The sequence below is a fragment of the Carassius carassius genome, chromosome 36, assembly GCF_963082965.1.
Source record: "Carassius carassius chromosome 36, fCarCar2.1, whole genome shotgun sequence".
NCBI classification, from domain to species: Eukaryota; Metazoa; Chordata; class Actinopteri; order Cypriniformes; family Cyprinidae; genus Carassius; species Carassius carassius.
The window spans coordinates 5,316,520-5,377,467 of record NC_081790.1 but is presented as its reverse complement, the minus strand read 5'-3'; the positions used below and the strand labels follow the sequence as shown (position 1 = coordinate 5,377,467).

Here is a 60,948-nt window from a genome sequence, read left to right as displayed (position 1 = left end):
CTTGTACTTATTGGATCAGCTATTAAAATAGTTCAGTTTTGTATGTAATAGCAAAGTGATTATATTTTGTTAATATAATATATTTTATTAAGTTAAGTTAGAAAAGCGTTTGAAGCATTTTATGTTTTTAGTTTTTTTTAAGTAACGACCAAGCTGCCAGCGGCAGACAGTGAGCCTATGTTTGATCAATTTAGCCTTCTCAAATCATCACGACTTACCTAAAATAAAATCTATCGATATAAAACAGTTGAAGCATATGACAATGTTTAAACATTAGACCCAGATAAATGTAAGCTATATCCAATAGTTTGTGAGGAGATGCTTCAGGACAGGGAGACGGCAACATGATCACTTGCATTTTTTTCCGTGGATATGCCTCATTTTTGCTCATAAAGGTAAGAGTAATACATTATTCGTAACTGCACACACAATATCAACAAAACAGTTGCTCGTTCTGCCGTGTTGTCTTTAATAGGAGTACAAAAATTAACCGAAACTCAGTGAAAACATATATATATATATACAAGCTTTAAATAACTAGTTAATGAAATAAAACAAATCAAAAACAAAAACTCTTTCATTATAATCATAACCCATAAAGATGTACTTATCTCTAAAGGCGCGTCTAATGAGGAGATGACGAGTCGGGATTGCAACTTCATCCTTGTGACACAGATTCAGAAAACACTAGTTTATTAGTAAATAATTAAAATACCTTCTTCTTAAGCCTATTATTTGAACGCAGAACTGTTCAGCTGCGCTGGTGCGGGACACAAAACACCGTCGAGCCACTCTTTACAGTCGTGGCATCACGGTCTCGTGTTGTTTCCACCAGCGCAGCAAGATTTTTTTTCATCGCTAATTGATGAATGTCTAAAATATTAAAGTAATAAGAAGTCTAAACAGACTGGAGGCCCGGCCCACATCTGAACAATCGAAGCCCGGCTCGAGGGGGTAAAAAAGGTCGGGGCCCGTCGGACTCAGGCTAAAATACAGGATTCTATTGTCTGTTGTTGAACCGTAGGGAGACCTTCAGAGTCGCAGAGATTTGTTTTCCCCTTGAATGGCTCGTTGCACCGGTGCGACCTCAGAGTTTTTTTAGTCGCTCCATTGAGAAATTGTTTGAGGCTTTGAATAAACTGGAGCAAGTTTTGTACAAGAAGTCGACCCCAGACCGATATAATAATAATAATAATAATAGGCCTATTGATGTCACCGTTTTACTTGTAACTTCATAAAACAAGATTTCAGTGTAAAATTATGCACCATCATTTAGAGCAGATTCTCCTGATTAAAAAGAGCCCAAAACTATCTGTCAAATCTGTCATTTATATCTAAAGATTTATAACACACATAAAACTGCACAGAGAGCATGTAGTTTAGCCAAAAATCTATGGTAGCTGTCATGTAGGCGTTTCACTCATAACTTCATGGAAAAAGCATAGGCTATATCATAAAAAAGATATGTCACTATTTGCAGATTAAAAACTGTCGAAACTCACCATAAAACATCATTTAGATCTAAATATATATTTCATAAAGCTATAACACATAGAAAAAAAATTAGGTAATGTATCTTAGCAAAAAAAAAAAAAAAAATCAGAGGTTTCAGTCCCGTGCCGCTTTACCTCTTAACTTCACCAAACACGCATAGATCCTTTGATCAGATCGACAGATTTCGTTCATAGAGCTGTGACACATGAAAGCAGACTGGCGCACTGAGGCTGCAAAGAAAAACAGCTCGATACTTCACGTTTCATTTCATTCATAGCTTCATAATGCATAGATCATTATTTTCAAAAAATTATCCCAATTAAAATGAGCCCAGGGATACTGTAATCCATGGATGAGATCCAAATATATTACTCATATTGCTATAACACATAAAACCCAACAGGCACAGCACAACAAATAACTTTAGTTTCACTTTTTTTTTGCGCTTTTATTAATAACTTCATGAAACATTCATATATCATGCAAAATCATACGTCATTTTTTTTTCAGAAAATTCTCCAGATTAAAAGGAGCTCAAATTCATCGTAATTTGTTCACTTGATCTAAATATATTACTTACGATATTATCACACACATGAAACCATTCAATCGAGAAAAAAAAACAGGTTACGTTTCCATTCATAACTTCATGAAACATGCATAGCTCATGGAAAATGTAAATTTTCTATATATTTGGAAAATATATCTTCAAAAAAAATGAAGATATTCGTCATCGAATTATAACAAAACAAAAAAAAACTCCAAATGCGCACATGCTGCAATATTCTTATGGTTTTACCTTTATGACTTCATGATCATGAAACATGCTCTGATTGTGAAAAATGACATATCATTATTTACAGCATATTCCAGTCCAAAATAAAAACAATCACTTACGATCTTTCATATGTATGTCATGAATCAGTTGGAGAACTCTATTAAACATTTGACAGAACATAGTGTTACAACCCCTTGGCTCAAGGAGTAGCAACATGAATGGAGAGTCCATACAACATAATCAAATTTGCACAAATATGTATTTTAATCAGAAAACAGACATAACTACATTAAGGTAAAACATAAAAAATATAAAGATACAAAAACACAACATCAAGCCTGGGACTGGAGAGCGTGAGAAAGTCCGCCTGACCACCAAACAGCAAGACCAGCAGAGACCAAGCCCCAATCTCCTTCCCTCCCGAGCGTAAGAAAGCCAGCATCTTATAAGCAGCATGGTTAATCACAATCAATTTTCCACACCTGCATCACAGCACTTTACCTAAAGACACAAAAAGTGTTACCCCATGACACCTGCTGGACAAAATAAAGTACTACAGCCCCTTGGATCGTCACAGTAGAATCAGACTATAACTTTTGACTCTCCTTGCTATATTCGTGGAGTTATGAGTTGGCATTTTTGTGTATGGCACTCAGAAAGCAACAGTATTTAAATAGTATACTTCGGCGAGTCAAGAGCTAAACAAAAAGTCCTGTTTCATTACAAAATACTGTACCTTTTATAAACTTTATACTATCACCACAAAATTTTAATTAATATTTATTAAAAAATAAATATTTCATAAAACTGCTATTTAAATATATTATTTCTATAGGCTATACAAAAAAAGACTAAATAATAAGGCTGAATAAGCTGATCTATAGCATGTTAAATGGTGGTTGCCTGTCTATGAATGGTACACCCCTCTAAGCTCACAGAAGTGGTTTGACTCAAGTCCTCAGCAGCCAATGACATTGACCCGTTCAAACTGATTTTTAACGCGTACTTCACGTGTATTTCACGTGTATTTAAGGTGTATTTAACACGTGAAATACAGGTTAAATACGCGCTGATTTTTAACGCGTAAACAACACGTATTTAACGTGTTGTTGACGCGTTAAAATTCACGTGAATTTGACCCTCATGGCCTTCCATACGTGTGTGTCTGGTTTGTGTTTACGCATGTGTGCTTTTATGGATGGGAGATTACAGGACACGCTGCTCTCCTTCCCACAGACAACTACATGGAAAGCATTTAGGTCTATAGACGCGATTTAAGTATCTTTGTATGTATTTACTTGTTTATTTGTATTATTATTATACTTTTATCCTTGCATATTTACTTTGCAAACTTTAAGAATATGTTCTAAAGTTGTCATTTTCTGATACACATACACTTGCAAAGAGTTTAAAACATATTCAACAGTAAAATGTAAATATATTTACTTAAATTAACTGTGTATTATAATATATGGGCTTTATATTATAAAAAGTATATTATAGCTTACAATATAATTTCTACACCCATTTTCTTGAACTCTCGCAGGCTCTCTCTCTTTTTTCCCCCCACTGTCTGAGACCTCGAGGGGGCGCTAGTGAATTTCAAATTACTGAGATGCCTGATGACTGTGCTCAATAAAGAATCATAAAAATCCACACATTCTTCAGTCTTGTCATTCTTGTTTAATGCCAGTAAACAGAGATTTTGTCACTTCCTCCAGTACAACACGTCAAATACGTCTGTCTGCAACAGCAAACTTTGACAAGGTGTCTGTGAGTGTTTCTGTGTTAAAGGCAGACACATGTTGGAAAGGTATTTGCTCATAATTTCCCCACAATAATGACAACTATTTGGTTGAAATGAGCGAGTGTGCGTGCAAGAGACCGAGAGAGGTGGGAGCGCTGCAAACTCAAGAAAGGTGTGGGTCCGCTTTCCATAAACCATAGCAGGTCACATGAAAAGTCTGGGGGTTTTGCTGATGTATCATTACTGCACATGGGGTTATACTGAAACAAATGTCGTCATGATGCTGTCATAGACCTGTCTGAATTACCCATCTTAAAGGTTAGGTCTGGGACGTATTGGCTTCAGAGCTTAATTAATGCATTTCTTACAGACACGTCATCTTTTTTTTTTTTGTCTATATACCACCACTACTACTAATAGGTTATTAAAATTTTGAAAAATAAAAGTCAACATTTATTATTATTATTATTATTATGAAGCAGTTGCGATATTGTCAATTAAATGAAATAAAATGAATAATATAATAATTATCAGACCCCTTACTATTGTTATTTATTTACTAATTTATAATTATTATTAGATGTTTTTGGTATTATTATTATGTCAATTATATAAAACAAATAATATAAAAAAATAACATGACTTACTGTAAATACTACTAGTAAGACTACAACAATAGTAATAATCATAATTTCATTATTTATCATAAACCATGAAACAAAATATCTGAATTACAAAGCTTTTTTCCTCGCTGAGAAAGTGAAGGGCAGGAGCAGTGGGTTACTGTAGGCACAGATCACAGCCATGTGATGCGCGGGGTGTGACTCAAACTTGCGTGGCCCGTGACATTGTCTGGAAACTGACCAAAGGGGCTTCGCAGCATTTTTCATTCCTGTAAATGTCTGAGGCACCGCGCTGAACAGGTAAGTGGAACTACTGCGTGACTTTTAACCCAATTTGCTGTGAAAACGCTCGCGATATGGCATTACAGTTGCACAACGTGCTGCTATTGTAGACGATATCGTGTCAAATTATTCACGGGGTGCATAATGTCGCAGTACAGCAATAAGAAAAAGAGAATTGAAAAACTAAATGAACTCAAGGCTGTTGAGTTGCTTTGGATTAAACTAGCTTACATGGAACGACGAATGGTAGGCATTGTAAGTATCTCATAGTTCACGTCTAACAAATGCTCTTGCGCGGAAAGTAGATCTGTTTTGAAAGTTCATGCATCTGTTTTCTGAATACAAGGGCCTAGTTCCGCTCGTTGATATGTTTCCAGAAGATTTAACGGCAATAAATTAACCCAAAACAATCGCATCGCACTGTAAATTTTGTATAGGGAATAAAACTCACATTAAGTATAAATAAATGCTCCTCTAGTTCAACGGGAACACCCACCTTCACACTGTAACTTCGATTATATGTGCAGATATAACTTACTGCTCTGAATCAACACTTGCATGTCATTATGGTTTATTTATTCAGATTATAAGTCGATTTTAATGTTTATTTGTTTGAATGATCGCACTGAAGAGCGCATGTTGTTTATAAGGAAAAGCTGCAGTTCTGACTCCGCCCACAGTTTGTTTGTATCCTTTCACGTGTTGTTGGACACAAAATAGCTTTCCCCTCTTATTTTTTTTTATCGAGATGACTCATACAGTTACAGGAAACATGTTATGCAAAAACACTGCATGCTAGCAATAAATAAAATTAAACATTTATATTAAACATGCAATTAAAAATAGGCTACATAAAATCACATAGCTATAAAATCACGTGGAATTCAGTATTTCGCAATAAGCAAGCAAACCTTAAGAATATTAATTAACAATATTACTATATTAATTAACAATATTACTAAAACATGAGTACCTAAGTAGTTGACACAATGTGTCACCTACCTAGTTCACGCCTTCTCTTCCTGTCAAAATATTAAGGCTTTTCAGAATAATTAGGCCTAGTTATGGCATGTAGTGAGAAAATGCATGTGATTAGTGACTTTAACTGTACGTTATGTTGTTTTCATCCAAGCACAGTAGATCAGTGCTAATCAAATTAGTTCCAACGTTTTCATTTTTTGTGACATGCAGAACTGATATGGGCTTCTTTCATCAAATCGAATATTATCATGCAGGTCTGTTTGATCAGACGTGTGTGTGTAGGTTTCTGTACACGCTCGGGGCTTTTTGGAAGTGAGATTGGGGATATGTGACGGGGGTTTCTGCTATTGAGTTTTTAGATCTTTAGCATTTTTACCGGGCGGAAACAGATGCGCGTGCGTGACTCACCAGAGAGGCTCGAACCGCGCGCACTTTACTTCTTCAAGACCACTGCTAATCTTAGATCCTTTCTCCTTAATCTTAAAGGGATGGTTCACTCTCGAATTGTTCCAAACCCGTCTACGTTTCTTTCTTCTGTTGAACACAAAAGAAGATATTTTGAGGAATGCAGATAACCAAATAGTTGACGGTAGCCATTGACTTCTAAAGTTCTATAGTTTCTATACTATACTTCTATAGTTTTTATACTATCTGTTTATACCTATACCAGCATCTATTTTTATAATAATAGAACGCGGTAAAAAAGAAAACCACTTGTTGAATCAGAGTTCATCCTATAAGTGGCCTGTCCATACTTTTTCTACCATAAATTATATAATTCATAGTTTTTGCATGCAAAAAAAGCATGTTTTTTTTTTTTGCCAAGGTTAGGTAAAGTAACTAACATTTAACCAATTAACACGTTTATTACTGTAGCATTTTTTACACAATAAACTGTATTTTTTTTCTGTAGAAAGTCAATTTTATATGCATCTACTACACCCATTCCCATCCAGAAAAGCCACATGCTAGAAACAGTATACTCTTTTATAAGAGTTGTGTCAGATGCAATTCTAAACATAGCCATCTTTATAAAATTCCTGTGTAAATAAGAATTAGCAAGATGATGCTTGACGGGTTTCTAAGTATAGGGTTTCTAAGAAAAATGTGATTCAGTGTCACCTCGAACCCATCTGAAAACACACACCGAAAGCAAACATAAGCAGTGTGGTTTTGGAAACAAACACAGTGGTGTGTGTTTGAACAGAGTACTGCACGTCCAGATGTGTGTCTCTTTGTTATAATGTTCCTGTGTGTGTGTGTGTGTGTGTGTGTGTGTGTGTGTGTGTGTGTGTGTGTGTGTGTCTGAGAGAGAGAGAGAGAGAGAGAGAGAGAGAGAGAGAAGAGTGGCACTGTTTCAGGCGGTAAGATAGAATTCTTCCTGTGCATTTTTCTTCACATGAATGAAAGGAAATTGGTACAGGACCACCCTCTCCTTCCCCTCCACTTAATCTCTCTCTCTTTTTTCTCTCCTTATGTAGACCTGTTTTTAACACATCTATCTAGATCCAAAAAAGCTTGATCTAACTTTATCTACATAACTTTATATCAATAGATATGTCTATGTATGTGTGTGTGTGTGTGTGTGTGTGTGTGTGTTTATGTATGTATGTGTGTATATATATATATATATATATATATATATATATATATATATATATATATATATATATATATATATATATATATTAGTGCTGTCAACCGATTAATTAGTGTATGTGTACTGTGTATATTTATTATGTATGTATAAATACACACACACATGCTGTATATATTTTGGAAATATTTACATGCATATACATTTATTATATTTATATTCTATTTTATATCTAAATATATTTAATATATTAACATAACATGGTTTTCTTAAATATATAAAGGCATGTGTTTGTATTTATATACACATAAGTATACACAGCACACATGCATATATTGTGTATACAAAAACTTATTTTGGATGCGATTAATCATGATTAATCATTTGACAGCACTAATATATTTGCACACAGAAACCCACTTAAAAACGCGTTCAACACATGCTCATTCTGCTAATTAGTCTTTATTATGCCTCTTAGGCACGAAATGTTACAGGAACAGTCATTTGTGTTTGTGTGTATTTGTGAATGTGGGTCAGTAGGTTTCTCGGAGCTGTTTGTACATGTCAAGCCGTACAGTGTGGAAGAGAACATGTGCCCTGAAGACGACATACACACTCATACACACCCCTGTTCCCATGCATCTGTGCATATACAGCACACTTACAATGTATTCTCTGGAACACTTTACTCAGGTTACACTAATCTGATACCTGGATAGGTACTGAAACTATAACAGACCTTTTTTAATAGGTTAGATTTAAGTGAGGCGCAACCGATCCGGTCTGTTAGGCATGATTATGTAAATCATCATCTTGCAGGTATCCGTATGACTTATCAGGATAAAGAGGAATGGTGTATCCCTGCCCTTCTCTAGAAGTCACACACTTCAATGCACTCTTTTCTCAATGCAATCTTTTGATCTGTCATGTGTTTCTGTAAAGAAAGTTTTAAAGAATTTCCCTAGTATTTTGAGAGTGGGTGTTTTGGAAAAAATAAAATGCTAAAACGGTGATAAGAGACCGGAAGAATTTGTCTAAATGCATGTGTTTCATAATTTCCTGCTGCTTATCACTTTATAAATTGGGGTGCGGGGGTGTGGTGTTAATTGTTTAGAGCCAGGATAAGTGTTTAATTTTTCTTTAAGTAAAATGTTATTCATATTTTAGTGGCATAAATAGTTGTGGTTTTAGACTTTATTGGATGCAGCATAGCTCTGGGTGATATATTGAATATTCACAATATGGTATAAAATTAAGCAAGCAACATTTCATTTAGTAAAGAAAAAAATACTGCATTTTACTTGCATTAAACATTTTGAAATAAGCATAAATTAAAATGCAGTGGACAACCCTGATCAATTTGGTTTCAGTAAGTCTTTGTTTTTTTTTAAGAAATTAAAAATGTATTTAGCACTCCTGCAAAAAAAAAAAAAATTGTATGAAGCAGCACAATGTTTTTCAACATTGATAATGATAAGAAATATTTCTTGAGCAGTAAATCAGCATATTAAAGAGATTTCTGAAGGATCATGTGACACTGAAGACAAAACAACAAACAAAAGAACATTCAGCTTTGCATCACAGAAATAAATAACATTTTCAAATATATAGAAAACACTTATTTTAAGTTATATTAATATTTAACAATATTGCTGTTTTAATTGTATTTTTAGACAAATAAATGGTGCTTTGGTGAGCATAGCTTCTTTCCATTTCCTCAAAAAGAAATAAATCAATTAACCATCTTATCAATCCCAAAATTTTTAACAAAAACGCAGGATGATTTATACCACAAAATGACATTTTTTATTTTGCTCTCATCTGTCATAACCCACTGCTGTTTTAAAGCACTGACAGCTGCTTTTTATTCTCAGGCTTTGTTTGAACGGCTAAGGATTGTTTTTATCGTTACTGAAAAACTAGAATGAAACAAAGCAGCCATCTGGAAATGAAACGACACCTTTTGATTGACTCTGTCCTTTGTGTTTGCCTGCAGGTCTGGAATGTCATTATGGAGCAGAACAGCCTTCAAGATCAGAATCAAAATTACACAGTGCCGGTACAGAACGACCAGATCTGACCACACACAAACACACACACACACACACACACACGTGCAGCTGCGGGCACAAGCCTGGGCTCACGTGGCCATACACACTGTTATTACAACAGCAGACAGAAGCTTTATGAATCATCGCATTGATAATGCTGATATTACCACACCGCTCTGACTCTCACTGTCTCTTTCTGTTCCTCTGTCTGTCTCTCAGAGGAACATGTTAGGATATGGATTCTATTCATTGATGTCAAACTTCCTCATCGAGAAAAAGATTGGCCGTGGTCAGTTTAGTGAGGTTTATAAAGCCACTTGTCTACTGGACAACCAGCAAGTGGCACTAAAAAAAGTACAGGTGAGCATTTACATGTCTTTAAATTCCATTTTACTCATACTGTTGCAGCTTGTATACTAATGTATAATGCATGCAAAATGTGCAATGTTTAACCAGAGAAGACTGTCCATAATGCAGTGCACTTGACCTTATCTTACATTGCCAGTGTGACGAATGAACCAAGAACCAATTTTATCATCTATTGCTCAACATTCAATTACCCAATTTGACACAACCATGCTTCCGGATGGATGTTGTAATATTGTGTTGTTTTCTCAGTTCTTTGAAATGATGGATGCTAAAGCCCGGCAGGACTGCATTAAAGAGATTGACTTGTTAAAGGTTAGCAGCGTGCGTTTTTAAACCCAAACAAGTGTCTCTGTTTTTGAGAGTTTGGTGAGGTTTTATTTTCATTCTGTGATTTCAGCAACTGAACCATCCAAACGTCATTAAGTATTTGGACTCGTTCATAGAAGGAAACGAGCTGAATATTGTTCTGGAGTTAGCAGGCGCTGGTGACCTTTCCCAGATGATTAAGGTCAGTGTCAGGCAACACATTAAACAGCCACAAGAATGTCATTAAATGTGCATGTGTCAGTGTTATTTTAATGTATTTTTTGTTCATATTTGTTAATAATATTTGTCGATGTTTCGAATATGATATGATTTTTGGATGTTCTGTTTTCATATTAATTTTAGTTTTAGTTTTTGTAAATTTTTTGTTTTGTTCATTTTTAGTTGTTGTTTTTTTTATTGTATTTATCGTTTTAATTAAGTTGTAGTTTTTTAGTATTAGTTTATTCATATAATGCCTTTTATTATACCCTTTTTATAGTTTCTTTCAATATTTTGAATTCAAATTTATTTTTGTATATTTTGGTCATTATTTTAGCAATTCTATTGTTAGCAATTTTTTTGCATTATTCTAATTGTTTAGTGTGTGTTTGTGTGTGTGTGTGTGTGTGTATATATATATATATATATATATATATATATATATATACACACACACACACACACATATATATATAGTTTTTATTAAGTTGCAATTTTTTAGCATTATTAGTATTATCATTTTCTTTTTTAATTTTTCTTTAGTCATTTTATCAGTTTTAGTATTAGCTTATTTAGCTGCTTTAACACTGCAACTTAAACTAAATGTCTCTGTAACTGGATGAAATAAAATACATTTGTTTTACATTTTATTTCAGTTCATATTTTATTTCAAGCAAAGGAAATGTTTATGGTTTTATCATTTGTTTTAGTTCATGATAATAACCCTGTCATGTGTGTAGTATTTTAAGAAGAAGCGGAGGTTGATTCCTGAACGAGCGATATGGAAGTATTTTGTGCAGCTGTGCAGCGCGCTGGAACACATGCACTCACGCAGAGTCATGCATCGAGGTAAATCCACTTTATTTCTAATACAGACACATATGATTTGTCTCATCAATGTGCGCTCATTTATTTTGTTCTTCTGTACATGTTTGTGTGTGCATCAGATATAAAACCAGCCAACGTCTTCATCACAGCTACTGGAGAGGTCAAACTTGGTGACCTTGGACTTGGTCGATTCTTTAGCTCCAAAACCACTGCTGCGCACTCTCTTGGTACAACTGACCTCCACACAAACACTCAGATAAACACACACTTCATGCATGTACTGAGTGGAGTGAAATAACTAAACCAGCCAGTCAATACAAATATCCAAATACACAGGAACTGCATACCTGCTTAACATGTATCTGTCTTTCCCAGTTGGAACTCCATATTACATGTCTCCCGAGAGGATTCATGAAAACGGCTACAACTTCAAATCAGACATCTGGTCCTTGGGTTGCTTGCTGTATGAGGTACACAAACACATACAGTAATTTGTTCATACTAGCGTTCAAAAGTGTGAATGTATTTTTGAAAGAAGTCGCTTATGATCACCAGGGCTGCATTTTTTTTAATCAAAAATACTAAAAAAAAAAAAATTAAATTGCAATAATATATATATATATATATATATATATATATTATTGCAATTTAAAATAACTTTTCTATATGAATATGTTTTAAAATGTCACTTATTCTTGTGATGCAAAGCTGAATTTTCAGCATCATTACACCAATCTTCAGTGTCACATGATCCTTTAGAAATCATTCTAATATGCTGATTGGCTGCTCGAGAAAAATTTCTGATTATTACAAATGCTGCAAACAGTTTCTGTTGCTTAATATTTTTGAGGAAAATATGATTTTTCCCCTAAGATTCTTTGATGCTCATGCTCTGCATTTAACCCATCCAAAGTGCACACACACCATGAACACACACCCGGAGCAGTCGGCAGCCATTTAGCAGTTGAGGGTTCAGTGCCTTGCTCAAGGGCACCTAAGTCATGGTATTGCCGTCCGAGACTCGAACCCACAAACCTAGGGTTATGAGTCAAACTCTCTAACCTCTAGGCCACGACTCCCCTACCAATAAAATTTATTGTATATGTCAAGGCACTGTACTAGAATAAATACTGAAATACATTGTTTTGAATGTACAGCCACTAGAACAGTGGAACAGTAATACTGTCAAATAGTAAGCAATACAAGCAAGAATTATATGAATTATATTTTGATGAGTAATATTTGTGTCTTTTAGATGGCAGCTCTGCAGAGCCCCTTCTACAGCGACAAGATGAACCTGCTCTCATTGTGCCACAAGATCGAACAGTGCGATTACCCTCCTCTGCCTTCAGAGCACTACTCACAGAAGGTACAACACACACACACACACACACACCCAGCATTACATGCCTCTGTTATGAAAACAATGAGATAACATCTCAATACTCCAGTGAGCACAATCGTATATGATGCTGTAGAGCTATTAGAACTACTATTGTAGAGCTTTTGTCACTTATAGAGCTGAATGATGTATTTGCAACAGAGCATGCAATTAATTAAATGAGTCAATAGCATTTGCTTCATAATACTATAGATAGAAGTTTGTTTCCAACACAGTAAAAAAAAAATAATTGCAACTTTTTTCCTTATGATTTTGATCTTACTGACCTCAAACAATGGTGTTTAAAAATATCAGAAATATTATGAAGATGCTGTCTAGGTAGTCAGCTTACTATGTTTTGTTACACAGCCCATCTCAACAATCATATCATGAAGACACAGCATATGAACAGTGATGTAAACTACACACCCTTGTATGTGTTGCAGCTCAGAGATCTGGTCAGTATGTGCATCAACCCAGATCCTGACCAGCGGCCCGACATCAGCTTCGTCCTGCAGTTCGCCAAACAGATGCACCTGTGGACGTCCAGCACCTGATACACATACAAACACACACACACCTGCAGCAATGAGGAGAACCATTGTGAAGTCTCAGTCCAACTGATCAAGCTATAGAAAGATCTAGAATTGAGTAAGGAGAGAATGCCAACAGTGTCTATGCTGTTTTAAGCTGAGCGTTTCTCTAGATTTGTATTGAAAGGATTACCAATATATTCTGTTGTGCCTTCAAATGATGTTTCACAGTGCTGTATGTTGATTGGTTTAGAGAAAGTTGGTTTGGTCAGGTGACCATTGCCTCATGTTGATGATGTCAAAGCAAGATGGTTCCATTTATACATGCTTTTACCGTAGGCTTATATTCATAACAGCATTTAAAGAGCCTTACATTTCATTACTTATCTCTCTGTTTCTGATACACACACACACATACAATTGTTGAGTGTTTTGTGAGGAAACACTTGTGTTGGATGGTGGGTTCAGCAGTTTTGTCCTCTGGTCAAATATCTACCAAAAGAAAGTATTCATTGTATCCGAAGAGATGTTATTTTTAAGGAATTATGAAGCAATTGCTCATGTTTAAATGTGTAATTAACTATAAAATGTAACTGGAAATATTGACTTTGTGATAGCTTTGTTTTGAAGGACATCTGAAGCATTTTAATTAATTCCCATTAGTGTTGTTTATATGAGATTTTCTGAAGAAAAATGGCCCAATTATTATGAATTGAGAATTTGTATTATCTACTACGGTTTCTATTTAGCGCCCCCTGGTGATAAGCAAATTTAAGTACTATCATTTATCACATAAAACATAATACACTTATTTGTGTTTCAACCCTTTAGCTAGTGTAACTTGAGCAAATCTGCAAAAGATTTCAATTTCAAATAAATGCTGTTCTTTTAAACTTATCAAAGAATTAATCAAAATAAATTTAGCAGCACAACTGATTTTAAAATTAATAAGAAACGTTTCTTGAGCAGACAAACAGCATATTATAATGATCATGAGACACTGAAGACTGGAGTAATGATGATGAAAATTCAGCTTTTCATCACAGGAATAAATTGCATTTTAAAACAGTTTCAAATAGGAAAGTTATTTTACATTTTATTCAAATTTCACATTGCTGTGTTACTGTATTTATTCTAAAATAAATGCATCCTGGGTGAGCATGAGAGACCTATCTAAAGAAATTTTACCCAAAATTTAATTTGCCTGCCATACTAAAAACACAAAATAATAGGTTATTTGAAATAAATGATAATGGGTGTACAAGAAAGACACAAACTTTGCAACGTTTGGAAACTTTTATTGGAAATAATGAAAACTTATTAAACCACCACACAAGACTTGAGGTCAATGGTTATGTGGGAAACAAACAGATCAAAGTGTGGTGGGTTGTATCATCTCAGGAGGTGTCCATAGTCTGCACGCTTTCCTCCACCACCTCCAGGTTCAGAGGAGTCACGGTCTTCGTCAGAACCCCAGTAGTTCCATGCTTGTACCTGTAGCTTCCGGTCCTGTGAGGAAAATACACATCAGCTTAAAGAAGATTCAACTCCTGCAAAGAAACTAGTCTAATCACACACGACTAATCAGAACTGAAACACTGATGTTTTTCACCAAATAAAACCAATCACTTTGGTGCTCTACAAAAACATGTAGAATTATGTTAGCAGAAGACTGTAAGAGAAAAATCACCAAACATCTTGTCAGTTTGAACAATTCAACAACTGCAAACTCACGCCTGGTTAGTCAAACACATGCAGGTTATAGTTTTGTCTAGACGTGGTGCACGTTTGAACACAAGGGTTACTCACACAGGGCGTCCATAAACCTTATCCTCCCTTAAAAGGGAACAGTGAAGCATGAGCCTTTCATTTGATTCAAATCTCTGATTAATATCATGCACAGAAGTGGTGGGCTGCATTCACAGATTGTTAATCACATTGACCATTTGGGTCTAATAATCTGACTGTGTAATAATCATAACATGCCTTTTCTTAATCATATAAGCTAGCATTTATGTCAGTTTACGATTCTTTTTAAAAAGCACACTCAGATATTCACATGAACTGGACTGATTACACAGATTTTATCATGCAGCAAGTTTGACTGCAAAGTTTAGACAGGTGTGTGAGGTGATGTTCCTTTGGCAGTACAGTTGCTCACTTTACTCCCTTCTTGTTGGCCACATCATGAGGTCTCAGGTAGTCCACCTTCCCCTTGGTGATCACACACAGGTCGATGTTGCTGCCTGAGCCAAGGTCATTAAAGATACCAGCAGCTATCGCGTCCCGCACCAGACGCTTGGCCTCTTCCTCCTGATCGACACAAGCAGCATCATTATTTAACTGCGATGGATTAAACTGTTCCCATGTGTTTTAACCAATTTAAAGGAATATTGCATTCACAAAAAAACTATTTACAGCTTATAGTTCAAATATCAAACCCAAAATTACTAGGCATGTATTTCTAGGAATCAGTAAGATTAGCTCCCATGACTTTAGTTTAAAAAACACTGTTTTTTGGGAAATTCTCAGATACTGCAAAGTTGTCCATATCTGTTTGAATCCTGAATATATACACTAATATTCAAAACTTTAAGGTCGGTTATTGAAATGTTTTTGAAAAGTATCTTAGGCTCACCAAGGCTGCATTTATTTGATTAAAAATACTGTAGAAACAATAATATTGTGAAATATTATTACAATTTAAAATAACTGATTTCTAATTTGATGTACTATAAAATGTCATGTGTTGTTGTCATTAGCAACTGGTCTAATATGCTGATGTAGTGCTTATTTTTATAAATGCTGTTAATGTTGTTAACATTTCTATATGCCATTTCTATAAATGTTGTGCTGCTTAATATTTTTATGGAAACTGTTACATTTTTTTTTTCGGGATTCTTTGAGAAATAGAAAGTTCAGAAGAACACCATTCTTTAAAAACGAAATATTCTGCAACGTTATAAATGTCTGTGCTGTCACTTTTTATTAATTTAAATGCATCCTTGCTGAATAAAAGTTATAAAAAAAAAGGCTTGCTGAAATCAAACTTCTGAAAGATTAAAAAAAAGAGCCAAAAAGACACAAATGCACGCGAGGGAGGGTTACCTCCATATTGGGCCTGTAGCGATCCTCAAAGACGGCCATTGCTGCCAGAGATCCAGAACCTGATGAGACAAACACATGCTAATGTTACCAGTGAGAAACAGCCAATCAAAAGGATCATCTTCTGCAATAACAGATATCCATTAAATGATGCATGTTATCTTGTCATATGGCACACTAGCAAAGCCAGTCAGTCAAAAGCTTTTCAGAAACACAATGTCTCCCTCTTTTGGTGAAATGGGAAGATGACTCATAGGTATGAAAGTGTAACTCACCCATAGTGACATAGGGCAGTTTATCGGTTGATCCGTGTGGATAGATGCTGTATAAGTGTGGGCCGTTGCAGTCAACCCCTCCGAGAACTAATGCAGCACCAATATATCCCTGATACCTACATATGAAAACACAGGGTTTACACTCCTGATCAAAAGATTGGAGTGAAGATTTGTATTATGTTGTTTAAATATATGCACATATTTGATCAAAAAATATAATAAAATCAATAATATTGTGAATTGTTATCTAATTGTTATTTGAAAATTGTTAGAACAGAACTTTATTCAAAAAAGTTGGATTTTCAGCATCATTACTCCAGTCTTCAGTGTCACACGATCCTTCAAAATTCAATTACTATTAGTTATTCTTAGTTTTTATTATTATCAGTAGTGAAAAAATTTAGCTGCTTAATATTTTTGTGGAAACCATGATTAATTTTTGGAGATTCTCTGATGAATAGAAAACCATTTAATTGAAGCAAGTCTTTTGTAACATTATGAATGTGTTCACTGATGAATATTTTTTTATATTTTCTTTTACTTTAAATGGTAGTGTATTGTGGTTTCCACAAAAAAATAAAAAAAATAAGCAGCACAACGTTTTCAACTTTGATAACAAAAAATGTTTCTTGAGCAGCAAATCAGCATATTAGAATGATTTCTGAAGGATCATGTGACACTGAAGACTGGAGTAACGATGCTGAAAATTCAGTTTTGATTTCAGCAATTTCAAATATGAAACGATTATTTTAAATTAGGGCTGTGCAAAAAATCAAATGCGATTTTCATGCACATCTCATCAGTAAAGACGCTCCTGTAATTAGAAGTATATCTCCAGCACGTGCGTTCGGATCAGGGTTGCCAGGTTTTCACAACAAATCCTGCCCAGTTGCTTCTCAAAACTAGTCCAATCGCACTTCCAGGAGGTTCCCCGATAAAAGTTGCTTCCCGGGGTTACAATATAAGGTTTTTTAGCAGGGTTGCCTTGGTAACATTCGCATTTTAGGTGCCAAATATCAATAAATTTGTATTGGGGTCGCTTCGACCCACGGACATGAAAAACCACAGACTTGGCAACACTGGTTGGCATTTACTACACCGAGCCGTAATTCACTGACAATCTACAGAAAATCGATTTTAAAATCGCAGGCGATTCTTTGTCGATTTTGAAAACGATTTTGTGTTAGTTGTCGGTAGACTACGGCTCTGTGTAGTAAATGCCGGTCCACCTGAACCAGTGTTGCCAAGTCTGCGATTGTTTTTCATGTCCACGGTTTGAAGCAACCCCAATACAAATAACGTGATATTTAGCCCCTAAAATGCGAATTTTACCAAGGCAACCCTTCCAAAAAATGTATATTTTAACCCCGGGAAGCAATTTTTATCGGGGAACCTCCTGGAAGCGCGATTGGACTGGTTTTGGACTAGTTTTAAGAAGCAACTGGGAAGGATTTGTTGTGAAAACCTGGCAACCCTGATCCGAACGCACGTGCTCGAGATATACTTCTAATTACAGGAGCGTCTTTACTGATGAGATGCCCATGAAAATCGCATTCGATTTCTTGCACAGCCCTACTTTAAATTTTAATATTTCACAATATACCTGTTTTACTGTATTTTGATCAGCAGCTTCCAGCCTTCTTTCAAAAACATTTAAAAACCTTAATTCTTCAACATGGAGCGCTGTGATGATACATTACCTGAAGAGCATCTGTTTGAGCATGCGGTTGGCGGTGGCGACTCGTGGGAGACGGCTGGTGGACAGAGAATGGAGCTCCAGGTTGGAGGAGATGATCTGTGTGGTCATCTCAGTGTCCGCTGCGGTACCGGCTCCACAACAGCTACAGAACAAGAGGAAGAGAGCCAGGTGGTTTCAGAACAACGGCAATGGATTTCAGGGATTGTAAATTAGTCATTCAAAAATGGTCTATAATCATGTGTTTGTACTCACTATATGTTGGGAGAGATGTAGTGAATTTTAGAGCAATTCTTATCAGCGACGATCATTCCTTCAGTCGCACGAGTGTCTGCACCTAAAACAACACCATCCTGAGAGCGAGAGAGATGATTTTTATGAGGCAATCTTCCTTCTAGGTCACCACTTTTTTTGACAGAAATGAGGTTATTAAAGGGTTAGTTCACCCAAAAAAGAAAATTATGTCTTTAATGACACCCTCATGTCGTTCCAAACCCATAAGACCTCCGTTCATCTTCAGAACACAGTTTAAGATATTTTAGATTTAGTCCGAGAGCTTTCTGTCCCTCCATTGAAAGTGAATGTACGGTATACTGTCCATGTCCAGAATGTGCAGTGATGCGGCTGACGAGTTTTCTGGTGCGCCCAATAACAAAGATAACACATCAGCAGCGCCACTCCAGTGTTGTGAACACGCTCACAACAGACCCGGAAGAGAAGACCATGCTGAATAAAGTCGTAGTTTTCGCTATTTTTGGACCAAAATGTATTTTCAATGCTTCAACAAATTCTAACTGACCCTCTGATGTCACATGGACTACTTTGAAGATGTTTTTATTATCTTTCTGGACATGGACAGTATACCATACATACATTTTCAATGGAGGCACAGAAAGCTCTCAGACTAAATCTAAAATATCTTAAAGTTTGTTCCGAAGATGAACGGAGGACTTACGGGTTTGGAACGACATGAGGGCGAGTCATTAATGACATTGTTTTTTTGGGTGAACTAACCCTTTAAGTTAAACCATTTACTTACTCGGTTTACTTTTACTACTATTTACTTATTACAATCATCTATGCCTTTTCTTACCTTGTAAACGACTCCACAAATGGTGGTGCCGGTTTTACGAGCAGCAGGAGAGCTGAAACCGAGGTTATTGATGTCTGCCTCCAGAAGAGCATTTCTATAAAAACACAAACATTTCATATTTTTTCCCCAACTTAATTGTTTATTCAGCCCTATATATTCCAACTCCGCTCTTTTATGAACTTGGATAAGATTCCACATTAGCAACAAAAAAGTAAACAGCTATTTGTATTATTTTTGACTCGTAATGACAGCATGTCAATAACAGATTGATTGATCCGCAAAGCTCTCCTGACAACTAGTGGACGCTTTTAACACATACTTATATCAGCACTCTTTTCAAGTACTCCTCGCTGCATACTGTAGCACGGTGACGTCACGTATGTGCGTCACGTGTGTTTACCGCGCATGCGCAGAAACGTATGTGTATTTACCGTAAATAAGATTGTGCGCCGTACTGACTGTCATTAATGCGCATATCCAGGTTCATTCACTTCCGGATGTTCGTAAGGTATGGTGGATATGATATATTACTTTTGTTTTCTTAAAAAATTGCGTTTAAATTGCTTTTAATTTTAAGAATGCTTTGGTCATAATCATAGAGAGCGTCATTGCAAATGTGTGCGATTTCAAACATTTATGACATGTTTTATGATATAGTATTGGAATGCTGGTCTTTCAAAGTCTTATTTCGCCTAAAATGAAGCATTAAAGATGTATTAAAATAGAGCAGAAAGACTTAATGTAAGTAATACCATTGATGGTTGCATGTATTGCAAAAAAAATATCATATTTGTAATCTTTTTCATTAACATTATCAAAGATTAATAGATACTGTAACATGTATTGTTCATTGTTAGTTCATGTTAATTAATACATTAACTAGTGTTTACCAATGACACCTTACTGTAAAGTGTTACCTCTTAAATTGACCTTCATTTGTCTTAATATGACTTTTTGGGGACATTGTCAGTGAGAAGAAATTCAGAGAAGAGACCCACTTCATGTGGCTAGAGTACTGTAATCTGTTTTTCTTTCTCTGACAGACTGTATAGCCCTAAACTGTAAAATTTTCAAATTGAAAAAAACTTCAAACCTTCAGGCCATGCTTTCTCAAACCAAGCCAACCTAAATTTTGACTTAACAAACTTTATTAATTTAGTTGATGTTAATGCTGGTTATAAATTAAATCTCTTAGGTAGTTTACAGACAAAGCAAATAACAGTTTTTCTAACACCATGCTATAATATATTTAAAAATACATTTAAAATATTTTTCTTGTATGGCTCTTCTGCCTGTCTTCAAAATGATTTAATATTGCTTTAGTATTGTTTGTTCTTTTATGTAAATTAGGTGTCGTGAACTGGAGTGCATTGTCTGAACAATACAACCTGAGTTCCGGGCGTCATGTTCTCTGACCCAGTGCCTCCGGTGCAGTGAGATATTTAAAGACTGTCCACCTGGCTGTGTGAGGAATCGCAGGAGGAGAGTTCTGTGTGGGTTTTATCCATTCAAAGAATTTGAGGGCTACTGCTTGACTTATTGTTTTATCAGTGATGGAGGTGAATTTCAGATTTTTTTTTCTTGTGTCATGTCTATAGTCTTAATCTATATTTGTATATACAATTATATTTTCTGTTTTGTTCTTTGAAATAAATAAGATCACTGTCATCAGTTTGTTTCTTTTGGAGGCACCATCCATAAAATGGGATGCAGACACTGAAAATATACTGTATGTAGTCAACTGAACTTAAAACTACTTTATTGGCTTAAATTTTTCACATGTAGAATTGCCAAAGCAAAAGAAAAATGTCCAAATTTATAGTTAAAAAATAGATAAACAAGAACCATAGCATAAGAAAGGCAGTGGCTATTTACACTAAGTGCACATGGCTATAGATTATATTTATACTATGTTAAAATAGCAGGATTTTCTGCTATTTATAGTACTTATTGCAAATAGTGCAATTATTTGCACCTCAGTATTGTAGTACATTATAAAACAGTATGCAATAATTACTGAGTGTAAATTATAATTTTAATTCAAATTATTAAATGGATGCCACCATATTAGGACAATAAAGCCCTCCCTCACAACTTTTTGATTATTTCCCTCGTTTTTATTTAAAATAAATGCTTTTCTTATGTAATTTGAAATTTGAAAAGGTAGAAAAAAAAACTGTCAAAAGGCAGATTCGGACCCAGATCGATTTCATCAAATTGTGAACAACACATTTTTTACCATATGCACTATTAGAGCAGACGACTGTACTTTATCCGTTGTAATTTTGACTAGCTCAATAAGAAATATAAGGTGCCATTGAAGTGTAATATTACAATATACTAGGGGTGTGCATGGATAGTCGAACATTCGAATATTCGTTCTCCTCTTATTATTCGATAAATAAAAATGATATTCGAATTTCGCAAAAAAAAAAAAAAAAAAAAAAAAAAAAAAAAAAAAAAAAGTTCACTATAAAACCTAATTTGGTCACTTTCTGTGATTTTCCACGGCATATTTGAAGATGTATGCAAGCAAAAAAATAATGAATGAATAAGGGGCCGTTCACATATCGCGCCTAAAAACGCGTGGAAAACGCTAGGTGCGCCGCTTTCTCCTTCTTTGCAAAGCGCTCGGGCAGAAGTGCACCTGAGGCGCCTGCCGTTGCTAAGCAACAATGACACGCTCTCTCCATGAAGAAGCGGAAATTTCAGCAAAGGATAAATGGATTTGCAGCACAAAAAAAAAATCGCTTTCAGTAGTTCTGCTACTAAATTTATTTCAAAATGGCAATCCATATACAGCTATGATCAGCTGTTCCTTCATCTTGGCTGAGTTTTCAACGTTGTTACGGGAAAGGATGAAGCTGAATGTTTAGTTCTTGTCACATGACCTGCGGTGCGCTTGCGGTATTCTGAAAAGTTGAGATGTTTTTAACTCGATGCGGTGCAGCAGCGCCTGGAAAAAATGGGCGCGTCGCTTCCATTATGAGCGCGCATACTGCGCGCCTACATTGGAAATAACGACCTTGAGCGCGCAAAAGACGTGATATGTGAACGGGCCCTAAGAACTGCGGTCTTCTACAGTACTTCAAATATGCCGTGGAGAATCACAGAAAGTGACCGAATTAAAGAACATTGTTGCGGCATCTCTCAGGCAACGGATAAACACAGCTAACTTGGAGAATGCAGTGAAAACTCCTCTTCTTGCGTCTGCCCTAGACCCTCGGCACAAACATCTCAAGTTTCTTGATGAAAACATGTGAAAACGACAGGTCTAGATATTGAGCATGCCAAATATCTCTCGGGCATCGGTGACTCGTCGGCGATTCTCTCAGATCGCGTATTTGCTCATTCACACTGCATGATTGTCACTCGCGTGAACGAGCTCAGATTTGCCTGTGATTTCCTTGATGCGAGTGGTCACGAACGATGAAGAGGATGCAATGCCCACTCATCGGAAAAAGCTGAGCCAGTTCTTCAGCGATGATTACAGAGAGTCCAGCCGAGAAGAGTGGGAACAGTTCTTGCTGGAGCCATGTATTCCACCAGATGAGGATCCCATTCAGTGGTGAAACAAAAACACGAAGCACTACACAAAACTTATTCGCTTAGCACACCGTTATTTGTGAGTCCCGCCAGAGCGCGTTTTCTCCGCGGCCGGCCTTATTGTTAACAGACTAAGGAGCCGACTTTCCCCCGATCATGTTTACATGCCCGTATTTCTTAACAAGAACATGTAAAACAATAGAAAAAAAGTTTGCTGACAGTTTAAAAGTTTCAAAGTTAAGTGTAGGCTACGTTCTACAATAGCCTAATTGCTGCAGGCTGCTTTACGTTTTTTCTTTGTTCACTTTTTTTTATTATTGCTTTTAATCTGTACTTTTGTTTGTTTACACGCATTGTTAAAGGTTTTCAGCTACAAAACATGATGTGTAATGTTCAAGCTTATTGTGTATAAGCTTGTTCAAAATGACGGAAAAATGTTGCTGAAAAATAACGTCTGTCTCATTAAACTTAATTTAAATAAACGAATATTCGAATATTCAATTTTTGTTAGCTCAAATATTTGAATGTGATATTTGTATATACAATATACACAGTGAAGTAAAGTGCAACAGAATGTTAATATATTGTAAGTAAGATACTGCACAGATATTACAGAATTAACTTTAATTCCGTATAATTTTACCTCAGATGAAACATGGTTAAACATGGTTGTTTTTCCCGTCTTTTTTTACACCTTAATGTTCTTTAATACTTTAACATTTTATTATAGTTTTCTGTTAAGTATGCGCATCTATTTAATGCACGCACGACGCGAAAACAACCACGTATGTGCGTGACATCACCGCGCTACAGTCTGCAGCGAGAGGTGGCTCACTCTTTTGAGGTTAATATAAAAATATTGACTTTTATGAAGAAACGACCAAATGATGCCAAACTAATTAGGATTTTATAACAGAAAGGATTCACTTCATTACAAAACAAAAAATTAAAGCTTCTACTTTGTTGTTACAAGGCTCAGTCGTGTAAAGCCGCGTTCAGACTGCACGATTTTAGCCCAGTTTTTGGCTCGCCGACAGGTTTTGAGAAATCGCCAACAAATGCCCGAAATCACAGGCAAATCTGAGCTCGTTCAAGCGAGTGACAATCACGCAGTGTGAATGAGCAAAGACGCGATCTGAGAGAATGCTCAATATCTAGACCTGTCGGCGATTCAAAATCATGCTGTCTGAAAAGTGTTCTGACTGAAAACTACATCGGCGATGACCGACAGCCAATGAGAGAGCAAGGGCGAGGAGTTATAAACCACAATATCAGCAAGCATGGCTTCATTTCAGAAAAAGGCTGTCTTCTCGGTCTATTTGGACCCATGAAATGGAAGATAAATTAGTATAAATTTAGCAGGAGCACCCGTGTCTGTTTGACGTTTCATCTGAGCTATCACGTGAAAACTCCAGTATTGCACGTGTGATATCGCTTGTTTCCTTGTCACATCTTGCGTGTGTTTGGTTGTGAAACATAGTTTGCATGCCAGACAGAGTTGTCAGCGATTCTTCCTATGGTAAAGTCATGAAAGTGAAAAAAATGAAAGTGACGTGACATTCAGCCAAGTATGGTGACCCATACTCAGAATTTGTGCTCTGCATTTAACCCATCCAAAATGCACACACACAGAGCAGTGAACACACACACACTGTGAGCACACACCCGGAGCAGTGGGCAGCCATTTATGCTGCGGCGCCCGGGGAGCAGTTGGGGGTTCGATGCCTTGCTCAAGGGCACCTAAGTCGTGGTATTGAAGGTGGAGAGAGAACTGTACATGCACTCCCCCCACCCACAATTCCTGCCAGCCCGGGACTCGAACTCACAACCTTTCGATTGGGAGTCCGACTCTCTAACCATTAGGCCACGACTTCCCTGATGAAACCTTCTGTCGCCGATCCATCGTGCAGGGTGAACACAGCAGTGACTGAATGCTTGCCAAGATAGTCATGCAGTGTGAAAAGAACAGTGACCCGACTACTTTGAAAATCGTGCAGTCTGAACTCGGCTTAAGTTACCACGTATCCGACTCTTAATTTTTCTCGTCGTTATTAATCAAATACAAATCGTAGAAAGATTTGATGAATTAAAAGACGTTGTTTTTAATGTAAAAATGAATAAACTCGTGTAATTAAAGAGTTTAAATGTATATTTAGACTGAACTGCGAAATAGACTATAATAAGCGCGGGGTCGAAGCTCAGTAATAACAAATAAAAATCTAAACAATAATAAACAAAAACACGTTAAGTGTAGAAAACATATTTCTAAATTGAATACATAGCGTATTATATCAATTGATCCGTTTTTCATTGAATAAACCCGCTATTTAAATGAGTTTGGATAAATTCTCCTGAGTCATTCACACAGGCCGTGGCTCAACCGATCGCTACAAGGCCTTTAAGATACACTCAGACTCTTTATTGTTTCACAGAATTCGTAATATAAAAACTACCCCACTTCACCGGCTTAATTCCTGTTTATATAAAGCGATAAATCTCACCTCTTGCAGTTTTCGAAACTGAAACCGCCGGGGTAATACTGGCACACTGAGACGGTCGCCATGATTCTGCGGTCCCGTTTCCGGGAAGCGCGAGACTAGCTTCCCTCTGTGTTACACGCTTGAGCTTCCGCGCCCCACCTTATTTCTAGGCATATGATTTCTATAGCATATGCGTGGTAGGAACCTATAGAGCAGGAACATATACCATGTAACACGTGCTTCTGCCCCACGCTCTCGCCAATCGTTCCGATTCAGATTCTAGAAACAGCCGACGTGGAAAATCAGCGTTTACATTCCCCAAATTACTGTGAAACGTTATAGTTATTGTAATATAACCACCAGTTACTGTACTATAGAAAGATATGGAGTGTTGTCACACTAAATGGACTCGGTTGTCACAATGAGAACCTGGGTTTTGAAAGTTATTTCAAGGAAATGTAATGTAATTTAACGTCAATTTAACTTGTCTAAAATAAACGTTTATGATGTGCGTTATTAATAGACGGTGGGCCGAGGGTCCGTATCTGCTTTACTTTTCGAAATGAATGATCCCCATGGAGGGAGAACCTGGATTTGTAAAGTTGGGACGGTTGTTTTATTCTCAACGATATGAAAAGTGTTGCCACTCCCATTTATTGCACATTTTCCCCGAAATCATAATGCACGATCCGTAAATATGCAGGCAAACGCGGTTGCCTACTATATTAGTTGAGTCAATAGCGCGGCAAGATACTGACATGGGATTATTACTATCCAATCAGATGTAGTTTATTTAGAACAGCTGTTACACGAATGATTTAGCTATCAGACACGAGCACCAGCAATGCATTGATCGTCAAGGACATTCTTTGTGTGATTGTAAGTATTCATTTAATTAGAATATATTTATATAAAATGTTTGTTTTGTACACTGTGTTGTTCAAACGTGTGTAAGCGTCTCGTTAGTAGTGATGGCAAAATCGAGGCCTCGTGAACCAATGAAACAGTTGAACCAAATGTGCCATATTGTTTCGAGGCTTCGAATCAATCCGACACCCGTCTCAACGGTGACACCTAGTGGTCACTTGCAGGTGTTGAATGGAATCAACCTTGACGAGCCATTAAAAAAATTTGTTGTTTTTTTTATTATTATAATGTTCTAATATGTGAAGCTTGTAACCTATAGGCTCCTCACTGTGCATAATGTTATTTTGGTCCTGAAAAATGAATATTAATAAAAGAAATCAAGCCACAGTGTCTCACAAGGGACACTTGTTGCTGGCATACAAAGATATTTTTTTTGCAAGGACATACAAATGAGGAAAGATTACTGCTCTCTCTTTCCAGTAAGTTAGTGGATCATGAGTTCTGGGCAAATACGCATCGTTGATGTATTTTTTCACTTCCACTGTGGCATCAGCTGTAGCATTGTGTATCATCTTGGTTTGATGGATGCGAGTATCAAAAAGTTCCCATAAACTGTCCTGTGTTTCTACTGGTGTTGATGGTGATGGTGATGGTGATGATGGTGATGATGATGATGATGGGTGTGATGTTGACATTTCTGGGTCTGAATAAAAATGAAAACCGCAATTAGTAACAAATCCTAAACTGACGGCATATATGAAGGATATATTATATTACATGATTCAGATTACATAACATAACACAGACTGAAACTGCTCACCAGGATTTGTGTTTGAACGCATCAGTGAAGCACACTCCAGTGTGATATGCTTTTCAGCTTCCTGGGCTTTGGCAGCATTTCCAAATGCCACATTTTTGAACCTTGGGTCCAGCAGTGTAGCCAGTGCCAAGGCTCTAAAACTCTCATAACCTCCACATCTGGAGTGCAGACCTTCTTGCAGATGTGAGCCTATGAGCCAAAACAGGAGAAACACATATTTATAATAATGACAATAATATGACAGTTATGGCCAATCACATGGGTAGTATGGTCATTGTGGCCTACCTAATTGAACAGTTGATTCCTGCGTTGCATTTCCTTTTTTCTGTGCAAGCTTGTGCTGCAACATCCTGTACAGTGGTATAAGCTTTGAAGCAGACACTCTCTTTTCCTCTGACATCTCTGTTGTTGCGAGTTTGAATGGTTGCAGTATTGACAATGATTGTTCAATAATGTCATAATCAATACTTGTCAGGGGAGCAGTATCATTGTTTAAGTTGGAAAGTGCAGCAGCCACTGGTTCACGTTGGTCATACAAGCGCTGTAGCATGTCAAATGTGCTGTTCCATCTCGTGTCAACCTCCTGTATCAGTTTCAGAGTTGGTCTTCCCATCAAGCTCTGCATCTCCACAAGCTTGTCCTTTGCTTTGCAGCTGGATCTGAACAACCCCACTATCTTTCTGGCCTTCTGGCGTATTTCATTGATGACTGGGGTTTGATCTAGTGCCTTTTTCACAATCAAATTTAAAGTATGAGCAAAACATGGGACATGGCGAAGGTGGAGTAGCTGGGCACTTAGGATCATGTTAGATGCATTGTCAGTCACCATGCACTGAACTTTGGAGGTTATTCCCCACTCAGCCATTAGCAAGGCTTTAGCCTCCATGAGATGCTGGGCTGTGTGGGTTTGGTAAAACCTCCTTACACCCAGTACAACAGTTGCCATTTTTGCCTCTGGTGTTATGTAATGGCAAGTCACACCAAGATATCCATCCATATTAATGGAGGACCACATGTCAGCTGTAAGGCTAACAAATTCGGCCTTTTGTAGGTCCTCCATTGTCTTCTCCTTGGCTTTGTTGTACTTTTCGCTGACCATTATTTTAAGCACCTTCCGGGATGGGAGGACATAGCTTGGATCAAGCTTGTTCACAAATGCCCTGAATCCCTCATCGTCCACGATGGTGAAAGGCTGCAGATCCTTCACCACCATGTTTATAAGAGCCTCATCCAATTCCCTCTGTCTGACTTTTAAAAGAGAAGACAAAACATACTTTCAGACAAATACATTGGAAAAATACAGCTTCAATTAGTGCACATCTATTAAAAGTATAGCCTACTGGTTCATTATTTGGAAACCTTCCAGTGTTTATAATCAGTGCTTTATATAACTTATAAACTTTATAAACAGTGTCCCAAAAGGTTGTAATTATATTTCAATTATAATTATATCCCGAACAATGCATACCTTGCTTAGATGGCCCAGCAGTGTCAGTAGCAGGCCTAGGTACAGGGGGAATGCCATCCTCTGCACCCTGCAAAATGGCAGGATGAGTGCTCCTCAAATGGCGCATCATGGATGATGTATTGTTGCAGTAGGCTAGCTGCCGATCACAATACACACATCTCACTTTATTTGGGGTTTCTAAATGGAAATGCTCCCATACCACAGATGTACGGAATCTCTTCTGGGGAGCTTCCATTTTATCTATCTATCCAAATCTATCTATCTATATATGAATCGATCTATGTATCTAGATATGTATCTATAATCTATGTATCTATATATGTATCTATCTATAATATATGTATTTATATATGTATCTATAATCTATCTATATATGTATCTATCTATAATATATGTATTTATATATGTATCTGTAATCTATCTATATATGTATCTATCTATTAATCTAGCTGTCTATATATATATTTATATCTATGTATCTATTAATGTGTCACTATATGTATACTCTGTCTGTCTCTAGCCTCTCAGTCAATGTGTTGTGTAAATTTAAATGTAAGTCTAAATTGCCTATAACTAATCAAATCGCACTGTCACTATATCACCAAAAATCCGCTATCTCAAAGTCAAACTCCTCTCACAAAAACCCACGAGGTCAAAATGCGTTTATTTCACTTTTATACAGATGTGCGATTGTGTGGTCTGTTCCCGACCGTTCCAATCAAACGCTGATTCGGCGGACCACACCTGATGAAACAATTAGTGAAACACTTCGAGGCTTCGTTTGGTCATAGTCACGTGACATGGGTGTTTCGAATCACGCTTCGGATCAGTGTTTCGACACATCTGCGCTTCGGGATCTCGCAAAGCTTCGGAACGACTGTTTCGCTTCAGCCATCCTTACTCGTTAGTGTCGTTTTAAGTAGGGTAACGTTTCAGCTGGCGAACTAGCAGTAGCCAGAGCCGTTTAGAATATCATATTTAACTGCTCTGGCAGTAAATCGCATCATGCGATTACATATTTGATTTGGTGTAAACATTACATTCTAACGGTGACACTTCGTCCAACTCGCATAGACTACAGCTCCACTTTATGTTGGTTGATAATTATCTCAGATCGTTTTGCAAACGTTCGCCAAAAACTCAAGGCGAACATGAACCTGTTGATGTTTAAGACATATATATTTAATTACCAGTTACATCTGACATAACGTTATAGAGTCAGTATCCTAATATTCTAATCAATATTCAAACTGGAGAGCTAAGAACTGTATGTATTAGAAATAAGATGATCACAATCAAAGAACATAAACTGCATGCAAAACAAACAAGATTATAAGTATAACTATCAAAAAACAGACTATCAAACAAAGCAGAGTTATAATGTACATAAACCTGTCATACAGATTTACTTCTGCAAGAGTAGCAAACGCACATCTCCCCACATGTGTACATGCATACACACATGTGCCCTAGTCATCTTCAAGTGACTTATTGTCACAGTTTAAACACTGACAGAGGTTTGTACATGGCAGCTCATGCAGTTTACATGTGCATCTACCTTTAACACAATTCGTTTTTTTACATGAGCAGTGCACAAGTTCCAGTATGGCCTCTGGAGCTGGCGGAAGAGTCATCCAGTCTACTCCGTAGAAATCTCCTACCATCTTCCAGCCATGATTTACAGGAGGAGGAATGTCTGGCATGCACTCAAGACACCTCCTGTGTACTGCAGCCTGATAGCTTGCCCGCTGGATGTGTTTATGCAAGGAGTCTATGTTTGGAGGCAAGTCTCTCTCAGAACATTTACCTGATTTGAACAGGTTAGCCCTTGCAATATTGACATCTTGGCAGTCCTTCTGATCATATAGATCACACGTGTAAGCTTCCAGAGCCTCACGTAGTTCTGGTGATGGGGTGAAACTTGTTCCTAGTTCTCTAGACATGGTGATGTATTCTGTTTTTGAACTTAGTTTTTGTATGCTTTTTCTTTTCCAACCTTATGCAGAGCGCTCACTGTGTCACATCCAGAAAAGGCATGCAGACCTACAAGGGCATCACATTTGTCTTCGCCAAGATGGGCATGTAGCTTGGTAATATCAGTAATGTGTGTGTCTCTCCCCTTGGCTGTATGGAAATGGAGGTGGCCATCAATGTGGCTGCAGAAAGCTAGAGCCAGCACGAAGACATCGGTGTCTGGGCTCTTGATTACCAGGTCATGGCTGTGCTTGGCTGCATGGGCTGCATGCAGAATCATTCTGGTGTCTGCCTCCTCTTGACTTGTCTCTAGGTCTTTGAGTTCCAGTATCTCAAGGTCAGTATAGCTCACATTCATCTTAATGGCGTGACACTTGCTTCCATGTGCAACAATGATGGTTATATTGCCAATTATATTCTTTGCAGTTAAGCTCCAATGTTGGAAGAAATACTCCAGTAAGTTTTCTTTATTTTGGCCACATGCCAGAAATTTTTTCCATTGCTTTGGGGTTTTTTGGTCCTCTCCATAGATTTTGATTTTTTGGTAGCCCTGTTCTGCGCGCCGACTACGCTCAGCATTTTTGATGCTCAGGTCGCTGTATGTGTCACATACAAAATGAAGCTCTGTTGACTTTGTTGCCTTAGCTGAGTGAACTAATGTGTTCAGTACATGATCAGCATACAACCCAAATGTTGGCTGTGGCTTTAGTTGTTGCACCAGAGCCATAGCATCCCAAATCCAAACTGAGCCATCAGGAATGTCAATCACTGTTGCAGGCGGGTTGATCTCATCTAGCAAGATGTGCATCAGCTTAGCTTTGTTGGTTTTGACCAGAGAGCCATCAAAGTTGGAAATTGACTGTGGAAAAGGACCCAAACTGTAAGTGAGCATTTCATTGATGTTAATTTGCCTAACGCCGCCCACAACAATTAGCCTTGCAAACAAGTTGCGATGTTAGGGTGATTTCTTTTCCTCTAATTTTTGTGACTGTACTTTGTCCATTGTCTTTAAATGCTTTTATTTTCGTTTTCTTTATAGGGTCATGGAATGATGCTTGGCCATGGACTATCCTTTTTTCACAGAATTCAGTGAGTGCCTTAACACCTCTTTGTTTAGCCCCTAGTAAGTCTGTGGCAACATTTTCTGATGCCTGTTGGCCAGAAGAGATGTGACAAAGAGAATCTCCATCCAGCAATGGGTCAAAAGGGTTAACCATATTTTGGATAGTGGCCACAATGTTCATCACATCAGCCTGATCTCTCTGCATTCTGGTGTTGTCTAGCTCAGAGTTAAGATGTCCTACCGGGCACTTTCCTGCCATTGTTTTGCATTCAAAAGTGATTGCTGCCCGCTCATGTTGTGTTAGGGTCCAGCGGTGAACTGCACCCTTGTTCAGAGAGAACCCACTGATGCCTCCCTTTGTCTTCGAGTCACGATTGGCTGTTTGCTCAATGACTTGATCACATGCTGTGCCAGCAAAACCATGACTTTGATGTCTTTGTGCCACAAAGTCACCTGAAAGAAGCTGCTGGTGTGCTGAAGGGTGTGTCTTCCAGGTTGGTCATTTCAGCCCAATATGCCGTCAAATACCTTGCATAATTTACTTTGTCACAGGCAAAAAACCAGGGCAGCATACTTTGCACAGTGGACAAATGGAGAGCCCAGTTCCCCTCTCTTGTTGCCCTGATGAAAAGAAGCAAATCTTCCATCATGTCAAGGTATGTGCTCCAAAATGCAAATGTGTGGTTACAGTTGTTTTTCACCACAAATTCTTCATAACCTTGCAGTAACTGCTGAAATGTGTCTGATGTTAGCATGCCCTTGAACTCTTCAGAGGGAAACACTCCTGCAGATCTGTTGCCACTTTTAAAGCAGCTGCATTTTGTTCTTGTGTGAGTGTGTCCAAGTATGCCCACCATCGCAGTTTCTGGAGTGCTTCCATCAGGAGTTTGTGAGCCCGTATGCTCCTGTTGTAGTGATGGCCGGAGATCACTCCATCAATTGAGCCTGCGGCCACCAGGTCAGACTCAATCAAGATGTCCTGAAAGCCTGCATCACCATACAACTTTCCTATGCATGACAGATACACCATTGCTGTGTGAAACTCTCCCATCCTCACTACGATTCTCTCAGAGTAAGAATCTGTTTGCCAACGGATCTCTTGGGCCTTGGCATATATGGCTTGATCCATAACTAAAACAACTTCTTTTTGTTTAAAGCTGTCAGCAATGGCAATGGAGCGGTTCAGGATGGTGTGGACAGTGTTGAGATCAGTCGGACTGGCGTCAATCACTGGTAGGTAGCCAATATATGTAGATGGTGGTAGTACTGTGTCTTCCTTCAACATTATATTATACCCAGTCCATCCAGGAAGGACTTTGCCCTGGGCCTCAGGTACTTTCAGTAAAAAGAATGCAGCATCAATTCTTCTACCAGTAGTTTGGGAATATCTGTATTGGTCCTGATGGAGATCAATCTTCAATGCAAAATTCTGTGGACCAGACCGCTTTCCTCTTGTGTATGTTGAAAGATTCAGTGGAGGAGGATGAACCGACCGCTCTCGTGTTCTTTGTCTGGGTAATGTGTCTGGTAAGGATGCTGTATAACTATTTATGGCCCTCTGAATTATTATACCATTGGTGTTATGTGTTGTCCCTTTACCTGAAAGAGTCTCCTCTCCAAAGTCATTATTGTCCCAGACAAGAGTCACCGGCACTTCATCACTGATTTTTTCAGGGATGTATATTTCTCCCCTCTCCATTTGTAGATGAGCAGGGGCAGTATCATGCTCAAGGACCTGGGAATTAGATGAGCAGTGACCCAGACCATTTAACAGCCCTATAAGCTGTGCAGAGCCAGTCATATGCCGAACTGCCATTGCAAGTGAGCACTGTTTAGGCATGAGCCACCTTCCTCTGGTTGCCCGGGTAATAATGTCCTGACAAGTGGACACTATTTTTCTGTTGTCCTCTGAAGTGACATCAACACGTTCATCTGATGGTTGTGATGACATTCCTGATATCCATGCAATATAGTTAAAAAGTTGGTGAGGCACTACACTCATGCCATTTTCCAGTGTGAGATCACTTGCTGTTGGAGGCCATGGTAGCTTTGGGTATATTTTTGATGTATTTTGAATGATTTCTTTAAGTGTCATTGCTGCGTGATATAACTCCCGAGAATCATCCGTGGTGTTGGTGGCATTTTCTATATTTCCTTGACTTGTCATTTCTCCTTCACTTTCTTCAGATGAGGAGGAAGCAGAGGAGACGGCAACTTCATGCACAATCTCGTCAGCTGACAGATTGTCCACATATACAAGGTAGGTTGTGGATGCCTTCAGGAATTTCAAGAAGGGATGAGACTTGTGAAGTCTTGACTTAAGTGAGTGTGCCTTATAAGCTGCAATGTTCACTCCCTCTGTTTCTTCCACCGATTTTTTGAAAAGCAAATTCAGCTTTGACAGTCGAAGTACTTTGCGTTGTTTTAACAGCCTCTCCTCAATGACTGTTTTGCAGAAGTGCTTGTATCCGTTTTCATATATGTTTGTTTCTGTTATCTCAATTTTGTGTGTGGTCAGATACCGGGTATAATCTCGATAGCAAGTGAAGTGATACCGTGCTTCACTAGCCACCAAGTCCCTGTCTTGGATATGGAGAAGGAGAGACTCGTCCCTTTTCCCTTCAGCGGCGAGTAGCAATTTCCCGGCATGGAGTGTTTCACACTGTGTTAGCTTTTCTTTTACCCTTTTCCTACTGTGTGACTAAACCTTGTACTTCTCATGTTTGCATATAATGCATTGTACTGGAAGCAGGTGTGGGGCCCGCTTGAACGTGCAGGAATCACGGGCTTAAGATCTCAGAGCCCGTGTTTTAACTGGAGTTGCATCACCATCCTCTGCCTCTACCACTAAAAGTGCAAAACAATAGATTTAGGTTCTGCACCCTTCCCCACATTACTGATTAAAGAAAAATGGTTTGTAACTTTCAGCAGGGTATATTGGTTCCACCTGTTCCCTTAACATGGGTAATAAACCTGTTTCACAGCTTTCAGGTGTCCGTCCTTGTTGATGTTAATGAGGCCATAATAGGAAGGGTTCATTTTTGCAGGGTGTTTTTATTATATTAGTTAATTTATTGTGTAGCTATATTAAGTTAACTCAAATCTAAACTCCCTGAAGTCCTAGACTCAATTTAACCTACTTCCTTCATATCTTTCTTTTTTCTATCTATCCTTCTTTCTAGATTTCTTTCTAACCTTTTCTTTTTTTTTCTTATCTATTTATTTTTTTCTTTCTACCTGTCTATTGAACTTTATTGCCTTAACTTTTGGGCTAGGCTTTAAGCCAACTTAAAAGTTTGCCAAAACATTTCAAGTAGTTTTTTGTACTAATCTTATGTTGTTACTGCAACTACACTGCACATATCTGTATGTGTTGTTCATACTGTATATCTATTCTGCTCTTATATAATATTTAATTTATATTACTGTAAATACTACTTTCTTAACTGTATATTACTGTCCATTCTGCACTGTACAGGTCAAAAGTTTAGAAAACATTACGATTTTTTTATGTTTTTGAAAGAAGTCTCTTCTACTCAAGCCTGCATAAATGAGTAGAAAAAAAATAAATAAATATATATATATATATATTAACTTTGATAGTGATTTAAAAAAAAAAATAGCATCATTACTTCAGTCTTCAGTGTCCCATGTGACATCCAGTCTATCACATGATCATTAGAAATCATTCTAATATTCTGATTTTTTTTTAGTGTTGCAAACAGTTCTGCTAATATATTTGATGAATAAAATATTAAAAAGAAAAAAAAACTCAAATAATATAAATCTTATTTACTATCACTTTTTATCAATTTAACAGATCCTTGCTGAATAAAAGTATTGATTTTATTTAAAAAAGATTTTTTTTTTTTATATATTTATATATTATATATTTATTTATGGGAAGTCGTGGCCTAATGGTTAGAGAGTCGGACTCCCAATCGAAAGGTTGTGAGTTCGAGTCCTGGGCTGGCAGGAATTGTGGGTGGGGGGAGTGTACAGTTCTCTCTCCACCCTCAATACCACGACTTAGGTGCCCTTGAGCAAGGCATCGAACCCCCAACTGCTCCCCGGGCGCCGCAGCATAAATGATGAACACTGCTCCGGGTGTGTGTTCACAGTGTGTGTGTGTGTGTGTGTGTTCACTGCTCTGTGTGTGTGCATTTTGGATGGGTTAAATGCAGAGCACAAATTCTGAGTATGGGTCACCATACTTGGCTGAATGTCACTTCACTTTCTCTCTCACTTTTTTTCTTCTTATATATATAAAATATGTTGTTACAAAATATTTGCATTTTAAAAACATAGCTGCTGCTGCTTTTTTTGTTTTTTACTTTTTATTCATCAAAGTATCATAAAAAAGTATCACATGTTCTTAAAAAATATTAAACAGAACTGTTTCCTACTTTGATAATGAATCATCATATTAGAATGATTTCTAAAGGATTGTGTGATAATGATCCTAAAAATTCAGCTTTGCATTACAGAAATAAATGATAATTTAAAGTATAATAAATTGAAAATCAATTATTTTAATTGTAATAATATAATCACAATATTAAATTTTCCCCTGTATTTTAGATAAAATAAATGCAGGCTTGATGAGCGGAAGAAACTCATAAAAAAAAAAAACATTAAAAATAGTAGTTTCCAAACTTTTGACCTGTACTGTATGTCCAATACTGCACTGCCTGTCTATACAATATAATACCAACCTTTCTTTGCAGTTTCTTCAACTGATACTGCCTTCTCTCTTCTCCTTTGTGCTCGTTTTATCTTCGTAATATTTGTGAAATGACTGTAGCACTCCCTGTGGTAGCCAGTGTTAGCTGGTTTGACTAACTGGTTTGTAGGTTCCTGGCTTTGTAACTTGTATGCCTGTACTGCCTCTTCTGCAATGATACCTTCTATGCCCTCAAGGTCTTTCCACAGAAACACTGATTTAATAAATTTCTCCCAACTTATGTCTGTGAAGGGAATGGTGGGTCCACCACTTCCCTCAAATATATGCATACAGCACTTCATGTTTTTTCATTTCATCCAAGTAAACATGGGCGGGAAAAAAAGTATTGTCTGTCTCATTTTTTCATGACGCTGTTTCCAAGCAATACCATTATGTCAAATGTGTTAAATCAGAAGGGTGTATTTATTAAAGATTACAAAGAAATGACAGGATATCGTATGACAAAGGTGGTTACATAAAATAAAAACAAATATAAATGTATAACGTAACCTCTACATTATAATTTTGTGTCAAACTGAATATGTAGCAAAATTAGGTAAAATAGTTCTTATCTTAAATAGTACAATCTTAAATCCTTGGCGCGAAGCTCGCCAGTGCGTTCACAAACGAATCGCCGACACTTTCCACGCACGCTATTGGCTGAAGGCAACAAATACGTCATGCAGGTCGGACCCCGCAAGTAGCTGCTTGCTCTATTCGCCGGGAAAATAACCTGGAGAAAATTACCGATATTATAGTAATGTGCAAAGTGTTTGAGTGGCAACAATTTTTATTTGCTTTGTTGAAAAGCGTAGCGGTTACATATAAAAAACTGGGTTATCCCTCGCCACAGATCGTTTGAAAACACGAAATCTCCCCTCGGCCCACCGTCTATAACAGATACACTTACATTAGCTATAGCCTTCCACCTATGGAGAGAGAGAAAAAAAACTTTTCAAAAGCTGGATGATGATGAAGATGATGATGAGATCAGATCTCTGTGTGGAGCACTGGTTGTTGTCAGACTCCTTGTGCAAACAAAAATCTCACTGCTCACTGGATTATTACAATCAATGGCAAAATGAATGTTTGGAAATGTAAACTGATATTTCCTACTGACACACTACAGCAAAAGATAGAAATAACTGGCTTAAAACCATTTTTAGCTGGAGAAAATTATTTTAGCCACCACTAATACATGACATTTTTAGATATTTTATATTCAGAACATGAAAGCATCCAACAAAATACCAACACCAACAAACGTTGAGTTTAACGTTTTATCCAGTATGTTATGATGATTACACATAACAGGAATGACCCGTAAAACTGGTTCGGATTGATGAGTGTATAACACTCAGTGCTCAGTTCTACATGTGGCCTTTAGAAGGCAGTATACACTCAGATCTAATAAGTAGCCTATTGGAACAGGGTATGGAAGAGTCAAACTTTTTTTCTATACTGTTCATTTCCCATATTAAACTGGAGATTTGAGGTTGCTGTATGTAGTCTTTCTCTTGAGCTATGCATTGCCAATTTTGTCATCTTACTCTTTCCTGAACACAAAATACAGTTACGACTGGCTTTGTTAAAAACCATTTAGGCATACATTTCTGTATGCCTTGATGCCTGTAGTTATTTCTCCAGCTATTAGATGAGACTTCACTGAATGTTTAAAAATATGAAATACTTCCCTTTGAAAGAGAATTGAATACAATATAGAGAAATAAGCACAAAAGACTCCATCAATCTAAACGCGCTCTTCTCATCCACTCGAAACGAAGCGAAACAAAGACTAGCTCGAACAGTCCAGAAAACTGCAGAGACTGCCTGCATCCGTGTGTGTTTATGTGTGTGTGATTGGGGAAAAAAAAAAGATGACAGCTTTCCTTTCATTAGTTTTTTTCACCACACATTCTCCTCTTTATTCCAATTCCGCCTGAAAGGATACTTTGAATTATAATCATGTTTTGCATTTTTAGTGCTCTGAAAGAATGTGTGTGAATGCATGTGTTTGTGTGTGTCAGAACTGGTCAGTAAGGACATACTTTTACATGGTTGTCATGGAGACAGTATTCAGTGGGAGGATTCAGGTGTAAGGTGTGCTATCTCACACTGAGCTTCCTCCCTATTAAAGAGCTCTGCTAAATGTCCTGTACATTAATGATTGAGTCATATGTCAAGGTATTTTATGTTTAAAAAAATCTTATGTTTTAATCAGACAAAAACTGTATTTTATCTATTAAGGAAAACATATTGCAATCTTACACAATTATTTTGTGCACCCTATGTTTCTAGGGAAGTCGTGGCCTAATGGTTAGAGAGTCGGACTCCCAATCGAAAGGTTGTGAGTTCGAGTCCTGGGCCAGCAGGAATTGTGGGTGGGGGGAGTGCATGTACAGTTCTCTCTCCACCTTCAATACCACGACTTAGGTGCCCTTGAGCAAGGCATCGAACCCCCAACTGCTCCCCGGGCGCCGCAGCATAAATGGCTGCCCACTGCTCCGGGTGTGTGCTCACAGTGTGTGTGTGTGTTCACTGCTCTGTGTGTGTACATTTCGGATGGGTTAAATGCAGAGCACAAATTCTGAGTATGGGTCACCATACTTGGCTGAATGTCACTTCACTTTCAGTTTGCTGAATGTCTCTTAAAGAAATAGTTCACCCCAAAGAATTTCCCCCACTTCATGCTCACTCTCAGGCCATCTAAGATGTAGATGAGTTTGTTTCGTCATCAGAACAGGTTTGGAGAAATTTTCACATGCTCATCTATGTAGTGAATGGGTGCCGTCAGAATGAGACTCCAAACAGCTGATAAAAACATCACAATAATCCACAAGTAATCGGCCTGTCTCCATTCCATCAGTTAACATCTTATGAAGCAAAAAGCTACATGTTTGTAAGAAACAAATCCATCATTAAAGCATATTAACATTAAACTATTGTTTGTTTTTTGTCTTTTTTTTTTTTTTTTTTTACAAACATGCAAGCTTTTCAATTCACACAATGTTAATGGATGGTTGTGTGGATTACTGGTGGATTATTGTGATTGTGGTGTTTTTATCAGCTGTTTGGACTCTCATTCTGACGGCACCCATTCACTGCAGATGATCCATTGGAGATCAAGTGATGCAACAATACATTTCTCTGATACAAATTACATTTTGGATGGCCTGAGGGTACATTGTCAGCAGAGTTTTTGAAGCAAGCGAGTCTTGAGTTCAAAATAATGAATAATGAATTAAAATGTTATTAACAAAAAAACAATCGGGGGGAAAAAAAAACCTATTGGGTTTTTGTCAAGGGAACCAGGGTGATGCTAACTTCAGGTTCCTACAAAAATGCATCAGCACAGCCTCTATTTACTGGCACAAACATTTGACCATAACTCTACCACCCTCTTGAGTACTGAGACTTTTTACCACTACAGTAATACAAGAGCACACTTGCAATCATACAGTTCTGTCTAACTCTCTATTTCTTTCTCTTTTTCTACAGTAAATCAGAATTAATGAGCAGATCTGGGCAGATGTAAGAGTCAGATCACTAATTAAAAACATAGGAAATTACTCTTCGTGAGAAAACTCTTGCATGTGAGCGTGTGGAAGATTTATAGACAGGGATGATGGGTAAACAAAGCCTAACCTCTCTCTGACCCGTCCTCCTGGCATAGCATGAAAAACATACACATCAAACAAAAAACACACTTAGCCAAATATTGTCTATATATATTTTTTTTCAGTATATTCACAAAAAATTTATGAAACAAACACATATTCTCAGTAATGCGTATGTTATGCACTTCATAAATACTCATTAGATTCATCACACAATGCACACCAGATGAAGACTTTTCTTCCTCACGGATGTGATAAGTGTCTCTCCCACAAGGATCCACAGGATGTGTGGGACAAACTACACACACACAGGTTTAATATAGTGTCTTCAGACAATGAAAGCAGTGTTAGGAACATTGTGCTCTCCTTCTGGCCTCATCAGTTCAGGCAACGAGCAGAAGTTAAGACACTCGACTCATCTTATACTTACATTTCAAAAAACAAATATATATACCAAAAAAAACAAAACAAATAAAAAACAGTGTATATATTTTAACAGTGTAACTAATATCTGCTTTGCCAGGTATAGTCATTAAACACCATTTTGGTATTACAAAGAAAGTGATGTGTTCCCTGTATGCCACCATACACTGAAGCGCTACACTTCAAGTAACACTTCTATTTAACCATTGTTTATCCGTTCTGGCATATAGTGGTTGTTTAGAAAGAATTTTAAGAATGACATTTTTTCCAGAAATTTTTTTCAAGACATGTAAAAGCTTTTAAAAATCATGAGTAGGCTACTTAACGTGTTTTATGTCGTTGAATAAAACTGAAAATATCTTAAAGGAACACTCAATTTTTTGAAAATAGGCTCATTTTCCAAATGGAGTTTAACTCAATGAACTTAAAGGGTAAGTTCACCCAAAAATTTAAATTATGTCATTAATGACTCACCCTCATGTGGTTCCAAACCCGTAAGACCTCCGTTCATCTTCAGAACACAGTTGAGATTTAGTCCGAGAGCTCTCAGTCCCTCCATTGAAAGTGTGTGTATGGTATACTGTCCATGTCCAGAAAGGTAAGAAAAACATCTTCAAAGTGGTCCATGTGACATCAGAGGGTCAGTTCGAATTGTTTTGAAGCATCGAAAATACATTTTGGTCCAAAAATAACAAAAATTACGACTTTATTCGACATTGTCTTCTCTTCCAGGTCTGTTGTGAGCGCATTCACAAGACTGCAACAGACCCGGAAGAGAAGACAATGCTAAATAAAGTTGTCATTTTTGTTCTTTTTGGAGCAAAATGTATTTTTGATGCTTCAACAAATTCTAACTGACCCTCTGATGTCACATGGACTACTCTGGACATGGACAGTATACTGTACACACATTTTCAATGGAGGGACAGAAAGCTCTCGGACTAAATCTAAAATATCTTAAAGCGTGTAATGAACGGAGGTCTTACTGGTTTGGAATTGGTTTAACTGCCATAACATGGGTGCAACAGGCGCAATGATATTATGCAGCGCCTGAAAATAGTCCCCAGCTATTTTTTAAGGCACCAAGTAATATCACTGCGCCTGTTGCACCCATGGTACGCCAATAAAGTCCCTTGAGTATTTACGCCAGAATGAGATTAAAGCTCCTAGCCATATTGGCCTATAAAATTGCTAATTTTCATTTTCCATCGGTCTTAGTATATACAATGTAACTACAGAAGAGTCAAGTTTTAAATAGGAAAAATATACAAACTCTTTGGTCATTTTTGAGCGAGTTGCTAACAGTATAATCAGATTCAATGATCTATGGTAAGCTAAGCTAAAAGTGCTACCATCTGACCCGGTGATCGGCTGAAAGGATTCGAAAATGGTTAAAGTCAACTGTTTAACTCGAGGGGAGTTGGAAAATTAGCCTATTTTCAAAAAAAGTGGAGTGTTACTTTAAGCTTGTATTAAGGCACATTCACATCAGGGATGCTGTAACGATAAAGATAAAGTTATAAAAGTTGTTCTAGTTCAACAAGAATAGAGTGGTTCACACAAAGTCCCAATTATAACAACAACGGCATATATGAACGATGTCGGGGAGAACAATTTGTTACCAGATAAAAACACTGACAGAATCCACTTGACTTTAAAAACCTCGAACATATATAGCAGCAGACTACAAAACTGTATCATTTGCATATCACACATGTTTATCAAAGCAGGGTGTTCAAAGCAAGAATGGTTTAGGTTAGTTTAGGTTTTGATTTTAAGTAAATTAAATGGCATTTTCACTTAACTAGAATATGTGTTTACTGGTGCGATGGTAACCAGGACACTGGGAAAGCGGTTCTTAAGTTGTTGAGCTGTCCTGGGTCATTTTGATCTCTCAGTTTCCACAAGGATGATGGGTAATCTGATAATATGATGTCATCACAGCACAGGTAACAAAACACTGATTTGTAAAGAAGCACATACAGAAAACATGTATGAACATAAGCTTAGTCACTTAGCACTTTAGCCCTGGTTATCATGACAGATCTTCATACACTGACTGAACCTTAGTGTATGAATCCAAACCCTAACCTGAACTCTAACCCAAACAAATCTATAAGCCACAGGTTTCACTTGGATCCTGGAGGTGTTTCTCAAATGTGTGTGTGCCGGTTTGAAAGAAACAAAGACTGGAGAAACTGACGGGAAGAGCTCAAATGATCCGGTATCAAACAGTTTGATCAGATGCAAACGGTTGTCATGGTAACCTGTGCCAGGCAGGTGGCACGGAGCGGACAAGGTCATTAAGTTTTTGATGTAACTTGGGACAACCGCAGGTGGGCACTCTCTGATCAGATAGCTAAATTCACCCAAGGTTAATGCTGACACACACACACACACACACACAAACTGCCACATGAATGCTGGTGTATTTGAATTTATAGTCAGTCTGACAAGCACCTCAGATGTTCAAAGACAGTTAAGCCACTGTTTACTGACAATGAAGGAAATGTGTTAGTTAGAATTTATGCTGAAAATTATGTCAACATCTAAAAGTTGTGAATTAAAATGAGAACACAGTCCACAGCTGTCTCTTTATTTTACTGTCATTAAAAGAGTTAGTTAGCATCATTAAAGTATGAGTGTTGTATTGATTATCAACCTGTATTTGATATTTTTGTTATATATGAATATGAGATATTTAATTTACATTCTAATTTCCCCTATTTTTGTATTTATGTGAACCAATTAACACTCAAAATTAATCTTAATAATCTTAGTAATATAATCTTGAGCCAACAAATATCAAGATGAAACTATGTATCCTATACTGTACATAATAATGATATGATGCCTAACTTCACTTGTAGCATTTAAAATGTTTAAGTAAAATTTATTTAGAATTGAGATTTGGGCATGCAATTTCATAAGAGGGGTAGAAAATATGAAGAAAGAAAAATGTCACTGAAGCAAAATTATTACAGGTATATAAAATAATATTTAATAATGTGAATAAGAAAAATAAACTCAAACAATAGTTGAAAAAAATACAATAACTGAAATAAAATATTTAAAAACAAATCTTAATTCAGCTAGCTGCCAATGAAATATTTTCAATATTAGATTGATAAAAAATAACTAAAACTAAAGTTGAAACCAAAATAAACAACTCATAAAAAAATCAATACTGAAATTTAAATAAAAACAAATTCAAACTATTAATAAAAATGAATTTTAATCATTTCTAATTTATCTTTGTTTTAGATTTTTTGTTTTTAAATCTTTTTTTTTTTTTTTATGAAATTTTTGTAATATAGTTCAATCAAGTTAAATTTTTGGCCCTCTGCAGTAAAACATTTAAGCAACAAAAGAATATAGAATTGTAATATCTGCAGTTTTTTCACTTATCAGCCATAACACCCAAATAATTATTGATTTATTTATATTTTAATATCAGTGCAGCAGCATTTGGAACAACATGAGGGTCAATACATAACTTAAACATTTGAACATGAACGTTTCTGACATCATATCCAGCCTAGGTCACGGGATGTGACATCACTGGTTCTGACAACGAAAAAGAACTATCTATTAAAAGGACAGAGATGTGATATACAGGAGGATGTTAGCAGAGGTATTGAGCTGTTCGTGTGTCCTTTCTGAGGGTGAAGGTTTTTGGGTCTTCAGGAAAGCATCCATGTGAAAAAGGTGGTACGAGGTCTTTCATGTCAAATGACCAATTAATGGAGCTGAAGAGGCCCTTAAGTGTGTCGTGTTTGCACACACCCTCCCTCAAACACACATACACTCTCAAACGTCCACACACTGGCTGAAAAGACCCATTTCACGGCTCTCTAACACATCAGCCACTCACACACCTGTTCCCACGTCCACTCTCTCACACAGACACACGCTGCCCTGGCACTAAACCAGAAGCTCTCACGTTAATTGTGTCCTGACTCTCACTCCGGATCTCTCAGGTGCAGTACTGAACCCTCTCACACACTCACACACATACACAACCATGCACACACACACACACACACACAGCTCTTTGAAGATCTGTGAAAAGAAAAATGCTTTTTTTTTTCGTTTTAATTTTGCACTTTCAAAAGACCCAGCTGTGCTCTCCCGCTCTCCCCCTTTTCTCGATTTTCTTCCTCTCCTTGCGAAGGCTCTGTGTTAGTTTGTAGCGCAGTATAAAGGACAGAAATTAAATTGTATTGACTTGGATGTTTATTCACATATTTTTATTCAATAACATTTTTGTTTTACTTAATATTATTTACATTTAAATACCATGGAATCTGTAAAGACAATGAGAAAACTGTTTTGTTATTTATTCTGGTTTTACTTATTTGTATATTCACATATAAACGTGTACTCTTGATTATTTTTCAGTAAATTAATCTTTCATGTTATTTTATAAATGTAATTTTAGAAAAATGGTGCATTTGCTATTTATTTTAATTTTAAAATGTCTTAAATTAAATTAAAATATATATGTATTATGATAAATACAATTATATAATTAATATTATATGTTGTTTTATTTTGGTGCTCTCTCTATCTCTACATTAATTTTGCACTGCATTAAATAATTTGGTTTTAATTTTTGAATACAATGCCGTAGACTACTTCTAAATTTTTCTTTATGAAAAGAATGTGGATAGTTAAAGTCATGCTTAAAAATTACAATTAAAAATCAAAACTACACACCATTAATTTAAAAGAAAGACAGCATAAGCTCAGTTTTCAGGCAAAACTTTAAATTATAAATATGTTATCTAATGCAAACTTCTGCAAGTACTGTAGGTTTACAGTGCTTTGAAATATCAGTTCCAAAATCATTCTGTTGGTACACTGACTTACTTAGTCTGATACTTCTGCTTCGGACATTAGGCACATTTAATAAGGCACATTTCTTCATGCTCCCTCTGAAGTTTGGCAGGGTTGCCCGGTTTTCACAACAAAACTCACCCAATTGCTCCTCTAAACTAGCCCAATCGTGTTTCGAGGGGTTCCCTGATAAAAATCGCATTTTAGGGGCTAAATATCATGTAAATGGAGTTGCTTCAAAATGGGCGGTTGCTTTACAGCAACAAGTACACGCATACAGCTACATACTGTAATTACGACGAATTGACGATACGAATTTCTCACTTATCTATAATCATTTTATTTGTATCAGGACCATATACTTTCTAAAAATATGGGCATAGTGTCCGTGACATCACCCGTAGGTATTTGAAGAGAGTTTCTGAAGCCTAAGTGCGCAGAGTGGCACATCGCCATCTTGGCAGCATATCACCAACGTCACTCCCGGATAATCGAAAATGGGCAAAGAGGTGGGAGCTGGTAGCTGAAACCACGCCCACCTAGATCAACAGCGGTGACAGCAGCAGCAATCCACATGTCACTCAAGTGGCCATGCCCTTAATTATGCAGAACTTTAAGGCTTAATGGAATTTAAATGGATGAGTTATAAATAAATAAATAAATAAATAATAATAGATACACCCCCCTCCCAGCTGCCATGAAGGGCAAAATTAGCTATATAGACCAAAACCACTTTTTATAATGGGCTGTAAACAGATTTTTTTCTGCTGTAAAGTTGGAGGTTTTTACATAAGGAGTCTATGGGATTGACTCTCTTTTAGAGCCAGCCTGTAGAGCCAGTCTGTGAATTGCAGTTTTAGTCACTTCCGTGTTGGCTTCAAGAGAGAGACCACTTGATTGCCGCTTGATCAGGACATCGGTGTGGGTTTGCAAATCATTTGATTCAGATCAGGACTTCAGAGTAGGTACTGAATTCTTTTTTCTTCTTCTTCTTCTTCTTTTTATTAAACAGTTCAAAAGATCAAACCATTAAGCCAGTACAGTTATAAAAAGAAAACAAAGAAAAAAGAAAAAAGGATGGATATAGAGATGTACTTTTGATTGCCGAATTTTGAATCATTTTCGTGTAGGTTTAGATCAACTCTGAATAAAGAAAAGAGAGGTTTAGAGTTTAGATTTTTGTGTATGTATGTGAAATTTAGCTAGCAGGAAACACAAATTAATTTATATTTCCCTATAGCCTATTCTCTTTCGAGTAGTTAAACAAAAAAGAAAAGTCACTCACAAAATGAGATTGGATTAACATATAAAACTTCAAAATTCCTCTGTGGTTACATTGCCATAACAAGTGAATTAAATCTTCATCAGAAGAGTTGCAAAAACAGCAACTCACTTCGATGTCTGACATGTTTTATGAAAATTGAAAATTAGGATTAACTCAATCTGTTACTTGACTTCTTCGTATTTAAGGAGAGAACTATAGTTTCCAAAGGCAGACAAATTTGGTAGGGACGCTTTGACATGTCCCTACCAATATCCAGCGACTACTAAATCATCCCTATAGCAATAATTTTGATCAAACAAATAAATGTCCCCACAAAAGCCAAAATCAAACCCAGGTCCTGGAAACTAATATCAGATGGTTTAAATAATTTCTATTTATTCATTTGAAACAATACAGTTAAGCACATTCATAACAAATGTCATTAACACAAACATGTTACATGAAAGAGAACTTGACCAATCAGACACTTCACTATACAAAAATCAAACATGCTGAGATATCATAATCAGCTTGGCCGAAGCTTGAGAGGGGCTTAATATATTGAGATGACATTTCTTAACAGTCGCGCGCACACAAACACCCTTTTACACACTCACACATTAGAACGCACAGAGACACAAACACATCTGAATAGTAATTTATGCCCATTGATTCTCTCAGCGTCACAGGATCAACAGTGTTAGTGTTAAGGCAGAATTGCAAGTCTTAATTTACCTCCCCTTGCCTCAGCATAAGCACACACACAAACACTCAACTCTTTTTAAACATACAATATACTGGTGTTTAAGTGTGCAGTGTCTGATAAATGCAGGCATAAAGAGCTCTCTTCAAAAACCTAGTGCGCTGCCTTGAGATTACATTTCATAAGAAGCGTAAATGATGCTGTCTATGTAGGCAGCTCACTAGGTTTTATGGCAGAGCTATTATGGGTGTGCTTTGTGTTGAATGAGGCCTTCCCTCTTTCTTTCTCCCTCTCACTTTCCATCTTAAAAAGGGAATGTTAATGAAGGTTGCTTAGCTCATTTACTGGCCTCTCTTGATGAAATCATTAGATTTCAGCTTATCGTTTAATTTGTGCTTTAGATTGTAATTATTGAAATACCTCATTTGTCATGACAGACATGTTGCCGCTTCCTGTCTAAGTGGGAGGTTCTTGGCTGTGACTGTGCCTCACCTTGTCTTTTAAATACTGGAATAAGTGCTTCTTGGTGTCTGTGTGTGTGTGTGTGTTTAGAGGGAAGGCACAATCTGTCGCTTTTTTAAATAGAGTGCTGAAGGGATGACGTATTTTTGTAAGCCAAATCCTGGAAACAAGTATTTTACGTAGCAGTTTTGGTTACACCGGTCTAAAGTCAATGGGTTTTTAAATGGGTCTTTGGATAAACGCTTGAACTAAAGTCTGTACTGTACACAAGCTCAACATATTTTCATGTTTTATACCCTTTCGATTGAAAAAGCTGCTGGCTAACTATTTGGTAAATGGGACTACAGAGATTGTTGAGGGCATTCAAGATCATCACATCGAACAAGTTTACTCACTAGCCGCTTTGACAGCTTCACTGTGTTTTTAATTGCATTCTTTTAAAGTATTCTATCTTTCAAGGAAACTGTTTTTAAAATAAGGACTGAAAGAGCAGAAGTCATGCGACTGTGCTTTAGAGTTTAGCTTTCTACTTCCAAGTGATTGTATTTAGGCTTCAAACAGCTGTTCATTCCTGACCAAAATGGGTAAGAATCACAGAGCTTATTTTCTGCAAAAACCAATAAAAAATTGAATTGTGTTTTTGTCAAAGGAACCAAGGTGATGCTGACCTACAAAATACGTCATCGCTGCAGCACAGTCAATAACGCTTACATCTCCCATCTTTCCTTTCAGAAACACAGTGGCATGGTTGATGAGGTTTTCTGTGTGCGAAAGACGACTGCTGCAAAACATCTAGTCAATAACAGTGTCATCTGCAAAGGAATCGGGCCTGTAAATGTGTGTGTGTGTCAGATGGAGGTTCTCTTGGCATGCAGCATTTCTATGAGGAGGTTGTTGCACGGCACCTCTCCGCTCAGGTGTTTGTAGCACAGGTAGTCTTCAGCTTGTGTGCTGAGTGCTCTGAGCTCAGGAAGGCGCAGCAGGATCTGACTAAACCTGTCCGGGAATTGTGGATACGCACACAGTGTGTACTCCAACAGCGCGGCGTTCACCTGCTCGTACACGCTCTCCACGTAAGGTTGGTTTTCCAACAGCTTCACATCTGCAGTAAGAGAGAGCAGGGCAGCAGGGTTATTAACTAAAAGTGTTCATGTGTTAATGTTTACGCATATTTATAAATTGTGCACAAAATATTAATAAAAAAATGTTAACTGAAATAAAATAAAATACAAACTTCAACTTTATTTCAGCTAGTTGCTGAGGCAACATTTCTTATTTTCATATATATATATATATGTGTGTGTGTGTGTGTGTTGGCATATACTGTATAATAACAATTTCAGCTAGTTGACAATGCAACATATTTCATTTTTGTTTTGTTTTAGTTATTTTAGTACTAAAATAACTAATAAAATAAATGCTATGTAGACATATTTTTAAAAACGAATAACAAGTTTAGCTAGTTTCCGATGTAACTGCTGATTTTCATTTAGACCTACTTAAATAACAAAAAGGAGTAGGCCTAATGATTAAACATTAGTCAAAACTAGCATATACAGAAAAAAATAAACATTTTAGCTAATTTTAGCTATTGCCATTTCGAGTCTGAAGCGAAATAGCCTAACTAAAACTAAATAAAACTGACAAAACAAAACTACATCTAGCCTAATAAAAATGTCCAAAAACAACAAAACTGTCACAACTTTAACTAAAACTAAAACTGAAAATATGAAAATATAATCTTATTCAAAATATAAACGAAAACAGTAGGCTATATCAACGGTAGTAAAATAACACAGAGATGCACCAACAGAGTCTCAATGAAGACGCATGAGAGGAAAATGGGGTTTCAAGCACTTCCTGAACACACACAAATACAAACACTCTCTCTAACACACATACACAGCCCTCAGCCACTCTTATTATGAAAAGCAGCTTTTGTCGACGCTAAATTGCTCTCACTTAAGCGAACGCGAACAATAAAGGAGCATTTTCTCCCGAAGCTGAGAAAGAGACGGCGCGGACCAACATGGGGTCAATCCATTAAACTTCTGAGTCTTGTTATAGACGGCGTGTGTGCGTCTGCGAGCGGATACGGGGTCCGGCTCCCTGCCTTTGTAAACGGGAGCGATTCAGCAGCCTTTCATTTTAATTAAGCCCATTACCCAGTTACCACGCGCCCCGCGCCACACAAAGCACGCTGCCATTCACGACAAATAGCGCGATGCACGCGCGTCCTCGTTAGCTGGGCTCGAAATCAATGCAATATTCATCTTTTGAGAAGTTAATTAGCCTCGGTCAAACCCCGGGAGAGGAAATATGGATACGCTCAATAAGACGCGGAGGACGGGGTGACACAGAGCCTATGAAAATGTATTTTATATGAAACTATTAAAACATCAACAGCAGCATTGCTGAACTAAGGGAGCCTGACACAGAAAGAGAAGACTTTCACACCTCTTCCTCATTAACGAGAAGTCGTTCTGGCCTCTGGATTTAGTTAAGACCTAAAACTCTTCAAAACAGTTTAGCGGAACTTATTAAGGGAAATATCATTTGATACATCCAAATTGTTATCATTCCGTCAGCCAATCGCAAAACATTCAAAACGCTAACGAAATGTTAGCACACAATCTTAGGCGATTTGACACAAGGTTAATAAAAAGTCTTAAATTTAATGTGACACGTTTTTTGGTATTCTGAAACATATATAGATTTTTTTTTACAATTTACTATTGAAAATATAAACTAAAAAAAATAATTTTGGTTATAAGGTCACAAATAAAAGCACATTCTCAGACTACAGTTTAAAGGTTTTGGGGGTCAGTATATTTATTTATATATTTTAGTCATCAAGGACACATTCATAATGTTACAAAATATTTCTATTTGAAATAAAAGCCGTTTAAAAAAATATTTATCAAAGAACTTGGGGGGGGGGGGGAGTAGGCTATCTCAGTTTTCAGAAAGATATTAAGCAGCACGACTCTTCTCAACATAGTAATATTAATAGTAAAGTTATACTTGAGCAGCAAATCAACATATTAGAACGATTTCTGAAGGATCAGCTGTAAAACTAAATTATCAATGCGTCGTGCAAAAAAACAACAACAAAAAAACCACGTGGCTAACATTATATGCGTGTCTCCCTGTATTTTTTTCCCCAAGTTTAAAAATCACATTGTTATTTTTTTTTCAAGAACACTAAAACCTAAAATTGGCTAAAAACAAAGTAAATTATTTCCATTTTGAAGTGTAACTAGTGTTTAAGTTGATATTCTCACCGGGGTTGAAGAGGATGAGGTATTTGAGACAAGCGGTTTCTCTGCGGTCCAACTGAAGCTCCTGCAGACGGTGCACTAGCTCCTGACCTCTCTGTATCATCCCGTTCAGAGTGACCCCTGCCTGGGCCAGTAAAGACGCAAGCTCAACCTGACACAAACAGACATAAACTACATGAAATCAACACATCAGATGTATATTTCTGCCTATATTCTGTCGGTTTGAGTGTGTGTGTTACCTCCTGTCCAGTAATGAGAAGCACACTGTCCTCTTTCCCATGATGCAACTGTCTGGCGATGTAGTCCAGCACAAGCAGCTCACTCCAGCAGTTATGCAGCAACTTCATCTGATCTCCCACCTGTGAAGCAGAATGAAATATGAAAGTAGACAAAATGATTTCCAAATAGGTTTTTTACACTATTTTATTAATTCAAAAATATTATTGATTATATGAATAATATATTATATTCTATTTTTATATGTATCACATTTATGTTTTTTTAATCCGGTATATAATGTATTAAGTGACTTGATTAAGTGAGTTTTTTCTCTATAAATTAAAATATATTTTTATTTTGTATAAAATATAATTGCTTAAATATTGCTCTTTCATAGCTCACAGCAACTTAAGCTATTTAAGATATTTGTTAATATATAATACTTTTGAATATTTATTTAAAATTACATCATATTTATATTTTTATATTATATTTTATTTAATTAGTGAATCTCAGTTGTTTCTCTATAAATTATAAAAAAAAATAGATACAAACAAATGAGTCAATTATATAATATAAAAGTATAGAGGTATATGAAAGGAAAATATTATTTTAATTATTTATTATTTATTCATTTACTTCTTGAAAATGTTGAAAAATCAAAATAAAATAGTTTTCTTATAAATCTCTTTTTGCTTTCTAGGAGAAAACAACTATTAAGACTTCCCTTTTTGATATTTCTTTCCTACATTTTATGTATAAATAAATAATAAATGGATACTCATACACATACATACATATTTTCATATTCTGTGCAATACAATGTGAATATGGTACATTCAGACACGTTTAAGGAGCCTCACCCACACAAAATTTCCAGAGAGTTGCAATTTTCTACCGCCAACACAATAGCATTGAGTTACTGTATAAAAATGGAACAGAATGGACTGAACCATCATTCAGGTTGGCAGAGATGTGATTCAGGCTTCATTCAATAGCCGGCCGCTATTGTGCATATTCACACTCCAGTTTAGCAGGTGGAATTGAATTGAAAATAGCCAATTATGTGGATGATATAATTCTACAGAAACAACTTTCAGCTCACTGTTGCATATGAGATTCGTGACCCCTCAGTGCCTCTCGGGGCGGAACAGTTAATAGCAGCAGGAACACACTTGTTATTTTTTTTAAAGTGCATAGAATTGGACGGCAGCTCTATCTCTCCCTTTATGCCACACTCCTGTTGCCATGACGAGAGATCGTACGGCACATTCTGCACACAGTGAAGGAAGCTGGAGTCTGTCTGTTGCCTTAGATACACAATGTGCTACACAATCGACAAAAACACACATGCAAAGCTTTTTATGCAAATGAAGGAAAGCATACTGAGGGGAATGTTATTAAATACCGCTTCACCGTACTGTAAACAAATCATTTCAAATCTAGAGAATTCATTTTTTGCAGTTATGTAGTCAGCTGATTACTAGTCACAAGCAACTAGTGTTATTAAATATCAAAATCAAATATAGTTCACTCAAAAGGCAAAAGAGAAATAAACACATATGGGTTTGAAATCACATGAGGGGGAGTAAATGGTGATTTTTCTTTTTTTTTATCTATCATTTATCCTTATCATTTGAAATCAAATGAATAAAAAAGCAATGCTAGTTTATTTAAGCTTACTGAAGTAGCTTAAGCTAGTGAATATTTTGATGATAGCTTAAGAGAAAACTTCAGATTAAAGCTCTTTTGAAGCAAGTCGTTTCAATCTTGAAAAGAGAAAAAACTTTCTGCACTTACAGCTGCTTTCATGAATAAACATAGACACAAGGTTTTATTTGACTTGAAGTGGATCTGCTGCAAACTATTGTTAGCAATGCTAACCATTACTGTGGAGAATCAAGGTAGGATCAAACGATAGTATGAAAGTGATCAAGTAGAAATAAGTTAAGAAATAACGTTACAACAAGGTCAGACCAAACAGTTGATAAAAACATCACAAAAATCTAAAAGTAATCCACATCACTCCAGTCCATCAATCAACAGCAAAAAAAGAGTGTAAGGAACAAATCTATAGTATTATAATAAATATATCAATATCAGCTATAATTAATAATATTGCTTTCTCCAGTGAAAAAGTGGTCTCATCTGAATCAAGAGAAAAATATGCACAGACCAAGCAAGAAAATAACTGCTCTAAATAAACTGATTGGTTGATTCTGATGTGAGAGGACAACAAGGGGTGGACATTTTCACTGAAAGAATCGTTATTATGAATAAAACGCTAATGTTTTGTCTAGTAGCGATGGTTCGAAGTTAAACATGTCTTAAGGATGGATTTGTTTCATTCAAACACATTTTTTCACTTCGCAAGATGTTAAATGATGTACTGGAGTGGTGTGGATTTCTTATTGGTGTGAATTATTGTGATGTTTTTATCAGCTGTTTGGACTCTTATTCTGACGGCACCCATACACTGCATTGGTGAGCAAGTGCTAATGCAAATTCTGAAGAAACAAATTCATCTACATCTTGGATGGCCTTATGGTGAGTACATTCTCAGCAAATTTATTTGTGACTGAACTATTCCTTTAATAGCTGTATTATGTTCACATGACTTCCACAAGACAAAACAGGAAAAGAAAAAAGGTTTATCAATTAAAGTGACAAAAAGCTCAAAGAAAATAAATAAACAAAATCAATCACTGATATTAAGTGCTACAGCAAGGACTTTAGAATACTGAACCTGCGAATTACTACCATTACTAGCATTTTTCAGCTTGTCCTCGGCGGCATCACCATAAGTGCTGTGTGGAGCCGCTTTTGGAGAGTGTCAGATGCCCTTGTCACCCCAGTGTGGGCTATTATATGGGACAGAGAAAAAGCTTTGCTCTGAAAAGATTATGAGTAAAACAAGACCCTTGTCCATTTCTCAGCAGTAGCTGTTGACTCTGAAATCACACACAGACACGCACACATTCACATACACACTTGAACGCCACAACATTTCCCTGTCAGCGCTTTATATATTTTGTAACCCTCATTTATCGGTCGTAATACCTGCCTGCTGCCCCAGACTTCCACAACACAGGCTTTATTCTTATTGCTATTTCTCTCGGTTTTATCTTTGCAGAATAAAACCGCCTCTTTTTGTCTTGCAGGAATTTGAGATTTTGACCCAGAAGGGCACAGATGTCCAGCTGTGTGAATGTGGAAGTAAAACTCACAAACAGATCACAGAGGACAGAAGCTACATTTAGAATTCGGTTTTAATGTACTGCTCACTGCTCAATATAGCTATTTACTGTTTAAACTATATATTATATTACTGCTCAATAATGACACTTATTTTTGTCTGTATATGCATATACATATGTGTGTGTGTGTGTGTGTGTGTGTGTGGTTGTAATGACATGACCATGTAATACCATGATCAAATAATTAATTTAATTATAACCAGAAACATGCATAAAGAAAATACATATTGTTAATTTTCATTTCTTGTTGATTTTAAATGATTATAAATAGAATGCATTTTGCAATAACAGACAATATGCAAATGTCAATATGCTGCTTTTTTCACATGGTTACAAGTTTTAAATAATTTAATTACATACTGTCATAACTTTGCCAGTTTTGAAGTAAATCTTGAAGGATATGTTGAAAATCATGGCAGGTTTAACTGTCAAACTGTCAGTTGAGGGTCAGGTTTATTTATTTAGAAAGTATTACTTTTATTCACCAAGGACACATTAAACTGATCAAAAGTAACAAAGGAATTTATAGGGTTAAAAATATATATATATTTTTTAAATGCTGTTCTTTGAACTTTCTATTCATCAAATAATGCTGTAAAAACTGTAATGGTTTCCACAAATATATACAGGTGCATCTCAATAAATTAGTCGTGGAAAAGTTAATTTATTTCAGTAATTAATCTCAAAATGAAACTTGTGTATTAAATAAAACCAGTGCACACAGACTGAAGTAGTTTTAGTCTTTGGTTCTTTTAATTGTGATGATTTTGGCTCACATTTAACAAAAACCCACCAATTTACTATGTCAACAAATTAGAATATGGTGACATGCCAATCAGCTAATCAACTCAAAACACCTGCAAAGGTTTCCTGAGCCTTCAGAATGGTCTCTCAGTTGGTTCACTAGGCTACACAATCATGGGGAAGACTGCTGATCTGACAGCTGTCCAGAAGACAATCATTGACACCCTTCACAAGGAGGGTAAGCCACAAACATTAATTTGTTTAATGTTTGTGGTCCAAAGGAGCTGGTTATTCACAGAGTGCTGTATCCAAGCATGTTAACAGAAAGTTGAGTGGAAGGGGAAAATGTGGAATAAAAAGATGCACAACCAAACAAGAGAACCGCAGCCTTATGAAGATTGTCAAGTAAAATCAATTCAAAAATTTAAATTAACTTCACAAGGAATGGACTGAGGCTGGGGTCAAGGAATCAAGAGCCACCACACACAGACGTGTCAAGGACTTTGCTGAACCACAGACAACAGCAGAGGCGTTACCTGGGCTAAGGAGAAGAAGAAAAGTGAAAGTGAAGTGAAGTGACATTCAGCCAAGTATGGTGACCCATACTCAGAATTTGTGCTCTGCATTTAACCCATCCGAAATGCACACACACAGAGCAGTGAACACACACACACACACTGTGAGCACACACCCGGAGCAGTGGGCCATTGCCTAGTACTGGACCATTGCCCAGTAGTCCAAAATCCTCTTTTTAATTGAGAGCAAGTTTTGTATTTAATTTGGAAACCAAGGTCCTAGAGTCTGGAGGAAGGGTGGAGAAGCTCATAGCCCAAGTTGCTTGAAGTCCAGTGTTAAGTTTCCACAGTCTGTGATGATTTGGGGTGCAATGTCATCTGCAGGTGTTGGTCCATTGTGTTTTTTTGAAAACCAAAGTCACTGTACGTGTACACCAAGAAGTTTTGGAGAACTTCATGCTTCCTTCTGCTGACCAGCTTTCTGAAGATGCTGATTTCATTTTCCAGCAGGATTTGGCACCTGCCCACACTGCCAAAAGCACCAAAAGTTGGTTAAATGACCATGGTGTTGGTGTGCTTGACTGACCAGCAAAATCACCAGACCTGAACCCCAGAGAGAATCTATGGGCTATTGTCAAGAGGAAGATGAGAAACAATGCAGATGAGCTGAAGGCCACTGTCAAAGAAACCTGGGCTTCCATACCACCTCAGCAGTGCCACAAACTATTCACCTCCATGCCACGCCGAACTGAGGCAGTAATTAAAGTAAAAGGAGCCCCTACCAAGTATTGAGTACATGTACAGTAAATGAACATACTTTCCAGAAGGCCAACAATTCACAAAAAATGATTTTTTTTCTTATTGGTATTATGAAATATTCTAAATGTTAAATGTGAGCCAAAATCATCACAATTAAAAAAAAGAACCGAAGACTTAAACTACTTCAATCTGTGTGCACTGAATTTATTTAATACACAAGTTTCACAATTTGAGTTGAATTACTGAAACTTTTCCACGACATTATAATTTATTGAGATGCACCTGTAAAGCAGCACAACTATTTTTAACACTGATTCTTATAAATATAAATCTTGAGCAGAAAATAATGTTTTAAAATATTACTGATTTTACTGTTTTCTGTATTAATAAATGCAGCCTTAGTCAATCTAAAAGACTTATAAAAGAAAAATAAAAAATAATTATATCAACCCCAAACATTTGAAATCATCAGTGTATTTCACAAACCCCCCCCCCCCACACACACACTAATGCATTCTACACACTGTCTGCAAGAATGGTAGTATGCTTTGCTGAACACTGCTAGATATACTGGTTGTAGATTGAGATGCATGTACACATCCTAAACATCTTTCAAATTGTCAGACACACACTGCATATGTTTGTCTTCAGAGGGTTAATAAACTAACAGTTCACATCCGGCGTGTGTGTGAGTTTGACATGTGTGTGTGAGCACACCTGTTCAGGTAATAGTGTGAAGTGGAAACAATCAATCAGCACAGACAGAGGAAGTGATGATGGTATCAGTCCTGAAGCATCCTGCCTCAGTGGCTTTATTACAGTCAGTCAGTATGTCATGTCACTTATAAAATATACCATGGTATCACTAAAGCTTTTGTCAATACTGTATTTTGGAATAGGCCTATGTATGAAAGTACTATGGTTTTACTAACTGATACCATGACTGTACACTTTAGACTTGTAGGTGGCAGACTAAATCAAACTGATGGACCAGAGAAGCATATTTACTAGATTTTAAATTAACAAAATAAATATTCATTAAATGTCAGACTAAACATTGACAGTAGATGCATTAACTGAATTGAAAAGCAGAGGTTAATATTGGTTTTACTGGTTTTTATAAATCAATGACAATACAAATATAAACACTCTTAAAATAAAAGGTTCTTCGGTGGTTCTTATTGGCAAAAAATAATAATTTTCATTGGGTCCTTTGGAGATGAAAAACGTTCTTTAGGTTCCTCAGATCAGCGGGTTTCTAAATATCTATAAAATAAAAAGGTTTCAGAATGTAAAAAAAAAGGTTTTATTATTACATCAGCATTTAAAAACTACTTTGCTTCTAATTGGAATCTTTCAGGAGCGAATAATAGTCAGCTGAGTTTAACTATTTTCTGGAGGAATCTGATTAATTAAAAAGAGTGAGACTTGTTGAATAAGAAAAATCTTCAGGCAGACTGAACACACAGACACTGAAGCATTCACATTCTCCCCTTATCTGGAGAGGAATGCTGTTTCTAACCCCCCCGCCACACACACACACACACACAGAGAGAGAGGTACTGAGATGTAATGGACTGGAAATTGCAGTGTTTGCACTAAAAATAAAGAAAATTCAGTTCTATTTGTTGCAGACACTAAGTAACAATTGTTTTAATTCAAATTCAGAAGAGACTATCGTGTGTCTTGTATTTTTAATTGGAACTAAAAATGTATTGTGATTTATTGCTGCTTTTTTAAGCTATAATTCCATGTTTTCATGTTTCTCTTTTTTTCAGATTTAAAAAATAATCTTTCAGATTTTATGTTGGCACACCTATGTTTACAGTATTTAAGCCTCTGTTTCCTACCTCAATTGTATCTCTTTATTTGTGTGTGTGTGTGTGTTTGTGTGTGTGTTGAGAAGGTTATTCTATTATGTGGTGCGATTTCACAGAGTATCATGGTCCGTGTATGTTTGTGTATGTTTGTGTGTGTGTGTGCGTGTGTGTGTGTGTGTGTGTGTGTGTGTGTGTGTGTGTGTGTGTGTGTGTGTGTGTGAATAATGGCAAGTGTTACTATCTATATTGTGTGTGTGATTGAAATGTCGTAATGTGTGATTGTGTTTATGCTGCATTGTCAGCAGGGTTTGGAAACACTACAGAAAGCGACAGCAGCTCAGAATGGACAAAAGAAAGGAGTGTATCCTCTATTTCCTCCAAGACAACAAACACTCTTGAGTTTATTTAAAGAGCTCTTCGGGACCACCAAAACTCAAGTGTTTTATGTAAAGACCCCTCAATGCCACAGGTTATAATGGACACAATATAGCAGGAGCACTCAGTTTAAGATTGTTCTGAAAAAGTTAATGAGCCTTTTGAAATTAATCTTAAATATATCTCAGCATTTCGGATTAACAGTAAATCGAGACTTCCAGTTGAAATATGCAAAAGATGACATTTCAAGTAAGAATGTATTAATGCAAGATTCATGAAAATTCTACAGTTTTAATGATATTGTGATAATTGCTAAATTGCTATTAAATGAATTCAGTTCAGTATCCAGTATTCTCAAAAAATAGAGTGGGGTCAGTAAGATTAGTTTTTTTAAAGAAACTCATAATTTTATTTAGCAAGGATGCATTAAATTAATCAGAAGTGACAGTAAAGTCTATTCTATTGTTTAATGTTGCAAAATTTTTATATTTCAAATAAATGCTTATTGTTTTCTGGTTCCACAAAACAACTGTTGTTGATAATAATAGAGCAGCAAATTAGCAAATTGTGATTTATGAGGGATCATGTGACACCGAAGAACGGAGTAAAGATACGCAAAATTCAGCTTTGCATCAGAGAAATTAATTACATTTTTAAAATACATTAAAATAGAAAAGTTATTTAAAATTGTAACATTATTTCACAATATTGCTGTTTTTACTGTATTTTTGACATGTTGAGCAAAATAAATATAAATAAATCTTATCCACCCCAATCTTTAACAAGGTAGTTTATATAAATGTGCACAAAACATGCCTTATAATAAGTATTATAATATCATTATCATTATTCACAGGCTCAACAGCAGCTTAAATCATCATTACAATGCAGTGTTTCCTGCTATTTGTGTCATTTATGCTACAAAACCTCATAAAATTACCAGACAGCTAATAATTTCCTCAAATAAACCTGTTGATTGAATCACATCAGACATCACTGTTCGCATGTTAAAGCCATTATAAATGTGACAGTGAGCCAGAGCAAACACAGCAGGCCGGGTCTCTTCATCTGGAAACACACACACACACACTCCCTGTTCATCCATGTCAGCATCATTTCATCATGCCAACCGTATCCGCTCTGTTCATTTTTTTATTTTTTTATTTAACCTTTATTTACCCAGATGATCTCATTGAGATTTAAAACCTCTTTTTCAAGAGAGACCTGGCCAAAAATGCAAACATTCTGTGTGTGTGTGTGTGTGTGTGTGTGTGTGTGTGTGTGTGTGTGTGTGTGTGTGTTTATGTGTAAAAGGCCTAATTTTACTTAATCTGATGAAACTGGATTACAAAATATCAATAAAAACTTCAATCAAGTAAAGTTTTTACACAAAAAGAATTAAAAAGTTAAGATTATATATATGCACTAATAGTAAACATTTTCAAAGTTTACAAATGAAAAAAGGAAGTTTTCAAAATGTATCAATTAACAGCTGCAAATGACTGGGGGAAAAATGGCTCTATTTGCATCAAATGCTCCATTTAATGTCAAATAACAAATTGACATGAACACAAGTATATAAATAAATACATTTTTTTAGTAGAAAACCTCTGGGGCATGTTTGCATTTTCTTGTCACTGGCCATAACTCTGAGCTTGAATTGAGGACTAGCATAGTGTGTCTTTAAAATAAGAAAAAGGCTGAGGACTGAACAATAGTCAAAATCTTGTTTACAGGAAGATAGGAATCTTTGTGGCAGTTTTTCTGGTGATTTAAGAATAATACAAGACTTTCCACTTTACAAATGATTGGTTGTTCAGGAAATATGATACAAGGCGGTTTAATTGAAGGCATAATTTAATTCTGTCATAATTTACTCACCCTCAAGTTGTTCCAAAACTGTATACATTTATTTATTCTGCTAAACTCAAACAATATTTTGAAGAATTTGGTAACAGCTGGTGGCAGCCGTTGACTTCCATAGTATATTCTCCATACTATTGAAGTCAATGGCTACCGTAAACTCAACATTCTTCAAAATATATATAATTTATGAGCTCAGCACAACAAAGAAACTCATAGAGGTTTGGTACAACATGAGGGGGAGTAAATGATGGCAGAATTGCATGTTTTGATGAACGATCCCTTTCATTCAGATTTTCTTGTGTTCACACTTACCTTGAGCTCCTTAAAGAAGATGCAGCTTCGCGCCCACTCCACTATAGAGAAGAGCGTCTGATCGGCCATGTGGCACATCAGGCCGAAGGTGCTGAGCTGTTCCTGTTTGGCAGCGAGACGTGTGTTCTGTTCCTGATTGGCCGCCGCACTCCGAGAGTTCTGTTCCTGCTGCAGGTGAGCCAGGTGAGCGCTT

At 36.7% G+C, this 60,948-nt stretch overlaps 3 protein-coding genes and 1 long non-coding RNA gene across 9 annotated transcripts in view; 2 read left to right on the top strand and 2 right to left on the bottom strand.

The window, feature by feature from the left end:
* The first annotated feature begins 4,800 nt into the window (after positions 1–4,800).
* LOC132116991 (serine/threonine-protein kinase Nek6-like) lies at positions 4,801–13,795 on the top strand. 2 transcript variants are annotated; one of them, XM_059525943.1, is made up of 10 exons: positions 4,801–4,942; positions 9,499–9,561; positions 9,773–9,913; positions 10,172–10,234; positions 10,320–10,430; positions 11,188–11,296; positions 11,395–11,502; positions 11,651–11,745; positions 12,531–12,644; positions 13,103–13,795. In XM_059525943.1, exons 2-10 carry the CDS (start codon positions 9,514–9,516, stop codon positions 13,211–13,213), a joined length of 900 nt encoding a protein of 299 aa, XP_059381926.1. In that variant the 5' UTR covers positions 4,801–4,942; positions 9,499–9,513; the 3' UTR covers positions 13,214–13,795. The 2 variants fall into 2 exon arrangements, with proteins under 2 accessions (XP_059381926.1, XP_059381925.1); XM_059525942.1 differs by lacking the exon at positions 4,801–4,942 and adding an exon at positions 5,054–5,179.
* Positions 13,796–14,466: 671 nt separating this feature from the next.
* Positions 14,467–25,563, bottom strand: LOC132116992 (proteasome subunit beta type-7-like). 2 transcript variants are annotated; one of them, XM_059525944.1, is made up of 9 exons: positions 25,406–25,563; positions 19,359–19,452; positions 18,521–18,618; positions 18,270–18,410; positions 16,570–16,685; positions 16,298–16,356; positions 15,351–15,502; positions 14,999–15,025; positions 14,467–14,698 (listed from the first exon to the last, which is right to left on the bottom strand). In XM_059525944.1, the coding sequence occupies exons 1-9, from the start codon at positions 25,465–25,467 to the stop codon at positions 14,587–14,589; spliced, it is 861 nt and encodes a 286-aa protein (XP_059381927.1). In that variant the 5' UTR covers positions 25,468–25,563; the 3' UTR covers positions 14,467–14,586. The 2 variants fall into 2 exon arrangements, with proteins under 2 accessions (XP_059381927.1, XP_059381928.1); XM_059525945.1 differs by lacking the exon at positions 14,999–15,025.
* Positions 25,564–30,459: 4,896 nt separating this feature from the next.
* LOC132116989 (uncharacterized) lies at positions 30,460–34,562 on the top strand. Of its 4 annotated transcripts, XR_009425727.1 has the most exons (7): positions 30,460–30,850; positions 30,940–30,969; positions 31,291–31,393; positions 31,553–32,057; positions 32,129–32,648; positions 32,734–33,397; positions 33,764–34,562. It is a non-coding gene; the product is annotated as an uncharacterized LOC132116989 (long non-coding RNA). The 4 variants fall into 4 exon arrangements; XR_009425726.1 differs by having other exon boundaries at positions 30,940–31,393; XR_009425725.1 differs by having other exon boundaries at positions 30,460–31,393; positions 31,553–31,602; positions 31,881–32,057.
* A 13,527-nt stretch (positions 34,563–48,089) lies between these two features.
* LOC132116988 (nuclear receptor subfamily 5 group A member 2-like) overlaps positions 48,090–60,948 on the bottom strand; it is a 16,216-nt gene continuing 3,357 nt past the window's right edge. Inside the window, exons 4-7 of the mRNA XM_059525941.1 lie at positions 60,756–60,948; positions 51,128–51,247; positions 50,892–51,039; positions 48,090–48,709 (exon numbers count right to left, since the gene is read on the bottom strand). The exon at positions 60,756–60,948 is cut by the window's right edge and continues 553 nt beyond it. Coding sequence (XP_059381924.1) covers positions 48,456–48,709; positions 50,892–51,039; positions 51,128–51,247; positions 60,756–60,948 — 715 coding nt within the window. The 3' untranslated portion in view covers positions 48,090–48,455. The remainder of the gene's footprint in view (positions 48,710–50,891; positions 51,040–51,127; positions 51,248–60,755) is intronic.

Coding starts and splice junctions, on each gene's coding strand:
- LOC132116991 (XM_059525942.1), top strand. CDS start 5,069: ATGTCGCAGTACAGCAATAAGAAAAAGAGAATTGAAAAACTAAATGAA. Junction 9,914..10,171: donor TGGCACTAAAAAAAGTACAG/GTGAGCATTTAC, acceptor TTGTTTTCTCAG/TTCTTTGAAATGATGGATGC. Junction 11,503..11,650: donor CACTGCTGCGCACTCTCTTG/GTACAACTGACC, acceptor TGTCTTTCCCAG/TTGGAACTCCATATTACATG.
- LOC132116992 (XM_059525944.1), bottom strand. CDS start 25,467: ATGGCGACCGTCTCAGTGTGCCAGTATTACCCCGGCGGTTTCAGTTTC. Junction 19,453..25,405: donor AGTTTCGAAAACTGCAAGAG/GTGAGATTTATC, acceptor GTGTTTTTATAG/AAATGCTCTTCTGGAGGCAG. Junction 18,619..19,358: donor TTTGTGGAGTCGTTTACAAG/GTAAGAAAAGGC, acceptor TCTCGCTCTCAG/GATGGTGTTGTTTTAGGTGC.